The sequence below is a fragment of the Solanum pennellii genome, chromosome 1, assembly GCF_001406875.1.
Source record: "Solanum pennellii chromosome 1, SPENNV200".
In the NCBI taxonomy this organism is placed as follows: Eukaryota; Viridiplantae; Streptophyta; class Magnoliopsida; order Solanales; family Solanaceae; genus Solanum; species Solanum pennellii.
Genome location: NC_028637.1, coordinates 90,255,790 through 90,327,878, shown reverse-complemented (window position 1 = coordinate 90,327,878; position 72,089 = coordinate 90,255,790). Strand labels below are relative to the sequence as shown.

The following is a 72,089-nucleotide window of genomic DNA, read 5'->3' as shown; positions in this document are numbered from 1 at the left end:
TAAAATATATATTTGGAGTACACCTTTTTATTAATAATTAATAAATACTATAAGATATGGTCATAGAATATTTTAATTATAAATTATTATACCATTTTTGGTAGATAGGGTAGAGACAAGAGGTGCAAAAGAATTTTATTTGTTAAAAAATTATAAGAAAATAAATAATTATTTAATAATAGATTCTGAAATTTTTAAAATTTATCCATAAATATCTATTTAACCATGAAAATTTGACTAGATTTAATCTTCAATTGTCTTTGGGGATTTTCCATTCATAGAATTTATTTATTTTTCTAAATAAAGTGCATGTACAAATATAACTTTAATTTTTTTTGAAGGACTATTCATCCACAATTTCAAGATTTTTCCAAATATAGAGCATGTCCAAGTATAGTTTCAAAATTCAAAATTTAACTTTAAATATTTATTTGACTATAATTTGACCAGATATATTTTTAAATATTTATTTGATCATTAAATTCAAGTATGTTTATTTTTAAATATTTATTTGTTATAAATCATATCACTTAAATAAAGAAAATAAATAATTATTTAATAGTATATTTTGAAAACTTTAAAATTTATCCTTAAATATCTATTTAACTATGAAATTTGATTACATTTAATCCTCAATTATTTTTTTGGAGATTTTTCATTCACAAAATTTAATATTTTTTTTCTAAATAAAGTGCATGTTCAAATATAACTTAATATTTTTTTTAAGGACTATTCATTCACAATTTCAAGATTTTTCCAAATATAGAGCATGTCCAGGTATAGTTTCAAAATTCAAAATCACAACTTCAAAATTTAATTTTAAATTTTATTTGACTATAAAATTTGACCAGATTTATCTTTACATATTTATGTCACCACTAAATTCAAGTATGTTTATATTTAAATATTTATTTGTTAGAAAATCATGTCACATAAATATGGAAAATAAATAATTATTTAATAATAGATTTTTAAATTTTTAAAATTTATCCTTAAATATCGATTTAATTATGAAATTTGATTAGATTTAATCTTCAATTATTCTTTTTGGAGATTTTTCATTCACAAAATTTAATTTTTTTTCTAAATAAAGTACATGTCCAAATATAACTTTAAATTATTATTTTTGAAGGACTTTTCATGTACAAAATTTTCAAGATCTTTCCAAATGTAGAGCGTGTCCAAATACAGTTTCAAAATGCAAAATTATCTTTAAATATTTATTTGACCTTCGAAATTTTATCATGTTTATATTTAAATATTTTTTTTAACATTAAATTTGATCAGATTTGATCTTCAATTAATTTCAAATGACTTCTTATTTTAAAAAATTAAGTTTTATCCCAGTATGTCAAAAAGAACTTTTATAATTCAAAAATACAAACTTCAAAATTCAAGTGTTTGATTGTACATTTGAATCAGACTTATATTTAAATATTTGTTCGACCGTGAAATTTGACCAGATTTCATCTTTAACTAGTTTTTAGAGATTATTCATTCACAATTTTATAAAAAAAAATTCAAATACAGTACATGTCTAAATATAATTTCAAAATTCAAAAATCACTATTTTATAAGTGTTTAACTGTGATTTTGAATCAGATTTTAAAAATTTATATTTAAATAAATGTTTGATCATGAAAATTTGAACAGATAGTTTTACGAGACTTTTAATTACCAAAATTTTAGTTTTTTTTTTTCCAATATTGTCTATGTCCAAATACATTTTTAAAATTCAAAAATCACAACTTCAAAAGTTTCAGTGATTTATGTAGAGTTTGAATTAGATTTTTAAAATTCATCTTTAAATAATTTTTGATTCTTCAACTAGGTTTTATGGACTTATCATGCACAAAATTTTAAGTTTTTCCAAATATAGTGCATGTCCAAAATCATAACTTCAAAATATAAGATCATAATTTGAAGAGTTTTAATATGATTAAACGAATTAAAGTTAAGAAAGTAGGCTTTAACTTCTTTATATATTAATACCGTGAACAGTACTTTGATTATTTGTTTGAATTAATCCTCCTTGCATAAGTTTGTTTTATTTATATTTGAATTTCTAGCTCCATCTAGTATTAAATTAATGTTTGATTATTGATTTTGAAGATTTATCTTAAACTATGAGAAAGGAACAAAAATGACTTTCGTTTATAGTTTGGTCCAAAAATGTTCTTTCCGTCCATATTTTGTTCAAAAATGTTCTTATTGTTATTTTGGGTAAAAAATGCTCATTTTTTTAAATAAATATATTATTTATTTTCTTTAAACACATTCTATCCCTAATAATATTTTTTTAAATTAGCAAATGTTTATCTTATTACAATTTAAATAAAAAATAAAAAATATTTATTATTTTATTATAATTATATTTTATCGTTTATGTAAAGATAAATTAATGATGGATATACAATGATCTTATATATATGACATGTATTATCAGTCGAAACGGTTCATGAAGTTACTCTATTTTAATTGATAAGATGAGATTAAGAAAAAAAAGATTCCTACATTTTTATTTTTTAAAGTGATTTTAAAAGAAAGAAAACAAGAACATGGTTCTTTTATAATAATTTAATTAAGAAGAAAATATATTTTTAAAGAAAAAAATATTATAGTTATTCATAAAAGGATATTTTTGACTCATTTAGTAACTATAGGGGAATTTTTGGATCAAATTATTGACTGCATAATCATTTTTGAACAAAGTATTAATGGCAAAGGCAATTTTAAGCCAAATTATAAACTGAGGACATTTTTATTCCTTTCTCATAGTTTAAGGACATTTTTGATCCTATTTCCATTTTTTAAAAAGATTTAAATATAATATATATACATACAAATACAACTTCAAAAATTCCAATTCCAATTTCCAAATCTATAAAGCCAAAAGAAGCCCAAAAAATAAGTTTTAACATCTTTATATATTAACATTGTAAATAATACTCTAATTATTTCGTTTGCACTGCCACTACGTATAAGTTTAAATATTACTTAGTACCTGCATGGGAAAGATACTTGATTAAATTTTGATTATTAAAAAAACTGACTTGTATTAGTATGTCGGTTTTTTTGGGTTTTCAAATATTTGTACGTTGGTTGAAAGTAATTATTAATTCATGTAGTCAATTATTTCGACATGGTGAAAAATAGTTCCATAATCCATGAACAAAAAGTATATTTAAAAATACATTTTTACCTGATACGTGATACAGTTTATATTCTTATGACCAACACGGCTATCGATATACAAGTTCTGAACTTTAATATTTCGAATACAACTTGTCGCCATTTATCTATTATATATATATTATTTATTATTTTTCTCCATTTATATTACTTGATATCTGTTTATTTAGAATATTTCTTAATTTTTTTATTAAATATGTATTTTATTTAATTATTATTTTTTAAATATTAACATATTTGATGCAGTGGATGAGCTGCTTATCCCTTTATTAGAGGTCTTGAGTTTAATCTTTGAGTATGATAAAGTCTTTGATGGGAAATGTCTCCTCTAAATGAGACTCTAAGCGGAACGAATTTGAAATAATTGAACTCTTACGAACATATCAAATATCAGATGAAAAATAAAAAATAAAAAAGTTAACCTTATTAAACAATTTTGGTTTTTGATTTCTATTACTTTATATTATAAGGAAGAAAAAAGAAAATTATTTTAATATATTTAAATAATATAAAATAAAATAAAATATTTATTTTTAATATAGAGATTAAAAAAAATGAAAAGCATTATTTTCTATATATAGAGAGAGAAGATGACACTGGAAATGTTGGGAGGAGGACGTTTTTGCCGGCTTGACCTCTCGTTATTATACGTTAGAATGAAGTTTTCTACTTTATTTATATCTTCTTTATTGCTAAATGGAATAATATATTTGGTCTCTGCTTAAGATAAATTATAATTTTAAATATAGTGATGTTTAGTAAAAATATATTTAATTGTTAGTTACTAATTAATGTGCTACAAATAAAAGAAAACATTTCACTTAAATTGCAAGAAGAAAGAGAGAAGGAATGAGTAAAGTAGAAGAAAGAAGTATTTGTTTTCACTTGTGCTTACATCTTGCATTACATATCCTTTTATGGAAAATATTACTTGGAGAAGTGATGTTGCTACAGTTAAAAAGGGTGGTGGTCTCATGACATCCACATATTTAATTAATATCTCAAAAATAATGTATTTTAATCTTGTATCTCAGCTTTTAAAAGATTGACGTTGATAATGTCTTGATGAATTTATTTGCTAAATTATCACTGGAACGAACTTATTGAATATCTATTTTATCTTTCTTTTGTAGATCATGAGTAAAAAAAATATGTTTTGTTCTATCTCCTTTAATGTATCCTCCTCTTAATTGAGCTATACACACAACATTGTCTTTATATAATGTTGTTGGGATGTCTTCTTTTAAGGGAAGACCACATGCTTCTTGGATGTGTTGAGTTACTGATCTCAACCACAGGCATTCTCGACTTGCTTCATGGACGGCTATTATTTCTGCATGATTTGAAGAAATAGCAATCATAGTTTGTTGAACGCTATGATATAGTTGTACCTCCACATGTAAATAAATACCTGTCTGAGATCGACCTTTATGTGGGTCAGACAATTATCATACATCTACATAGCCAATTAATTTTGAATCTAATTCTTTTGAATAAAATAGTCTTAAATTAATGGTCCCTGAAGATATATAAAGGTATGTTTAATACCATTTCAGTGTCTTAGAGTTGGGGAAGAACTAAATCTAGCTAATAGATTTACAGAAAAAGATATATCTAATCGAGAATTACGAGGAAGATACATCAATGCACCAATTACACTAAGATATGGTATTTAAGAATCAACAAGTTCTTCGTCATTTTCATGAGATCGTAATGGATCTTTATTAATATAAAGTGATCTTACAATCATTGGGGTGCTTAATGGATGTGTTTTATCCATATAAAATCTCTTTAAAATATTCTTAGTATATGTTAATTGATGAATAAATACTCCATGTGTAAGATGTTCAATTTGTAGACCAAGACAAAATTGTCTTTCCAAGGTCTTTCATTTCAAATTCTCTTTTCAAATATTCTACTGCTTTTGAAAGCTCTTCGTGAATTCCAATGATATTCAAGTCACAACATATACGCTATAATGACAAATTCAGATCCAGGCCTTTTAATAAATACACAAGACAAATTGTGTCATTCTTACACTCTTTCTTTAATAGATATTCGCTAAGGGGATTATACCAGCTTCCTGATTGTTTCAATCCGTATAAAGATTTTTAAAGTTTTATCGAATAACTTTCCTGGGAATCTTTATATACTTTAGGAATTTCTAATAACATTGACAATTTTCATAAAAATGTGATTGTTTAGTGAGCCATATAAATAGTTTGTAACGATATCCATCAGATACATGTCAAGTTTTTCCTAAACTGCTAGATTTATAAGATACCTGAATGTGATTACGTCTACCACAAGAGAATATGTCTCCATATAATCAATACCATGTCTTTACGAAAATTCTTGTGCCACAGGTCGTGTTTTATATCTTACGACTTCATTTTTCTCATTTCCTTTTTTCACAAAAATCCATTTGTATCCCACTGGATTCATACCTTCAGGTGTTCGGACTATCAGTCCAAAAACTTCATGTCTCTCAAGCGAAGCTAATTCAACTTGAATTGCGTCTTTTCATTTTGGTCAATCATTTCGCTGTCTCCATTTTTGACAGATTTTGATTCTAGATCTTTATTTTGTTGTATTATTTTTATAGCAACATTATAAGCAAAAATATTATCGACAATTATATCATTTTGGTTCCATATTTTTCATGATGAGACATAATTTATTGAGAGTTCTTCATTATTTTGAGGCGCCTAAACCTCTTTCAAGATTTCATCAATTATTATGTCTCCTTGCTCTTGTTGAGCAGACTCTTTCATATTATGACCATCTTGATCGTTAAATTCTTTCTTTTTTTTGAGGATTTTAATCTTTGGAATTGATTGGTCTATCACATTTTAAGCATGCTTTAGACTCATTTATTCAATTAATTATCCTATCGGGATGTCAACTCGAATTGAAGCATTAGCAGCTGAAATATGAGATTAAGTAACTCTTGATATGTCGGTGAATGCATCTGGCAGTTGATTTGCAATATTTTGCAAATGAATTATCTTTTAAACCTCATGTTCACATTTATTTGTACGAGGATCTAAATGAGATAGTGATAATGCATTTCAATTAATTTCTTTTTTCAGCTGCTTATTTTCTCCCCCTAATGCTGGGTATACTGATTCATCAAAATGACAATCAGCCAATCTTGCCGTAAATAAATCTTCAAACATAGTTTCAAATATTTTATAATAGAAGGAGATTCATACCTAACATATATCCCCGACCTTCTTTTGGGACCCATCTTTGTATGTTGTGATGGAGCAATTGAAACATATACCGCACATCCAAATATTATTGGATGAAAAATGTTCGACTCTTGACCAAAAGCCAATTGTAATAGGGAGACTTTATGATAACTAGTCGGTCTAATCCGCACAAGACTTGCTGCACATAAGAAAATATTTACCATTTATAGTAGTAATATTTTTTTTTCACTTGAACATTTTTTAATACATTTGTAATACAATTTTAATAGATATTACAAAAAAATAGTTCATTGTTTACATATTATACAAGTTTTATTGATGATTAATACATTTATGACACATTTTAATACACTTATAATACAACGTGTCAATTTCTTATCAAACAAACATAATATATTTTCAAAAACAATTATAATACATAATTATTGCATGCATAATTCACTTTTAATACATATTAACATAATATTACTATAAATGATAATAGATAAAGAATATTGCTAAAATCAATAATTATTACTAAAATATATCAATCCAAGTCATTTATCCTTCTTTTAATGCACTTCGGAATAGTAGCGTATATTGAATGAAAAGAAGGCATAGCAAAACTATATTATGGAACCATTATTGGCATGTTGCTGATAGTAGGTTAATATTTCCTTCGTTCCTCATTACTTATCGATTTTTAAATTGACACACATATCAAGAAAATAATATTCATTTTACCTTTATTAATTATGAAGTGAATTAATTAAAAATTTAAGATTTTTAAAAAGTTTTATTTTTAAAAATAATTAGTTGAGGGTATAATAGGTAAAAAGAATTATTCTTTCTTAATTTGTCGAAATGAACAAATAATTAAGGAAAACTATAAAAACAAATAGACAAGTAATTAGGGACAGAGGAAATATGAATCGTTCACACGTCAGTCTGTATTGTGAGAAGAAATGTAGTTATTCTGAGAGTTCTACTTCTCATATACATCTAATTAGTTGTATACGTAACACAATATATGAACGACAAATTGGCGGGTTTAATTGAAATAGAAATTAGGTTTGACTTGATCTGTTCAAATTTATTTTAGGCTTAAATAGGCTAAAAACAGTTGGGTCTTAACTCACTAGATTTGATCCACTTAATCTCAATAATTTGATAAATTATTATTTAAGTTTTATAACAACAATTTCAATTTCAACTCAAAAAAATTAAATCAATAAGTCATTAATGGATAGATAAATCCTAGAAGATTTAAAATAAATAGTAATTAATAACTTTTATATAGAAACATATAAAACTTGAAAAATAAAAAAAGATAATAGACATAATAAGGCGTTATAACTATAGTTTCGATAATTGCGCTCTATATCTATAGATCATTCTACTGTGAAGGTTGTCGTTTGTATATTTCGCTTGGGAATATACAAATATGATAAATATACAAATTCTATATTTATACATTTAGGAATTTTGCAGAACACCTTTTGTATGTTTCGCTTATCGGTATACAAATATGGTAATCTATTGTGATTTTTCATAAATCTTATGCAAATAGTTAGGGTAAGCATATACAAATTCTGAATTTATACAATCATCGACTGAATTATAGAAATTCTGAATTTATATAATCAGGAATCGAATTATACAAATACTGAATTTATACATTTAGAAAATCAAATAGCAAAATTTTGCAAAATGTAATCATGGATTAAAAATAATCAAAACTATAACTTTATTACATAATATATTCTTGATTTTTGTCATTTTGTGTATTTTTCTTTTAATATCAATACAAATAAAGAGTCTTAAAACATGTTGAAATTGCAGAATAAATTGGGCTCAATTGAAGATTCTTTTAAAATTAATTAAGGGTTGAATGAGTTGAGATTGAGCTCCATTCAAATTACGTTGAGTACAACATAAATTTTTTTTATGTGTTTTACCTGTATTTCGGCTCATTTTGACACCCCTAAAATATATATTTGATACTCCATGCTTCCCTATTTACTTGCCAAATTTTTTCTATTTATTTCTTTTTCTATCTAGAAAAGATTTTTGATAATTTTTTTCTTCTCATTATGCCCTCAATTTATTAAGATTAAGTTAATATTTTTAATAAATATAGTAAATAAATATATTTAAGATTGTCAATTAATAATAATAAAATATAAATACTTTTTAAAATTAAAATTAAAGGTGCAAATGTTTTTGGTTCATAATTATGACGTAATCTTTGTTCGAAAGCAGAGCGTGGGGTACCTGAGCCGCCATTAATGCATAAAATAGCGGTTTGTCTTATACCACAAAACAAATTTGGGGGTGTAACGGGATGTTTGAATCGGTTATTTTTTTAAAAAAATATATCGTTATTTTTTTCTTTCTTGATATTTTGTGATGTATAATCAAAATTAAATGTGTTAAAATTATTTTTTTCCATATGTTTTTCTTTGATATTGATATGATTCAATTAATTTTCGATTCTTTTATTTTTGTGATATTACATAAAAATATACTATTGTTAAAAAGAGTCACAAGTATGTTCTTGAAAAAGTACTGCGATTCTTCACCAAGAAATCAAGAATATAAAATTTTATCATCATATTATTTGATCTTAAACATTTAATAGGAGTGCTTGCTGAAGTTTTATTGTATTGTTTAATAGAGAATCTATTATAGTTTCTTTTGATTTTAAACTTTATTAATTAAAAGTTAATTAAAGAGCAAATACCCAAAGTTGTCTAGTCATCAGTGGCCTAGGACATATATTATATTTATATTTGAAAAATATTATACTTATATATTAAATTTAATATATTATTAATATATAAAATATGTTTATTAAAGTTATTCGGTTTGGTTCGGATCGAAAACTTTGGTTTTTTATTTATAAATTAAAAGAATCATCTCAATTATTAAAAATGATTAAACAGTTGAATAAAATTCACAATTTTAATTAAAAAATAACACAAATCAATACTTTAATAATTTTTTGTAGTGAATTGAAATAATTTTTTGTAGTGAATTTAGAGATGGGTGATAAAATTAGTGATGGTTTGACTTTTAGTTTCAATAACGACAATAAAAAAAATTTATGATTTTGATATAGATGTTGAAAATTATGGTTATGATTGTGATGACTTTCAATGGTAGTGATGTGATTTCGGTGGTGATTTAATTAAGTTTATTGTTGTTGTTATCATTTTTTTATGATAGTAGTGGTTGTAGGAAGATTTCGGTGGTGAATTTGATTATGAGTGGTGAAATCTATGGTGGTGGAGGAGTGAATTTAGCAATAATGGCAACATTAATAGTGGTGGGTTAATGGTGGGTTTGATGGTTTATACGGAAGAAGAAGCAATTGGCGATATGGTTTTTTTTTTGAAATCTGACGTAATTATTGACATAGCAACGACATGGCGCTGTAGCGCAAGTGTGAGACTCTCTCTCATCATGTGACTGGTTGTATATGCGTCACGATTGAAATAAATTTACTTTTTAATAATTCAAATATCTAATATTTAGAATATTATAATAATTTAAACATATAATTGACTTTTCGTAATAAGTTTGGGGAAAACTTTTCATACTTTCTTAATAACTTGGATCTTGCACTGAAAGAGTGACATACAAAGACAAATAGGAACTATGGCTCCAATGAGGCATGCAATATTATCAACCTGAATTCCACTGAGAGGCGGGCAACATGATTTCGTGAGAGTGCACCTGTATTCGTTAATTTTTAAACGAATCATATATGTCTTAAAGAACTAAAAGAAGATAGGATATAATTAACGGTGCTTTCATAAATAATATAAAAGTGCCTTATACAGTTGGTACAAGTCACTTGCGAGACCCGGGTTCGACTGCTATCACCTATTTCATTTTTTTATTTTATTTTAAGTTTCATTTAGAGGTTATATTAATGCATCCGAAGTCTTCAAAATTTGGATAAGATTTATCTTCTATTTATAACATATTCAATGACGGAGTCAGAATTTCAAGTAAAGAGTATCAAAATATAAAAAAGTTAAATTGTTTAAAAATCGAAAAATGTCAATATATAATATAATATAATATAATATAATATATATATATATATATATGTATATTTTTATCTACCTATACAATATATTTTTTTAAAAAGGAGTATCGATCGATACCCGTGATTTGTAGGTGGCTCTGCCACTGAACATAGTATTTGACTTGTACATTGATATAATTGGACGAAGTGCGGTTCATTTACATTTAGGTCTAACGTTGTCTTGTTTTCTACCACATAGATTTATTTCTTTCTTTCATACCACCAAACAAACATTTCATAAATTAAGAATTTCAAAATGACTTTGTTTCTTTCTTCGAAGTACATCATTATTTTATTTTATTTTTTTGTTGTTGTATTTGGTAATTTGCAAAAAATAGAACATGACATGCCTTTGACTCTTTGTAATGTGCTTAGTCCTTGGCTTTTATAGTTTCAAGGGAGATTGCAGTTTGCAACAGTCAAAATGGACGTCCAAAGTTGTTTCCAAGGATTAAGCTATATTAAATATTTACCACCAAGGTTGTGGGGAGAAGGAATAATAGATGTATACACTGACACACAATTACGGCGGTAATTATAATAATATTTATATGAATATTTATAATCAACAATCATTTAATCAGATAATAATATTATATAAATATTTATAATCAATATTGAGTCCATCGGGTATGCTAAAGTTTCACATAAAAAGATAAAAATTCCACATTCCATTCGGTGTGAAACTCAACACTTGTACACTTAATTAGGATCACACGTAACTCTCTGATATTATGATAAGAAATGAATTTTAACTTGATATTTATTTAATTAAAAACTAAAATTAGTTAATTTATGGAGTGATTATACTCAAGACGGTATAAGGACGCCAAAAGTCCACATCTATCTCATCTTATATCAAAATCGATCAATAAAGTAGTTTTCAAATTTGAGCATTTAAATGAGATTATATTTGATAGAAACTCCAAAACAACCTTCTTATATTGTAAATAGGAGTGTGTAAAAATCAAATTGATGATAAAATAAATTGAAAAAAAATGATATTGGGTTATTAGATTTTTAATGAGTTTATAAAAAATATTCATTGAATTATTGGTTTGGTGTCAATTTTTATTATTGGGCTATTGGGTAAATCGATAAACCAATAAGACGGTAATAATTCATTACTTTACGCTTTCTAATATTAAATATTAATAATTTAATATATAATTAGACACTATAACTATATCAAATTATTAGTACTCTACCAATTTCACACTAGGCCGCTTTATTAGCTTTACTATTTACTCAAAACCTAAAGATTAAAGTAAGGGTTCACAATTACAACTATTTAATATTAGTTTTAGTTTTAGTTTTAGTCTTGTTGGACTAGCTTATTTTAGTTTTAGTTTGTAATTGTAGGTTATTGCATTTGCAAGTTTGTAAAGGTCCGTAATTTGATTAAACATACAAAATTTCACACTATAGTGATAAATGTAATTATAGCCGTCGTACTATATTTTCTCTTATTGATTTAATTTATCATTATCTTTCTTGTTTCACTATATCAAAGCATTTAGAGAAGTGAGAAGACATATAATATTTTGTGGACATTTTCTTATTAGGTAAACCGAAAATCGAACCGATAATGATTAAAAAACCCATAAATCGAAATCAATAAAGAATATCTTATTAATTTGTTATTGAATTAGCATATTTAAAAATCGAAAATCAATAAACCAAATCGATAATACATAAAATCAAATCGAACCGACTGATTCACTGAATCATAGCCCCATTAAATAAACCTCCGCCACTACAGTTAAATGTCACTTCAACATAATCTTTAAAAATAGTGATTCCTTTGTCAACCTCTTCGTGTCTCTTTTCACTTTTCAGTACCCCCATGGACATACACTCGTAGATTTAGAACACTAGATTAATCCTATTAAAAAAGATTTGCAATCTTTTAAAATTGAAGTGGTACCACAATATCTGTGTGTTAAAGCAATGACAGGAAAATGGTCATCGTGTACTAGTTTAGATTTTTGTTTGGATTTTGTGGAGTAGTCTATCTTGCTTTAGTACTGATTGTGACTGAGAATTATCTTATCAATATCACCTACTATTTTGCTTTTCATGAGTATCTCATGACCACACACCCCCACTTTTCGTAAGTAATTCTTTTGTTTGTCTGATATTAACTTGATATAAGATAAGTTTTATCATTTGATATATTTTATGCAGCTTTACTTTAAATTAGCATCAAGTTAAAATTAGATGAACAAATTCAAACAGAAAAAATAGTTAAATCATTTTTTTTTCAGTCTATAGATTGATCGTCTCTAGCTCTAAAGAATATTATATCGACTAAGAGGGTGTTTTTGTTGGTTTTTTCAAATAGCTTATAAGTTAAAAAGTTGATCATAACCTACTTTTTGACTTAATTTAACTTATTTTTAGCCTAAATATAGGTGCTTAAGAGCACTTTCTGTCTTTCCAAACACCTCAAAAATAAAAAATAAAATAAAAAAACTTAAAAGTTGAAAGCTAATTAAAATAAGTCAATTCAAATTCTATTAGATATATATTACTTATATTAAGCATAATAATCAATTAATATGATATTGGGTCACAATTAGGGTTATTCAAAAGTACAACTCAAACCGAAAAAAGTTATTGATTTATCAGTAATGGATCTATTGGTTTAGCGATTTTGATAACGTTTTTTTTACCGGGTTAATGGTTCTTAACGATTTTAGATTTTTTCTTAACAGGTTAACCGATAATCCAATAGTAAATCAAAATAATCATATTATACCATTTTATATATGAAGTCATTCACTTAGAGTTCGATTTCCTACTTTTGTTTCTCGTTATTCCAAATGTTATTCTATAATATAAAAGTGTTTGCTTTTGAGAAAGATGTAACTTGTGAACTCGTGTGAATGATTTATTTGGTTTGTCACCATGTTTTAAAGTGATTTTCAATGTTTATTTTGTCAAAGTTAACGTTATACCGATAATCGAACAGTTAACGATTAAACATATAAACTAATAACCGATAAGTCAATATCTTAATAATTTTATAATAATTTAGCATCTCCACTAACTGATAATCAATAAGTCATATCAACAAACTTTAATATCAAACCGAACCGATCGATCTGCGGGCCTTTGAGTATGAATTTGTCTTGATAATTTCTTGTTGAAATTATATTTCTTGATGAATATTGTGACAAGTGCGATGACATATGTAGTGTGTATATATATGCACATGTTTATCTTCTTCTATTCCTTCTATGGAAGTCTGGATAATGTAGTACATTAAGGAAGTAATCATTTGAATATTTATGTGAACCAATTCCCAATGCAAAATTTGTCATAAAAATTGTAGAGATAAGAAAAAAGACAGTGGTGTAAGTGGAAGTTGATGATGATAAGCAGTTTAAGTTGAACAACTAACTGTCAGAAGAGATTAAATAGTCAAAAGCAGACCAGGAAACTGACACATACCATACATATTTAGAAATCAATAACGTAAGCTATAACCTATGCAATGTTTCATTTGACAAAATCAAACATATACTCTACTTTATAGTATATAGTATTAAGTAATATCATTTCAGAATGACCAAGGGTCAACCTTACTCTTGAAGGAACAAGATGAAGCCAAACATGTTTTAGCTTCCCTAGCTTCAACGACGTATGTGTCGAATCTGAGATTTCATTAAGGAGATTTGTATTATACAAATAGACTATTTATGTATTTGATATGGAAAGTAAATTTCTTAAGAATGACCAAGGGTCAGGCTTACTATTGAAGGAACAAGATGAAGACAAACATGTTTTAGCTTTCCTAACTTCAACTACGTATTTGTCGAGTTTGAGATTTTATTGAAGAAATTTGTATATCAGTAGATTATTTATGTATTTCATATGGAAAATAAGTTTCTTTAAGTATGACCAAGGGTCAGGCTTACTCTTGAAGGAACAAGATGAAGCCAAACATGGTTTAGCTTTCCCGGTTTTAACCTGTATTTGTCGAGTCTGAGATTTCATTAAGGAGATTCAATTTGTATACAAATAGGCAATTTTGTATTTCATTTGGAAAATAAATTTCTCAAGAACGAGGAAAAGAGATTCACAATTTTAAATTTTTAAAAAAACAAGTCGTGCTCGATATAAGAAAAAAATTATTCGTATTTTGTAAGAGGGTTTTATCGACACATAGCTAGTTTCGACTACTATTGATTTTATTGAATCAATAAATTAAATCTAGGGATATGATTCGTTTATTTGATAAGATTAGATAAGAGCCGAAAAAGTATCAATAGTATAAAATCGTACTAATAAAAATATAATTTTAGAAGATTCAATGTCCAAATAAGTCCTTAGTATACTCTAATGTTTTTCAGATATTTGCACGACCTTTTTTGTTGTAATATTCTTGAAAATAGAAAATCAGAGCAGATCTAAGTTTGTTATTTAGGAAAAAAATAAAAATAGATAGAAGGTGATAATTAAAGCCTTGTTTTATAAATAATTTTTTGTTCTGGCACATTGCATTACAATAATTTTTTGTTTTTTGGTACATTCTGTTGCATTAATTAGACGGTAGATGGATTCTGGCCACAATTTAAAATTAAAAAGACTATTTTTGTTTTTGTGCATTTCTGACTCTTCTGCCAACTTGTGTTTTGTTCATAAATCTTCTCTATCTGCCCTTCTTAAAACTTCTCTCAAAGGAAAGATAAATTTTTATAATATTACCAAATGTATATATGGGGGAAATCAAGCCCTCTTAACAGTAGTGAATCCTTCATAATGACTTTATGAAGGATCAACAATCAATATTAATTTGTTCAAATTAAATTTGAATTCAATTTTAAAACTTACACACTTATAATACAAGCGAATTTTAAAAAGGGTAACATTCACATATAGCAAATAAAATTTTTTGTATTTGTATGTTATAGCAAAGTATGCATAATTGCGCTCCATAACAAACATGTAACTGTATAGTTCGCTATACATATACAACTGTATAATTCGCTGGCCTAAATTGTATAATTCATTGGCCTCGCTATACTATACAATTATATGATTCGCTGGCCTTAATTGTATAATTCGCTTGCCTATTTCACTGCAATTGTATAATGCGCTGGCCTATTTCGTTGCAATATGTGTATAAAATTTGTTTTGCATACAATTGAATCGAAGTAAAATGTTTGTATATTGTATAATTATAAGTGTATAGGAAGAAGATATATGTTTTTCTCTCGCTTTATACAAAAATAGAAACACAATTTATACACTTCTGTTGTATAAAGCGAGAGAAAATTGTATTTCACTACAATTGTATAAGTCGCAATTGTATAATTCGCTGGCCTTTTTCGCTGCAATATTTGTATAAAATTTGCATTTGTATACAATTGAATCGAAGTAAAATGTTTGTAAATTGTATAATTTATAAGTGTATAGCACGAAGATATATGTTCTTGCATGTGTATATATACAATTTTCTCTCGCTTTATACAAAACAGAAACACAATTTATATACTTCTATTGTATAAAGCGAGAGAGGAGAGCAGAGGGAAAGTGGCGAGCGAGAATGGGAGAGTGGCGAGCGAGAGTTTTGGGAGAGAGGCGACTGGCAAACGTTTGCTATGGGGCACAATTAAATCAAACAGTAGCTATTCCATTTATTTTAGATTATTAGTTTGCTATTATATATAATTATCCCTTTTAAAAATTATTATATTACTGATATAGAGCTAGTTTCATGTATAAGCTTTCACGTTATCTTTATTGTTGATATTTATAATTTGGTATAACACATGATATGAAATATTTCACTTTTTTTATGTTCTCTGTAAAGCGCTATATAATTGTTATATTATACCAAAAAACATTTAGAAGTATCAAGAAAACACAAAAAAAATGAAACATAAAAAAAAACCAACGTTTAGTCATTTGAAAATTGGTTATGAATTCGTCTTTATGAAAAAGAGAGATGGATTGAACTTATCGATTTATTTCATATCTTGAATATTTTTTCTTTAAAAAAAGTGCTATGAAATTATATAAATTTAGAAGAAGAAGAAAGTAGGGAGAAGAGAAAAGACTTCTTATATCTCTTGAAGTATATTCATGATTTATCTATCTTTCACAAATCTTATTTACAATGAAATAAAACCCTTTATTTATAGGGAAAACCTTACTTGGTTCCCAAGTAGGATTCCTAACCATATCCTACAAGGACTCCACATAATTAGACATTCACTATAATACAAATTGTTTATAACACTCCCCCTTGAATGTTGGTAGATTATGTGCCTCGTTAAAACCTTACTAGATAAAATCCATTGGAAAAAAAATCTAGTGAAGGAAAAAGAGTACACATATCTAATAATACGCATTATGGATGTCTCATTAAAAACCTTACAAGGAAAACCCAATTTTACAAAACCTTGTGATGAAAAAAGAGTACATCACGTATTAACTCCCCCTCATAAAAACATCAAGAGACTTGAATCTTCGTTTTCCAATCTTGAGCATCATCTTCTTGAAAGTTGTAGTTGGTAGAGACTTGGTGGATAAATCAATTGTAGTATTACTTGAACAAACATGTTGCATGTTGATATCACCATTCTTGGGAGCTCATGAGTGTAGAAAAACCTTGATGAAATATGCTTTCTTCTATCTTGCTTTATGAATCTTTCCTTCAGGATAAAAGATTTCTGCAAGTTCCTTACTTCTACTTCTTTAAGCAAATAATCTATTGCCTTTTGAAAAATCTTCAAGAGTTTTAATTCTAGTCGTCAACTTGCATAATAATACTTGTATATGCTCTATGCATTTTGAATCAATTTAATCTTTATGAGGACGATAAATAAGTTTTTCAAAAACTTGTATATGCTTTAGATTTTGAACCCATTGGATATTTTCATATCAATTTTGCCAAGCAACAACATATAATATTAGATGTATGACATCTTTTAGTGCCTACATTGCAAGTCAAATAAGCTTTACGCTTACCAAGATGCATCATTCCACTTTTCACTTGATTTTATTTCTACACAAGCATGCTTTAACAGATGTAGAATTCATATCCTCATAATCTTTTACAATATTGCGCGCTATGGTATCAAAGATATCGTCAACGATATACCATTTTGTATCGATTCACAATACGACAAAACTTATTGAGATCTCATCACTTCATTATTTTTAGGTAGCTACCCTTCTCATGAGGTTTCATAAAGTGTTATGTCGTAGGCTCTCCAAGAACACATTATCTTCTAATTATGATCATTTTGATTCTTTGATCCTACCCCTTTTTCAAGGATTATTTTATTTAGAATTGATTAGTCTATCATGCTTCATACAGACTCTATCCTTAAGAAACATTTAATAAGAGTATTTATAACTCTTGTGTTGCTTCTAATCTCCCCTTTATGTTAGACAAACTAACATATATCTCAATCATTTGGAGAATCTATCTTTGTGCATCATTGTATATTAATTGATTATATACTACTTACCAAAATAATCAGATGAAAAATATTTTGTCCTTGACCATAAATCGATTGAAAGAAAATCTGATCATAATTTATTGGTTTGATGCATACAATTACTTTTGTATGCGGTATCATATTTCAGATCAATACATGGAGCTTTATTTTCACAAGCAATGATTTCACTGTCTCTGACATTTAATGTCACAACATCTTGAGTATTTATCAATATTATCAAGATAAATTGTCTTGATTACATATTCTGAAATTGTGCTCTTAACTCAATTATTTTTGCACAAACAATTTTGTGAATGTCAAACTACAAGTTGACAACAAACGCACATGTGATTATCTTATGAATACATCTTTTTACCATGTTACATGATAGGTGAACGGGCTCATATTCACCTTTTTTATTTTTCAAAATGTAGAGATTTAATCTCAACATTAGTTGATCCAATCAACTTGTCATGAGAACAAACAACAAAAGAATTCTTGAAGAATCTTCTAGTTTTTCAATGTATGTTCATTACTCAGTATGCACATCTTTCAGATGACCAAATTATTCATGCCAACTAATAAATTATTATTACTTGTAAACTCCAAGTTTATTATGTCGTGTGTCTTTTTGCTTTAGTAAATTCTCAATTTTTTACTATTATATGACAAAAGTTCAACTTTAATACTCCGAGAGTACATTTCATATTTTTTTTCTCAATTACTCTACCTCTTCTAAAGGTGAGTCGTGATCCCATCACAAAATAGACTACTTTGATTATCAAAAAATTATGCGTGTAATCATATTATTCGTGCCAGCATTTTTTTTTTGCAAACATCAAGTTGCGAGATAACAATCGGCACACATGAGATCATCATGAAGAAACATCTATTAGGACCATTAAGTATCTAAACAATCCACTAGGTGGATGAATATGTCCACAAATATTTGTATACGTTCCTACAATGCAGAGGATTCAATCTCAACTTTCGAATATGATGGTCTCACAATTAACTTGTCTTGCTAACAAACAGTACAAGAAAATTCACCATTTAAAAAAAAATTAGTTTCTTCCATGGATGTCCATTTTAATTTTCCATAATTCGTCTAAACATTATAGACTAACGATGTCCCAGACAATCGTGTCAAACTAAGAAAATATTGAAATTAGTAAACTTCTTATTTACCATAGAATGTGCCTCAATTGCACTATTTCTTGTCCAATACAAGCCTGAAGATAAAACATGAAATTTTTCTATAATAAATGTCTTCTATGAGACAGACATTCTTGGTGATACCACATCATTGACCAAAGGTTGCTATCTTTTTCACGTCTAGCATGGTGGCTTATCACTGTTGGATTTTATTTTCCCTAAATTTCTTACCATAAATAGGTTTTTCTTTTAGGAAAAGGTTTTGGATTGACTAATCCTTTTCTTGTAGGAAAATGTTTAGGACTCTATAAATAGAGGAATGTTCCTTCTAACTTAATCAGCATTCACAATGTAGTCTTAAGGACTTTGAGAGTTTTGGTTAGGGGAAATTTATGGGTCACAAGCTTGATATGTTATCACTTGTGTGAACCTCCCATGTATTCTGAGTGAATTGGTTGAAGTTGTTTCTCTCTGTATTTTGTATTCTCATATTTATAGTGGATTGCTCATCTCCTTTGTGGACGTAGGTCGATTGACCGAACCACGTTAAATCTTTGTGTCTTTTGGTATATTTCTCGTTGTCTTCTTACTCGTGATCTTTCAAGATTTTCTTTGCTAGCTTTCGCAGTTACACCTGCTTATTTTCGATCCTAACAAGTGGTATCAGAGCCAGATTCAATGATGGAGTCAGGTTTAGTTATTCGATAATCGATGATTAAACCAGGTTAGAAAGAGGTGTTCCTCTTGGCGGGTGTAGTTCTAGCCGCAACCATTTTGACAATAGTGAAGATTTTATTGGAGAAATTGTTTCAGAGAGGTTCTCTGTGTTGAGACATAAATTTTGCAAAGGAGATTATGGAGAGGAGAAGCAAGTTGTTGAAGATTAAGTCAAGAAGGTGGACAAATTTATTTTGTCAGAAATTCAGGCCAAGGGGGAGATTTGTTGGGTTTTATTTGCCCTAAATTTCTTACCATAAATAGGTTTTCCTTTTAGGAAAAGGTTTTGGATTGACTAATCCTTTTCTTGTAGGAAAAGGTTTAGGACTCTATAAATAGAGGCATGTTCCTTCTAACTTAATCAGCATTCACAATGTAGTCTTAAGGACTTTGAGAGTTTTGGTTAGGGGAAAAAATTATGGGTCACAAGCTTGATATGTTATCACTTGTGTGAACCTCCCATGTATTCCGAGTGAATTGGTTGAGGTTGTTTCTCTCTGTATTTTGTACTCTCATATTTATAGTGGATTGCTCATCTACTTTGTAGACGTAGGTCGATTGACAGAACCACGTTAAATCTTTGTGTCTTTTGGTATATTTCTCGTTGTCTTCTTACTCGTGATCTTTCAAGATTTGCTTTGCTAGCTTCCGCAGTTACACCTGCTTATTTTCGGTCCTAACAATCACCTCATTCACTCTAAAGAATGGATCTATTTTTTACCATTTATCAAAAGCTCTCATTCTTCATGAATGGAACACAATCATCTAAGTACATCAAATTTTGATAACTTAGTACCTCATTCCATATTCATGTGGATCATTTAATCAATTGTCTTCTTTTAGACATATTATGCACTACTACCACATTCACTTCAGTAATTGAGCAAATTCAGTAAATTTCATGACTTTTCATCAAAAACACATTAGTTTTTCTTTAGTCATTTATTATCATCAGTATGGTGCATTAAGACTCAAATTCAAGGTCTTATCCATATAAAAGTGTCTTAGACCATAAAAAGATGGAATTTAAACCCAATATCTTTTCATCATGGTGCATCAGAACTTTAACCCAATATCTTACCCTCTTGGTGTGATTGGACGTAAATCCATCGTCTTACCTACCATGAGGCTCAACCTCAAGCCTTCAAAATAATTTTATCACTTTCAATGATCATTAACATGATCGTACATTATAATTACACACAAAATTGAAATTATTGATTTATTATAATTAACATTAGTAGTTAATAGATATAGCTTAATAGATCACATATCTTATATAAAGGTTGAAAACATACCTTTCACTAAATTGTGCTTATTTAATTATTAAAATAAATTAAGGAATTCTCTTCCCAATCGGTAAAATTAAACGTATAAAAAGTCGACAAGTCTCTTTGAATACTTATTCCAGATGGTAACTCCAGATCTGTCACATAAATAATTATAACGTAAAGATAAATCATACCTTGAAGATGTAAGAACCTTATTTCAACCTTTTTGCATAATGCAAGATCTCTTTTGCACTTTTCTCGTCTTTTATCACAATTCTTTAAGAATAGAACAATCGTGCTGATAATGTGTTATGAAATTATATAAATTTAGAAGAAGAAGAAAGTAGGGAGAAGAGAAAAGACTTCTTATTTCTCTTGAAGTATATTCATGATTCATCGATTTTTCACAAATCTTATTTACAATGAAATAAAACTCTTTATTTATAGGGAAAACCTTACTTGAATCCCAAGTAGAATTCCTACCCATATCCTACAGGAACTGCACATAATTAGACATTCACTATAATACAAATTGTTTATAACAAAAAGAATTCTATACTATAATTTATTTATTTTTCCAAAAAAAATATGCCATAATCTATTTTAGATAAATAAAAAAATTTAAACCAAATTGACGCATCTACACGGTACGTCCCCATCCAAAACTCCTCAAGAGTGTAAACATAGATGGCCCATTTTGTCATTTCCTCTCTCCTTAATAATTTGTTCATTTTTAAATTGACACACCTATTAAGAAAATAATTATTGACATAGTAAATTTATCATTTTATCCCCCCTCCCCCCTTATTAATTATGAAAGTAGATGAACAAAAAATTTAAAATTTTTAAAAAATTCTATCTTTTTCAGAATAATTAATTGAAAATATGATATATATTATTCTTTCTTGATAAGTTAAAATGGACAAATAATTTAACTACAAGTAATTGAAGTTAGAGAGAATATTTTCTTGAAAATGTGTATAGTTATAGTCCAATAGGGGAATCCTTGGCAATTGTTTTAATTTGTGATTGGTAATCAGTGAATCCAATGCTTATATAGATTCTGTTTGAATTGGCATATATGTCTAGAATATTCTTCCATGTTTTTCTGTTACAAAATTGAATTTTTTGATACTAGTTAAAGGCGGTGGGTTTATGATAAACATATTAATTGGTCATTGTATTCAAAGCTACATTCTTTTTTTCTTGGAACACAACTATATTATTATCCACCAATGAATTGAGTAGAAACTTTAGAATATGGTTAATTACATGTTACTATTAGTCGTCTAAAAGTGGCACTTGCAAGTTGCATGTGATATGATATATGCACAGAATGATGTTACAACTATTATACATTATCATCGACCAATGAAATATTATATATGTGTATTGCACGTGTATCTCATGTCAATTTTTTACAATTTTACGCACACGTGCAAGTCCTATTTTGACAGTGGCATGTGACTATAGAACACAAAAATAATAATGGTGGAATACTATAGATCCACCAATGAAACTTACAGTTTCTTTAGCATTTTTCTGATAACTTGCAGAATGAGTCGTTTATTGGATGATTCTTGAAAATGGCAAAACCACATATCCCATCCCTAGTGTTGATTGATTAGGCCGAAATAAGGAAAAAAATATTTTATTACACAAAATATTTCTATTATATTTATTAATTTTCTTGAAATAATATGTGTTGTCTCACTCATTGATAATTTCATATCATATATATTTTAAGTCAAATACATTTAGATACATGTATTTTTGCTACCAGACGAATTAAAATAGGAAGGGAGGTGAGTGACAGAGTCAGATACGTGCGAATCCACTTGAATATAGTGTTCTAGAACAAATTTTATTGATCGACCATATGTATCTGAGATACATGTAGCTGGTTATCCTGATAGATATATTCAAACTCCAAAATATAATAAGATTCGTAATATTGAAAACTAATACTCCCTCGGTCCGGAATTGTTTGTCATGTTGCGCTTATCGAAAGTCAATTTGACTAATTTTCAAAGGTAAAATTACATCACATTAATTCAATATTTTAAACAAAAAATTAGATATTCTAAAACTACATGAAAAGTACTATATATTACAATTTTTTGCATATTAATATGATGAAAAAATACATCTTAAAATGTTAATCAAAGTTTTTATAGTTTGACTCTAAAAATAGAAATCATGACAAACAACTCAGGACCGAGGAAATATATATATAAGTAATTAACTTCAAAATCCGTGAATTTCGATAAAATAAAGGATGAACAGACCATCTGAGGTCTCCTGTTGCATATATGATAGGTGGTACCGCGGTAGAATATTGTATTTGCTCATCACATTTATTTTTCTTGTGAAATATATCATTCTTTTTTTTTCTCCCACACTTCAAGTCTCAAGATATTTCAATTATTCTTAAGTCCCAAGGACATCTTAATTAACATGATTAATTCATGTATGCTTATCTGGTGAGCTTATAGCTTTTGACTTTTTAAATCTTTTTTTGGCCTAAACGAAAGTATTTTGATATTTATATATTATATTATATTTAACACACAAAAATGCTTCAAAAATATATTACTTAAAAACACTTAAAATAAGTTAATTCAAACAGACTTTATCGTTATAAAGTTCCAAGTTAATTTAAAGTTGCTTAAACTTGCAAAAAAGTTTATAAACTTGATTAGGTCTTAAGTAGGGTCCTAAATGGCTATTTGTGCACTTCGTTCCCTTTGAGAATCCTGAGGCCCAATCATCAGTAATGGGCCAAAGGAAGCTCAATTGGGTCAGTAAAATCCAAACTAAGATCTAAATGTTTCCCCAGTGTGATAAACTACACAAATTTCATAATAATAAGATTTTTTGGATAATTTATCTTTTTAGGTTTAATCTCATAACACTAACCTTCTTTGCGATTTGGATATCATGCATATCTCCTTATTTTTTAAATCATCTATTCTGATTACATAACAGAAGAATCTCAATCATCCTACCGTAGATATTGAACAGTAATGTATGAACAATTCAGCCAAAAACTAAAAGAGAAGAAAAACTTTGTATAAGAATGGAAAATAATATGTAATTTAACAAGGCTAGTTTATTTAGACTATAAATTTGAAGCTCCTTAATGAGCTATAAACTCTAGTATTAAAAAGGAGTTAATTAGCCATCAAACTGACCATTCAATTAAGAAAAAAATAATTAGTCATTAAAGAGAAATAAATTGGTTGTTACGGGAGTTTAATGCTGAACGAATCTTGATACATTATTGTAGATACATTTTTGGTACACTCAAAAATAGTAAATCGACCCATTTTACTTTTGCCTTCCGAGCCCAATTTTTATGTGCGCCAGACTACCTTTTTACTTAGGCTTTTTTTCCAATAACAGTTGTCCACTATTGATTTGACACATTTCTTAAAAAAATATAAATAGAAGAATGATTTTATTAATGATAAGAATAAATTAGTAATTAAGTACCGTAAAATTACCCATTTCTTAAAAAGCTATAAATAGAAAAATAATTTTATTAATGATAAGAATAAATTAGGAATTAGGTACTGTAAAATTATCCATTGATTTCATAAGGTGAACTGGTATTGTTGGATATTTATTTTTAATATAGTGAATAAGTATTGTTAGACGGATGGAGTAGCTCTTTACAACTCCAAAGACGACCATATAAAAAGGGACCCTTGAATTTTATTTTGTGCAAGCTATATCTAAATATTATCAAAAATCAACTTTAAGCAAGTTTGAATTTGAGATTGTAATGCTCTATTAAAATATTTATATCACATTGATATTTACTTTGTGTTATGTTTAAGCAATGCCAACCTATAACAATTATCTACACATATTAACAACTATTTTGCCAAGTAAAAAGTGCCTCCCCCAATGATTACAACAAGAGACTTTATAAGGTGTAACACATGAAAACATTACAAGTTCAAACAATGTCTAGTTCTTTGAGTAACAACATATAGTAAAAGCAAAAAAGAGTTTTAACATGGAGTTGGACTACAAAACCAGTAAATTATTTATTAGTTAGCCCTTCAGCTCTCCAGGTTGAACTTCAGTGTCTGGTGACTCTTCATAGGATATTGAGATCAACTCCGACCTGAATTTATCATCTCTTGCGTCGTTAAGAGATTTCACCACATTCTCGTAGTTGGAATTTACAGGTGCAGATTCAACAGAAGGATCTATCTCTGGTTCACTGTATGATATGGCGATTAGTGACTCCCGAGTCACTTCTTCAGAAATTTCCTTGCCAGATTCTTTCTTATCCATAAAATGATTCTCCTTCTCTTGTAAAATTACAATACTGAATGAAGATATAGATCAATAAGACATGATTATACAAAGAAAAACTGTAGTAAGCAGGAATAATAACGTCGGTAAAATGCAATAAACATCTTGATGGACAAACAGTCAACGAAATATCAACAACTAATACAACATCAACATTATTTGATTTCAAATTCAGATAATGATTATTGGTTCCCCCTTCAAATTCTACCAATTCGCACAACATTACTTTCAAGACTTTCTGTGTCCTAAAGTAAAACTTCATGGGGACTATATGCACTATATTAAGTCGGTCTCATCAGTTCACCACATGGAAGACATGATTTAACATATTAAAGGCTTTAAGAGCCCCATACTTCATATTCAATCTTTTGATTGCTAGCTATTTCAGTATCAGTGTTTGTTAACCTCTCTTCAAGAAACGTTTTAGGTGAAACATGAGTGTGCCACTAGGCCCAAAATAACATAGAGAGGGGTTGTCAAGATAGAGATAGATCACTTTGAGACAAAAAGGAGCACTTGGTTCCCACATAAACCACCACCAAACTTGAAAGTTGAAACTGTGCAAACGATAAAAAGTAAAAGGAAAAGGGGTATAATCTCACAAACTTATACATGTTATACACTTTCTCTAGAGAATTCTATAAAACGCAGCATGATTAAGAAGATGAGCAAAAGAACACGAGACTTGCAAAAGAAGAAGTAGAGCAGCAGACTACTAAAGTTTGTTTACGGCATTATGTTAAGTGGAGCCACATCATAAGATCACTTACAACCACCTCTTCTACCAACAAAGAAACCAAATTCCCTCAGCATTTGTATCCCATCTCATGTTTACGAAATTGCACAAACAAGCTCTATCAACATTCTACCTTCTTAGCTAACTAGCGGATAAGTCTTAGGAAAGATAATAATATTGATGAATCAAATGTAAGATCCTGTTTACATTCTCAAGAAGCTAAACTTAAGAGAAGACACAGAAAGTCTAACATACTGAGTAGGTAATGCTTGGCCAACTATGTGAGTCCTATTGGAAGAAGTTCAGAACAAAGTTCCAAATTCAAGAAACATGCATAAACAACACCATCACGTTCAGCTCAGTCTCCCTAACTATCCTAAACTTTCACCGGCAAAAGAAAAGAGATCTTCAGAGTTCCTACAATACCTATAGTGTCTTGGGAAACACATGGAGAAAAAAGACAGCAACTCTAAGCAGGCGAAATTCATGCCATTAATACTTAATGTTCAAGAACCACATTAGAATTTCAGGTATAGCAACTACAAATTTTGATAAGCCACAAATTTTTCCATCCCTTAAGAAAACCTAAAAGATCCCTCTAACGTGGAAACAACAAAGCATTTAGGAATAGAACTACAGTTGTTACCAAGTCAAACTCAAGATCCTGAAACAACTTCAAGGAAAACACATAGGACAGATCATTTCATGAAATGATTTGAACCCTGTGCTAAAACCACTATGGCCAGAAAACCACAATACATAGTGCTTTAAGAGCTCAAATGACATGACTGATAGCTGGAATGCTATAACAAACAACTAGGCAAGCATAAGAACAAGCCAATTTCAGTTGCTATAACTAAGTAACAACCATTACTTTGAAGGGAAAAAACTCTTTGCAAAAGGGGTTCACCTGTTATAACATCATGGCCATTCTGTTCTTTCAAACATCTTTTTTCTATCTACATAATTGACTTAGTCAAGACTCATCTAAAAAAAATCAAATATGGGGATCATGATACTCATTGACCCCTTCAGACTGGAAATCTGTCAACTGGCTACAACAAGATCATACATAATATGCTAAAAAAGCCCACAATATTTATCAATCAAGACATTTGTTGAAATAACATAGAACCCAAACTTGCAGACCATTCCCTTTTGTTATTCCAAACAACTTTTTTCCATCTAATTGACTTAGTCAAGACTCATCTGAATCAAACATGAAGATCATGATTGACCCTTTCAAACTGGAAATCTGTCAACAGCCTACAACAAGACCATAATGTGCTAAAATCCCCATAACTTTATCCATTACATACCCCCAGAATTTGCTGAAACAACACAGAACCCAAAACTTGCAGAACAATACAGAAAAAACAAACAAAACCTTTAAAAACCCCCCCCCCCTTAAACCAGCATAGTTGACCAATCTCATCAAACAACAACAAAAATCAAGAAAAGTACCAAATCCCCATGTGAGAAAGAACCCCATATGCACCCCCCAACAATCAAAAATCCAAGTTAAAAGCTCATAATTTTGCACAAGAAGAAAGGATATAAGATAAAACAGAATATAAATTCATTGATTGTTTACATGTAAAAGATTTAGAGAAAAGAGAGAAGAAGAGGGGCTCTGTTACCGTTCTTGATTCTTGAAAAATGCTCCGAATCAGTTCCAGCTCATACCTTTGTCAGCATAACCATGTCTTTATACTAATTGCTAGTGGTCAGGCCTTCACCTCACCTACACTTTTATTTTATTTTCTGTGTGAATATAATAAAGACAACTTGGGTACACGCAAGTTGCACGTTTTTCCAAATGTGGAAAAATATTTGTTCACATTTCAAACTCTACGATATCCATGGTTCGATAAAGTGTATAAGAATATTGTGAAAATAAAATTTTAGTAATATTTATATTAGTTATGAATTAATTTATGATATAGATAAAATAGCATAATGAAAAAATAAGAGAGATTTTAAGAGACAATTGCGTGCAATAAAATAATTTATATTACTAATATCATGAATTTGCATGTCACAGTAAAATTTAAAATTTCTCTAAATTAGTAAACTCTATAAGATAATATTTTTTTCCTGATCCTGACTAAGCCCTATGAAAAAAATTACTGATTTTGATAAAGATAATATTATTAAGTTTTGGGATTAGTATTTCCATCTGTTTTTTGCTGCCAAGTTAGCTTTGTTTCCAGAAAGTGCTCCAATATTTTTTACAAAATAACTTCCAGTTTTAATCCAAAGTAATTTAGTATTTCATTTTTCCAAAAATTGAAAAAGAAAATTAATGCTGTTAGTTGATGATTTTTAGTTGTTGTTTTTTTTTGTGAAAAAATGATAGAATTAAAAAAAATCATTTTTTTTTAAATGACAAAGTTGATTAATGAATTCAAATTTTATCACGAACAACTCGTGTAAGTAGATAAAAAGAGGAAAGAAACAAATTATTTGTCTGGTGAGTTTCGTGTCGTGTTTAACTAGCATACATAGAATTTTTGATTATAAAATAAATTCAATTTTATCACTAACAACTCGTGTACGTAGATGAAAAAGGGTAAAGAAACACATTGTTTATCTGTATAGTTTCATGTCGTGTTTCACTAGCATACATAGATTTTTCTATTATAAAAGAAATCAAATTTTATCACTAACAACTCGTGTAAGTAGATGAAAAAGGGTAAAGAAACACATTGTTTATCTGTATAGTTTCATGTCGTGTTTCACTAGCATACATAGATTTTTCTATTATAAAAGAAATCAAATTTTATCACTAACAACTCGTGTACGTAGATGAAAAAGGGTAAAGAAACACATTGTTTATCTGTATAGTTTCATGTCGTGTTTCACTAGCATACATAGATTTTTCTATTATAAAAGAAATCAAATTTTATCACTAACAACTCGTGTAAGTAGATGAAAAAGGGTAAAGAAACACATTGTTTATCTGTATAGTTTCATGTCGTGTTTCACTAGCATACATAGATTTTTCTATTATAAAAGAAATCAAATTTTATCACTAACAACTCGTGTACGTAGATGAAAAAGAGTAAAGAAACACATTATTTATCTGTTTAGTTTCGTATCGTGTTTCACTAGCATACATAGATTTTTCGATTATAAAAGATATAAAATTGTATCACTAACTACTCGTGTACGTAGATAAAAAAAGTAAAGAAACACATTATTTATCCGTTGAGTTTCGTGTCGTGTTTCCCTAGCATACATAATTTTTTCAATTATAAAAGAAATCAAATTTCATCACAAAGAACTCGTGTACGTAGATAAAAAGAGTAAAGAAATACATTACTTATCTGTTGAGTTTCGTGTCGTGTTTCACTAGCATATATAGATTATTCGATTATAAAAGAAATCAAATTTTATCACTAACAACTCATGTACGTAGACAAAAAAGAGTAAAGAAACACATTGTTTCACTAGCATACATAGATTTTTTTATCATAAAAAAATCAAATTTTATCACTAACAACTCGTGTACGTATTGTGTCGTGTTTCGCCAGCATACATAGATTTTTTCGGTTATAAAAGAAATCAAATTTTATCACTAACAACTCATGTACGTAGACAAAAAAGAGTAAAGAAACACATTATTTATTTGTTAAGTTTCGTGTCGTGTTTCACTAGCATACATAGATTTTTTTATCATAAAAGAAATCAAATTTTATTACTAACAACTCGTGTAAATAGATAAAAAGAGGAAAGAAACATATTATTTAACCGTTGAGTTTCATGTCGTGTTTAACTAGCATACATAGAATTTTTTATTATAAAATAAATCAAATTTTATCACTAACAACTCGTGTACGTAGATGAAAAAGGGTAAAGAAACACATTATTTATCTGTATAGTTTCGTGTCGTGTTTCACTAGCATACATAGTTTTTTCAATTATAAAAGAAATCAAATTTCATCACTAACAACTCGTTTACGTAGATAAAAAGAGTAAAGAAATATATTATTTATTTGTTGATATTCGTCGTGTTTCACTAGCATATATAGATTTTTCGATTATGAAAGAAATCAAATTTTATCACTAATAATTCGTGTACGTAGACAAAAAAGAGTAAAGAAACACATTATTTATCTGTTGAGTTTCGTGTCGTGTTTCACTAGCATATAGATTTTTTTATCATAAAAGAAATCAAAATTTTATCACTAACAACTCGTGTACGTATCGTGTCGTGTTTCGCTAGCATACATAAATTTTTCGATTATAAAAGAAATTAAATTTTATCACTAATGACTCGTGTATGTAAATGAAAAAGTGTAAAGAAACACATGATTGATATATTAAATTTCGTATCGTGTTCCATTAAAATACATAGTTTTTTTCTTTTATAAAACAAAAAGATAATTTTGTTTGTGCTATACTTAGCAATTTACATAATTTAGTTGTAGACTAAAAAAGAAATTTGACAAAACGTAAATAGACTAACGTTTTGTAGAATCTTCAAATGTGGAAAAGATTAGTAGTAAGAAGTAAGGACCTATTTTCATTAACCATAAAATCTTTTACAGCTCAACCAATATAATTAATTTAAACTAAAACAAAATACTCAAACGCTAGTTAAAGATATTTTATTTTATTCTATTTGCAACAAAATATAGAATTAAGAAAGAAAAGAAAAGAAAAATAACTCACTTATTTTTTAAACAAATGACAACGTTGATCGGACAATGGTTTTTTTACGAAGGATTAAACGCGTGTTATGAATTATTATTTTTATATAGGGTTAAATATGTATTATGGATTATTATTTTTATGCAGGGATAAATACGTGTTACGAATTATTATTTTTATGTAGGGTTAAACGCGTGCTACAAATTATTATTTTTATGCAGGGTTAAATGCGTGTTACGAATTATTATTTTTATGCAGGGTTAAACGTGTGTTACGAATTATTTATTTTTATGCAGGGTTAAACGCGTGTTCGAATTATTCTTTTTATGCAAGGTTAAACGCGTGTTACGAATTATTATTTTATGCAGGGTTAAACGCGTGTTGCAAATTATTATTTTTATGCAGGGTTAAACGCGTGTTATAAATTATTATTTTTATGCAGGATTAAAGTGTGTTATGAATTACTATTTTTATGCAGGGTTAAACGCGTGTTACGAATTATTATTTTTTATACAGAGTTAAATGTGTGTTACAAATTATTATTTTTATGCAGGTTTAAACTCGTGTTACAAATTATTATTTTTATGCAGGATTAAACGCGTGCTACAAATTATTATTTTTATGCAGGGTCAAACGCGTGTTACGAATTATTAGTTTTATACAAGATTAAATTCGTGTAATAAATTATTATTTTTATGCAAAGTTAAACGCGTGTTACGAATTCGAATCTTGCCCAACATGCAAAGATCGTGCAAGCGAAGAAAGGTAAGAAACATACTTACTATTCATTGAGTTTCATAGTGCGTTCGACTAGTCATTTTAATTTAGCTTTATTAAAAAAACAGATACTTTATTTATGTTCTGTTTAGCGATATAATTTATTGTATTTGAATGTAAAATAGATTATAAATTTTTAAAAAAATGATAATAAATTAAGATAACCCTAATGGTAATAATGTATATATATAAGACCAATATTAGATTATAAGCTTCTTTGATAATATCATTGTGGATCTCAGGCTCTTAGCAGTACATTATGCTATGGATTTGGGGAAACTAGAGAAAAATTTGGTTTCGAATACATTACACTAATTGTTTATATTAATTTAAAATAAAGAGTATACGTATAGTTGATAAATAAGTAACTTGGGAAAAAAATTAGAGAATATGTACATATGTTATTTTCCTTGAAGATGTCAAATTAAATAAAAGTAAATATTCTGCATTTAATAGGAGCCTTGAAAGGAAAAAATATATTTTAGAATAATGTAATCTGTGTCTTTAATTGTTTTTAGACATTTTTTTTAATTATTCTTAATTACTTGTTTATTTTGATAAATTAAGAAAAAATAAATTTTTTTTACTTGTTATATCCTTAATTAGTTACTCTGAAAAAAGTACAATTTTTAAAAACAGCATGATACATAAATGTATTCTTTAAATCACATTTATGTCCTTCAAGTTTGAATGTGCACAAATAAACAATTAAACTTGTATAAAGTTGAAGAAATAGACACACATGTCCTAAATGTCGTCCTACATGTCATCCTACATGTCATCTTCTGTCCTACGTGGTAACCTACGTGTATTGTGTCATATAGGACTCATGTGTTAATTTATTTAAAAGTTGAATAGTTAAAATGTCTATTTGTGCATTATAAAAGTTGAAGGTCAAAGTTAAAATTTAAAGCTAAATTTAAAATTCAATATATGTATTATGCCTTTTTAAAATACCAATAAACTAAAAAGTTAATATTCAGCTATTAACGCAAATGGTAAAGTAAAAGCCTAAAAGGAACATTACTACAAAAATAACTAGACTTAAACTAAAAGCCTAAAAGGAACATTACTACAAAAATAACTAAACTTAAACCAAATATGTATAACCTTGTTTTAATTGTCTTATAATAAAATTTTATTTTGACTGTCATTTTTTAGCATATTAAGAAAATACAATTATTATTAATTCATCCTTAACATAAATTGTCTATTCCCCAGATTACTTCTCACAATCTTAGTTGATATATAATTAATATAAGTGTTAAAATAAATATTTATAGTTTTTATGGTTGTGAATTGTGATTGAGTTTTCCAATATTGTATTTTTGCTTTGCCTTCCAGTATTAGACTTCTTTTTCTTTTAGGGAAAAGACTCAAATATGTTATCGAACTTTTAGAAAATATTCATTTATGTCATAAGTTAAAAGTTTGGCTTATTTGTATTATTACTGTTAAAAAAAAGACTCATTCATGCCATTATTTTTAACAATGATTTTGCAAAACTATTTTTAACACGTGGCCAATTGTAGTTCGGCCACGTCACCAACTTTTTTAGTTAAAAAAATTATAATTCTAAAAAATAGTTGAATTAAACTTTCTTTTGATTTTTTTATTAAATAAATTGATAATACCGAATTATAATTGGCCACGGGTTAAAAAATGGTTTTACAAAATCATTGTTAAAAAATACTGGCATGAATGAACATTTTCTTTAATGATAATGATATAAATGAACCAAACTTTTAACGAATGACTCAAATGAACTTTTTCTGAAAATTCAGTGACATATATGAGCCATTTCCCTTTCTTTTATTATTCTTTTTAGCTTTAGGCATTTAATTCATCAGATGGTAGAGAGGGTATTATATTGTATAAGAGAGTAAATGGCTTCTTTGTAAGGACATTCAGATAATTGAATTTAAATTGGTATAATTACATTATTTATTTTATTTGATTGAATAAAATAATTACTTGGTCAGCAGGTAATTGGTATAACTAAGAGAAGGTAATTACGCTCTTCAATTCACAGGCAGAGGCCGTGAATTGCTGGTAATTACATAGTGTAATTACCGATTAATTACTTTTTAATTTCCTTTTTTCGAATTCTATTTTGATTTTTTTGTTTTTAAATTTTTGTTACTTCAATTATTTCAAGTTATATTTTTATTTTCATTATTCTAAAAATTTCTACAAGTTTATTTTTTATTTTTATTATTATATTTCATTGTCTTCTCGTTCTCAATCTTACTTTACGTGGTTCTATGCAATTATTTCGTATTATCTATTTCTTTATTCCATGCTTATTTTCTCATTAGCATAATTTTATTAGATTCTTATTTGTAAATAAAAATAGAATTTATTGCTAAGTAAGGTTTTAAACTTATGTTTTCTTTTTTTAAAAAAATAAAAATAAATCATATTTATGTAGGCTATGTTGAAATTTCCTATAAGAGTATCAAGTTAATTTTGTTTGTTTTGAATTTTTATGACCTATGTTATATTTTAAGTTTCATTTGTTTAGTAATATTGAATTCACATTGCAATTCAATTTTTAATTAGACTTGATAGATTATTTTTTTGTCGAATATTTAATAATTTAAGACATATTATTTATATATTAATCATTTTATCAAACATACATTTCAAAATTTTCATACTTTTAGTTTGATCAATTCAATTGAAATATATTAATTTAAAAAAAATATAAATCATTAATTTTTTTAATAATATTAATTATGAACATATGTTTATTAAGTAATATATATATATATATATATATACATATATATATATATATATATATCTTAAATATTTAATTTAATATTATTTATAGAGTTTCTTATTTGTATAGTATAAATTTTGAATAATTAATTTTAATTTTTGAAATTTTAATAAACTTTTATGATTGCAATTGTGCATCCAAACACAACATGTGTAAGTATACTAAGACATTCAAATTAAACATGTGCAATTGCAGTGTAATTACACATTGACAATCAAACACATAAATATAATTACTAGGTTGTTAATTATTATTTTAATAATTACACAATTCTAATTATTAGGTGACTTTCCAAACAAGACCCTAAGCTAGCGTTTGACCATAGATTTTCAAATATTCTTAAGAAATATTACTTCCTCCGTCCGGAATTGTTTGTTATGTTGCGCTTTTCGAAAGTCAATTTGACTAATTTTCAAAGTTAAATTAGATCACATTTATTCGATATTTTAAATAAAAAAAATTAGATATTCTAAAACTATATGAAAAGTACTATAAATTATATTTTTTGCATATTAATATGTTGAAAAATACATCTTAAAATGCTAGTCAAAGTTTATACAGTTTGACTCTAAAAATAGAAACCATGACAAACAATACCGGACGGAGAGAGTATTTGGGTGAAAATTAATTTCACCATGTGTTTGACCATAGTATTTGGGAAATATATTTCACTTTTTTCAAAAAATATGATTTATACCCAGAAGTTTTGAAAATATCAAAACTAACCATAAGTTTGTATTACAAGTCAATTGGATCTTTGTTACAACAATAACAAATAGTGTCCATGACACTAGAGCATTGTGGTAATTCTGAGTGAGTGCAACAAGCATCATTTCATACATTTGAAGTAGAAAAAACGATGACTTTGTTATCTTGAGCCGATTATTCATCATTTTCATCAATAATCATATTATCATTTCACATTCACCGAATATTTCATCACTATTTTGAAATTAATGTAAAAAATTATGTAATACAACGTAAGGAACAACTATAGAAGGTGTTTTTGTAAAAGACAAAAATTCGAGATAAACTTTCAATTTTTAAAATATCCCAAATAATGAAATTTGACCCAAATACTAGAAAAACTAGTATTTGAAAATTTAAAATATTTACCAAAACTATTTATCAAATAATAGCAAAGTTTATAAATAATATTTAGTAAATTTTTTCCTAAATATTATTTAAAAAATATATGACCAAACGGGCCCAAAATAAAAATTATATGTTAACAAAACATTCTCAACTCGTTCTAATTCAGAAAATAAAAGGCCAAAAAATAAACTAAAAGAATAGTTACATAAATATACACAAAAGTTGATATAGTTACATTTTGTGCCCCTCTATGATAGACAAAGAAGACTTAAAATACGAAAGATTTGTCAAATAAAGAACAAACGAATCTTCCGTGCACGGTTCAATAAGATCAATTCAAAGTATATACTACTGCTTTTTTTTGTTCAATAACAGTTGTTCATTTGATATGCTTTTATAAAATTATAAATAAAAAGATATTTATTTTATAATTAATAATAAAATAATAAATTATTCTATTATTAGATACTTATTTTTAATATAGTAAATAAGTATTATCGAATAAAAGGGGATATAAAATATGTAACAAAATTTGGGTTAGAAAAAAATGAAGAGAAGACAAGACCATGTTGAAATCTTTTAATAGTTGGGAGTTATTAATGAATTCACTTTCTAATTTATGTCCCCTTCTGACTTTCAGATTGTGACTTTTCTTGGTGTGGGTGATAAAGATGATGCACTTAGGCAAATTTTATAAATAAAATAAAGAATTTATAAAGTTTTCCTATGTGGATATTGATGTGGAGGTAGTATTCAACTTTCACACATTAATGAATTATTTATGGTCCACTAGGTGGATAATAATTTCACTTTTTAAATAAGAATAAGTGATTATGTCCATTGGTTGGAAAATTAAAGTGTATAGTTGTCTCTTTCAGAATAACTTTTATATTTTCCCTATTTCACTCTAGGTTTAAGGGTGTGTTTGATCCAAAATGAAAATATTTTCTCGAAAGATAAACTAAATTTTTATTTTCACGGTATGATAATTAAGTAAGAAAATAATGTATCAAACGCATTTGTTTATAATTAACTTGAATATGATTAGTGATAGATTCAGAAGTAAGATTTCAATGAATTAGGAAAAGATGATAAACTTGAAAACGAATTTTGGAAATTCTACTTCCTTTAAACTGGTTATTTTCTTCATTTTTTAAAAATTATATATAAAAAAGAACAATTTTAAAAAGTTTTCCTCGGTACTAAAATAGGTGTATGAATCCATCATAATTTTGAATTTGTGACATATCATGATGAGACCTTTTCCATAGATATGAACCACACATTCAACTTTTAGAGTTTGGACTCTATTTTCCTTTGGGATGAAGAAGCCCATTAGTGTTGGTCCATTTGCATTTGTAGCACTAATTTTTGTCTTATAAATTAATGGATTAGAAAAAGAGTAACTTTCCTATATAGCAAATATACAAATTATATTTGTATGTTATAGCTATATTTTGTATAATTATGTTTCATATAAAATATAAATATGTATGTTTTGCTATACATATAAAAAAAAAGCTCGTATAATTCATTATATATATACAAACAAACCAATTGTATAATTCGCTATACATAAACAAAAGAAAACAGTTGTATACAAAAGATAAATTGTATAATTTGTGTATGTATAAAACGAGAAAAGAGAGAAAGACAAAAGAAAATTGGACAGAGAATATTTGTATTTGTATATTTATAAGTGTATAGGACGAAGATATATGTATTTGCATGTGTATATATACAATTTTCTCTCGCTTTATACAAATGAAAACACAATTTATACATTTTGTTTCAGTTTCTATAAGCAAGGGTAGCGAGCGAGATATGGGAGAGGGGAACGAAAATATGTGTAAATATACAATTTTCTCTCGCTTTATACAAACACAAACACATTTTATACATTTGTGTTTGTATAAAAGCGAGAGGGAGCGAGAGAAAGAGAGGGTGACGAGCAAGAGTTTGAGGGAGAGAGGCTACAAACAAATAGTTTGCTACAGGACACAATTAAATCAAAGTATAGTGATATCATTTAATTTGATCTATTAATTTATCATCATATACAATTCATTAACTAGTGAAATAAAATAACGGGAGTCTCCAATAATTAGTGTCAGTTGTGTGCAAAATTCTTCGAACATGCTTCGCCACATATCACATGAACTATGCCAATTTGTTTCTACTTAATAAAATAATTATAAGGAATTGCATTATACTAATCTTGCAATAATCAGCCTAATGAAATGAGAGTACTAAAAAGAAAGAAGTGGCTAATCCAGAACTTAGTGTAGTATACTAAGTATTAAAATAAGTGTATTAAGTAAAATTGAGCAAAATTTCTAAATGAACAACTTAACATTCAATCATATGCAACATTTAACTTTCTTATATTACATCACATTAACTTTACAAAAGTATATGTAAATACCTACTTTTACAAGGAAATTATAAATTAGCACGTGTCATAATTTATCGATGAGTGTATATACATGGAAAAAGGATAATTATATTCTTGAATCATCGTATATGATATGTAGATATCTTCCGTTATACTTTTGAGATATTGATATTCTGTCGTTCAAAAACTAGAGCATATATGCCCTTCACTCTAACGGAAAACTAAATAACAACACGTGACACAATCTTATCTGTCAATTCGTTATCTAATAAATATCGGATCGGCGGATAAGATTATGATACATGTATTTCCGTTAGTACAAATGGTATATGCTCTAGTTTTTGAACTATAGGGGCATCAATATCCTAAAAGTATAACAGACGATAATTGTATATAATTTACGATAATTTAAAGATATATATATCCGTTTAAACTTATCCATATCAACATATTTAGTTAGGACTTGGGATGGATTTGCTAGTTGTGTCATGGACAGGGTATGGGCTCACAGACTTATCTCAAGCCCCATAAAAATGATGATTATCAACCAGTGTTTGGGCTATTGAAAAAAAGTTCATACGCATTTGATTTTGAAATCATCACTTGTTTTTGAAATCATCATCTAAATTATATTTATAGAGTAAAAATTATAATTGACTTGATTAAATATTTAAAATTTCATATAATTCAAGTTTATATTGTTTTTGTTTCAAGTTCAAACCTATTTCAAACTACATATATCATAAAATGTTTTAAAGTGGATAAATATGTGAAAAAGTTAAAAATAAATACACATTAAATAGTAATGTCCAAATAAAATATCCTGTAAAAAATTACGATATAAAGATAAATTTATCGATCTATATATTTAATTTCAACTTTATATGAACCTGATATAAATTTAAAGTCGTTATATCGAAATATACATAATTATACCAATAAATTGATCATATATACTTTTTCACATTGTTATATATTTGTTATAGGTCCTGCATTCTTTAGAAATAAAATTATTTTAGCACTAATAGAAATCCACTTAACTTGCTTGACGTTAAATCATAATAGTAATTGTTGTATAAAATTTGAAGATAAAAAGTAACAAAAGGAAGAGAGAGTAATAAAGATCCAATTTTATTAGAACACAAAAAGTATTTTTGATAGTAATAGAATATTCAATGGACAAATAGCAGAAAAAAGAAAAAGTAATACTAGTAAAATTGAAGTATCTTTTTTTTTTTTTTCCTTTGCATTAAATTTCTTAGTATTAAAAAGGCAAAAACTCTGTAAACTTTTTTTTACTTCACTGTCGGGTGCCGCCTACACGTCTCTCCCACACACTGCAACAGTACCCCTCTGAAAATGGCTACATTAACAGTTCACATTACTATACTGTTCGAATTGAGTAGCGAAATTAAAAATTTTGTTAAAAATATTTTATATGTGACATTATATAACGAGAAAAATGGTGAGCGAAACAAAGAAAATTGTTTTGATGGTGAGAAGTGTTAAAAAGCATTTAAAGGCAAAGTCCAACAGAAGTCCCACCCCACGTTGTTGTTGGAGTGTCTCTCTCTTCACGTGCTGATCATCAACTTATCATGTGACTAAACCCCTCTATTCTCGGTGTCTCCTTCTTTGGCGGCCTCTCTTTCCTTTTTGTGTTCTCACTTTCTTCCATTACTTTCACTAATCATTACTATCTAGCTCATATTTGTTATCCCTTTTACTTATCTAACAAAAAGATTTGATTTTTTCAAACACCCATTCTTGATTCTTGTGTGTTTGAGTTAAAGAGTTTAGTGAGTGTCTATTTTTGTCTATGTGAGCTGATGAAAAATGGGCTGTTTACAGTCCAAAACTGTAAATGTTCAGTCCCCTGATAAAGAACCTTCTCAAGATGACTCAAAAACAGATCTTGGTATTCTTCATTTTAGTTAGTTTATTGTATAGTTACAGTGGTTTTCTACTGTGTGTTCTTGGTGTATCTGTTTGTGTGGTGGGGGTGGGGGGGAGGAGGAGGTTTTTACTTGCTGGTTTTTGAGTTTTTGTTGATTGCATGCTTAATCTTTGATCTGGATTTTACTTAATTTGTCTTCCTATTTTGGTTATTTGCTCATCTACTTCTTCTAACTGTACTGTTTTTTTTTTTTAGCTTATATTGGGAGTTTTGATCCATGAATTTTGTGGAATGTTCCTTGTTTGTCATCTTGTCCTGCTGCTTATTTTTCCTTCCACTGATTTTTAGCTGAGATTTTATTTGGTTTAGTTCTATTCTTTTCCTTTTTTATATGTAGGGTTTCTGATTAGTACTAAAGTTGCTGTGGTTATTACTGGTTTCTTGTTTTTGTATCCTTAAACAAGCAGGTAAGACAGGACTATATGTGCCTGAGCTAAGATTCTCAAGTTTAAGTATATGGGAAAATGTTAGCAATGTAATTGTTGTGGTTTATGACTTTTATCTGTAATCAATTTCTTTGTTTAATTTGCCTGTGTTGTTGATGAAGCTAATGGGGATCAAGTAGACCAAGATCAAGTGCCTGCATTCAAGGAATTTAGTCTTGCGGAACTCCGGGCAGCAACAAATGGCTTTAGCAGTGAATTAATAGTTTCTGAAAGTGGTGAGAAAGCTCCCAATGTTGTCTACAGAGGGAAGCTTCGTAGCAACAGGCTAGCTGCCATCAAGCGCTTCTCCAGACAATCGTGGCCTGATGCCCAACAGTTTGTGGTAAATCTGATTACAAGTCTGTAGATTATATAGTTTTGGTCCTTTAAGCCATTTTCATTGATGAACGAGAAGGGCTTAGATTAAATCTTGTGCTCTAAATTCGACATGACTTCATTGAGACGCTATAATTAGTAACTGACAACATCTTGTCCTTTATCTCTTTCATTCTTTTGTTGCTTTAGTCTGATCTCTGTTAGCCTTCATTAAGAAGGACACTACGAATACCACTTCCACCCCAGTTTCCTATATTGTCATTTGGTTTCTAGTTCCCAAAACACTCGGTATCAGTTAATGCCATGTTTTAAATACAATTAGTTTGTAAAACGTTGTGTATATGCATGCAAGTTACAAGTAAGATGTAGAACTCCAATATCAGAATATCTTTGCTTGTTCAGTCAGTTGTCTCTATGATCTTTTGGTTTAGTCCTACTCATGTACTGCAGGCAGAGGCAGCTGGAGTTGGCAAGGTTCGGCATAAGAGATTGGTGAATCTAATTGGCTGTTGTGCAGAGGGAGATGAGCGCCTATTGGTTGCAGAATACATGCCTAATGATACTCTCTCGAAGCATCTCTTCCACTGTATGGTTTAGTCTTTTGCCTGGTCTAGAACTTTTGAATGTTGAATTGAAAAAAGGAGAACCATTTTTTGTGCTATTTTAATGGTGCGATTCCGGGTTTTTCCGCGTACTTTATTTGGTGATGGATTTTTATATAATTAAATTAATGATACTAATTTTGATCTCTAACTCCAAGGTCATGCCATAGTAAGGCTTCATGACCTTTGACGTTTATTTGACATCAGTAAGTGCAACTTGCAAGAGCTTCCTGCTAAAAGCTTGCGGTGCTACACTAATCGTTAAGGTTATGACTGCTAATTCTGTTTCCTCAGAAGTCAGGCTACTGCATCAACTTGGTGAACTTTATAACTAACAATCGAACTGATCTTTTGACATAACATCATAGCTTTGAGATTAGTCGTGTGGAGTTAATTATAAGGCTACATGAGTGATTAGCTTGAGAAGAGTTCTTCTTTTTATAAAAATTGGACTCACATTTTGATTGCTTCCAGTTCTTCCCATAGCTTGTCAATACTATTTTGAATAGTTCACGTTTAAGATGAATAAAGAGCCTCGAATGCACCAAACAATGCTGTAAGACATGGGAAGAAACATTAACAAAACTTGACTTCGTCCGAATATTGACAAGCGATGGGAAGAACTGGAAGTAAGTTTCAATGATATCAGCATAGCAGAGGACTTGATTGGTACTTAAGTTTAGCTATTCAAACTCAATCAAATGGTAATTCAGTCAGTCTTCTGTCTGGAAATTGACTTAAGACAACAGGAAATGGTAAAGTATGATTTTGAATAATACGAAGACTCTGTGGAGCAGTAAAGGTAGTACTTTTGCGTAAGCAGCTGGTACAATTTTCACTGTGCTTTTTTGCAATAATGAAATACTTGTCAATAGATAAAATAATTAAGCAATTACATGGCTGTCTAGTAACACACTAAGAGTTGGCGTGTATTAAAGCTTATTCCAGGGTTAGCACACATTTAACTGTTCAATATGCTAAAAAATAGTATGGACTTTATAGATGCATTCTGTTAACGCCTTCCATACTTTCAAATCTCCAGAGCTCCTTCACTTACCTTTTATAAGTATCTTTTGCTCTCTATACATTTTTAAGCATGTATACAACATCTCGGAAGATGAAGCTAAAATTAATTTTAGATTTGTGAGCAGTTCTATATTTTAATCACTACACATTCAGGTTTCTTATTAGCATGCATGTCTTTTGGTGGTGCAGGGGAGAAACAACCGTTGCCGTGGGAGATGCGAGTAAGAGTTGCATACTATATTGCTCAGGCTCTGGATCATTGCAATACTGAAAACAGAAAAATATATCATGATTTGAATGCTTACAGAATTCTTTTTGATGAGGTATTCAAACATAAAATCAGGATAATTTTAATTCATTTTCTGGTTCTTTTATTTGAAAGGAATTAGATAGCATTGATTCTTGTACAAGTAGGTTGCAGGAAGTGATCATTTTTTTGTTCTAATGTATGGTTTTGCAACATCTTGATACCATCAGTTTTGGGTGGTCTGTTCTTGAATTTGCTTAATTTAATTGATATTTCAGGAAGGTGACCCTCGATTGTCTAGTTTTGGTCTAATGAAAAATAGCAGAGATGGAAAGAGCTATAGCACCAATCTTGCTTATACACCTCCTGAGTTTTTGCGCACAGGTATACACATCACTAAACACCACATTATAGATGGATGAACTGGTAGTCATTTAAAAATGCTTTGAGATTTTTGATTATTACAGAGAACCAATTGCATAGAAGTATAAGCATTCTCTGCTACACGTCAAAATAATCCTCTCTTTGCTTAATCCAAAAAATATTCTTGTGAAAATAAGTATAAGCATTCTCTGTTGTTCTGGCAGTTGTCATGATATAATTCTTGGATTAGAAATTCTAAAATGATAATATTAACCCTCATCATCCTATTGGGAAAAAAAATATTAACCTCAATTTTGTCTAAGTGGTAAGAGTGCTACTTTTGATGTATGGATTAGGTGCGCTAACAAGTTCAATCACTACTGTGAACGGAAGCTTCATATTTAAGTGGAGACTGAGTATTGACCCGTGCACCATTTACCCTTGGGAATTTACTCTGGAAAAAAGAAGGATGTGTAGCTAGTCTTGTTCGGACTCATTTCTTCATGTATATAGTAAATAGAGGTTCTTTTGTGACTACACTACCCACTTGTGGGTTGGTTGAACTCTTGGCAAAACTATTTTATTTGTCATAGTTGATGTGAAATACTCTTCACAACATCGGGACCATGTTCATTTTCCTACCTTGTTTCACCTTTCACTTTTTGGCTTCCCCATTAATTTCTCTCTCTATCAGTTCCCTAACTTGTTTTCTTCTTCCCTTTCTCTTTTTTCCCCTTCAATTTTTATTTATAGGCCGAGTAATCGCAGAAAGTGTGATGTACAGCTATGGGACTGTTCTGCTGGACCTGCTGAGTGGAAAACATATCCCACCAAGCCATGTAATGTACTCTGAATCCTTGAAAATTTCAAATACCTTTGGTTCAATTTCTTTTTTCGTTTATAATTGTTTACTTATTGCATCTGGAATCTCTCAAGGATGTCAGAAACTAGATCTACAGCTGTTTCACTCTATTACTATTGGTTACTTGATAATCAGACCCAGTGAAGACTGTCACCACTGAATCATTAAGTACTTGACTTTTACTATTTGATGGTAATTTTAATTACCTATTGTTGTGCCTATGTTGTCTAGAGGGTTACACTGATTGTAAAATTCAATTATTCTTCTCTATTTATATGCAAAAATTGTAATGAGTGTTGCATGAATAAGTAAGCTTTTGTTGTTGTCCTCCGAATGTTGTATTGAAGTCGGACATAAAATAAGTATCCGATACATGAGGCGAAGTTATACTTGGTCAATGAGGGGTACGTGTTGATCACACATTATGGACTGTTTATTGCCTAATGATCGACCATTTATATGCTCGCTTTGCCCTTTTGTTTTTGTCAGGAACTGTACCAAGTATTTTCTTCCTCTTGCTTGCATTGTCTCACTGTTCTTGGACTTTTCTCTCTTTCCAGGCACTAGACTTAATTAGGGGTAAAAATGTATTGTTATTAATGGATTCATCCTTGGAAGGACAATATGCCAATGAAGATGCAACAGCATTGGTTGAACTTGCTTCAAAGTGTCTCCAATATGAGGCAAGGGATCGACCTGAAATTAAGTTCATTCTAAATGCAGTGGAGCCCCTTCAAAAGCAGAAGGAGGTATGCTTATTAGAACATCTTGATCTTGATGCAACATTCCCTATATTTCTGATGGATTGATCCCAAGTTCTAGAATCTAAAGTATTTCTGCACATTGTTTATCTTAGGCCGCGTCACATGTCCTGATGGGTCTAATAAAAACTCCAGTGGTGCTTCCAACCATGCTCTCACCTCTAGGAAAGGCTTGTGCGAGGATGGACCTCACTGCTGTCCATGATATCTTGCTCAAAACAGGTTATAAAGATGAGGAGGGTGCTGAAAATGAGGTGAGCTCACTCGTTATTACTTTTTAGTGATGTAAAGGGTACTTGGAAATCATCGAACTTGATGCATAAAGATCACGACATGGGGTGTAATATACAATAAGAAAAAGACTAATTGTCCTCTTATGGCATTCAATGTGTTTCTTTTCTCATAGCTTTCTTGTATTTTCTCATGTTGGTCCTTTTTCTTCTTGTCCTCCAGTTTAAGCATTTATCATTCATTAAAAGAAGTTAAGCAATTTATATGAAAGAGAAATCTCATCTAGTTCTTTTTTGGTGGAGATTTGACATACTTGCTACCTTAACTTTTGTAAAGCTCTCATTCCAAGAATGGACACAACAAGTTCAAGATATGTTGAATACCAAGAAATTTGGGGATATTGCTTTTCGGGACAAGGATTTTAAGAATGCAGTTGACTATTACTCTAAGGTAATCTACTCTGTTTGCTCATATTCACTTAATTTCTTGGGTGTTACACGTGGATAGAATTGCTTTATTCTCAACCGCTTTAGAAAATTGCCATTTTTATTCATCTGCTCCTAGGTTCATCTGTTACATTCACGTGAAATAGTAACATGGGATGTTTTGCACACTAGAGACTTCTAATTTTTGTTTGGAGGGAGAACTTCTTCCGGTGATTTGAGAGTGCTGATTGTTAGATCCAGCTAGCTTGATTGTTTATGTAAACCTTTTCTTCTTGCAAAAATTCTGCTCAGAACTTCCGGTCATCTGCTCACTAGAATCCATCCCCAGAGAAAGAATGGGGATAACAGGAAAAGAGAGAATGGTATGAAGCTTGAATTTATCAACGAAAAAAATGGTATGAGCTTGATAGAAAAGTATTGAGACCTTTCTTGCCTTTAGAAGTGGGAACCTGGGTATTGCAATCAATCTATCGTGCTCTCATATGCAGCTTCTGGTTGTGGTCATCAGAGTGTCTGGTCTTTTGGTCTGCTGACCTTGATTCCGTAATTAGCTACTATGTCTAATCCCAAATTAATTGGCCTACTTTCTGTTTCAGTTTTGCTAAAACTTTATCAACTTCTCTAAAGGGCAAAGTTTTTTCCAATTCTGAGGACAACTCCTTTCTATGTTTTAGCACAGATGTGTTGTAACTTGACACTTACCCCCTCCCCCCGACCGAATTTCAAAGTATAATACTTGTCTCATGAATCACTCAATGTTCTATCGAATCTATTATTTATCTTAAGCTCATTTTAATGTGTATGCCTAACTTTGTCCAGTTTATTTTTTCCCAACAGTTAGTATCAATGATGTCTGTTCCTTCTGGCACTGTTTTCGTGAGGCGAGCCCTTTCCTACATGATGAATGGCCAACCAGAACTCGCACTAAGGGACGCTATGCAAGCCCAGGTGTGCTTGCCCGAGTGGCCTACTGCATTTTATATGCAGGCTCTTGCCCTATCCAAGCTTGGCATGGAAACTGATGCACAAGACATGCTCAATGATGGTGCCTCCTTTGAAGCAAAGAAGTTAAACAGTTGGCGTAACTGATTCTGGCACGTTTCATGTGTCAAGAACCTCACAGCCTATAATGCAGCTAGAGGTAGCTATAGTAAGGATGAGATAGGAGGAGGAACCAAAGGTAATGTGGTGTTTGGGGATTATATTTATCTCGTCCCTTGCTCTTTTGTAGCCAATACAGTTCCATACAGAAAATGTATAAATCACTCTAGTGAAAACCCTCGTAGTTTATTCTGCGATGAATGCCATTTTTTAGTTTTGAAACTCATCAAGAGTTCTTTCATTGGTCATGTTTAAGGGTAAACATTACTGCCAAGGCTTGGGTTGTTATTTACAGTTATTTTACCAGTTCATCAATCGTATTATGCAGGCGATAGTGATCTCAGAGTTGTTAATCATTTAAGAACTAGATACTGTTTTTCCCCTTTCTAATTTACCTTTATGAATCTTTTGGAGCTTAGCTTGTTCATGTAGAACATGACCAGATGTGATCATAGAAATATTCAATAATTTTCATAGCTTAAAAGTTAATTGTGTCAATTGTACAAGCAAATGAATGGACTACTTAAAGTAAGAGTTAAGCTATTGGATTGAGTTAGATCTAGTGTCATGTCTTTACATGACATTATCAAAGCCAGATATATTCATTTTTGTTTGGGCTTCCGTTCCACAGTGTTACAAAGGGTTAAAAAGTTAAGCTGTTGGTTGAGAAATGGACTAGTGGTCTACTCAGGTTTGAGGAAATGATTTGAGTTTGATTCACTGTCATATCTTTTATAAATTTGAAACAGCTACTTAGCGGTTTTTGTGTTCATATTTCTATCCAGGTCGCCTATGTGATGCTGGTTCCTATTATGAAAATACAAATGGCCCTCAAATCAACTGCAAATGTAACTATGAATGTTGAGCACCAAAAATATCACATCCATACCTAATAGTGACATAGATTGTTGTCTACCTAATGGCTAAATTAAATGCTGTAGTTTTCATAATTACTTTCTAATTCTTTTAGATCAAAATTTTTATTTTCAGTCGCATTTTCAGTTGAACATTTTCACATAAGTTGGAACATATAGAGTGACTTGTCGAAAAAAGGCCTTATCCCCAAAGTACGCGCCCCTAATGTCATCCAAGAGTATCACAATAATTGCTAATGTTGTTCAAATATGCATGACATATTTCGATCACATGTTTAAAATTCTTTTGTTTATTTTTTAACTCTGTGTTCATTCAAACATCTTCACATAAGTTGAAATGGAGAGAATATGACTCGTCAAAATATGGCCTCAGCCATTAAACTATGGGCGCCCAATGTCATCCATGAGTATCACGATAGTGGCAAATGTTGGTTGTTTTCATTATGAATACTTGAAATTTATTTTACTATCGATCACAAGTTTTAAAAATAATATTTCTCAATCAAACACCTTCATATAAATTTGAACATATGGAGTATGACTTGTTGACAATCGAGCCTCAACCATCAAAGTACGTGCCCCTAATGTGTTTCATGAGCGTCAAAGTAACAAATAATGTTGCAGTTCTCATTATTAATACTCGTGTGTAAAAAATCTTACTTTCATTCAAAGTTTATATTCAGTCAAACATAATACATAAATTAAAATGGAGAAAAATCAAAGCTCAACCATTAAAATACATCGCCAGTGTCATCCACAAGTGTCACAATTATATATACGATAAATCATATAATTGCCTGTCGTACCATATGTAATATACTTGGTTCAAATCAAAATTAGTCAAAATCAAAAGCAATTGTTTGTACCATAGAATGACGAGGACTAGTCAAATTCAACGCATGTCTTTAGTTAAACATCATGCTAGCTATAAGAGAAGTTATTATTAATATATAGTAAGGTCAATTCAAATTATGTGATTTGATATCGCAACTACCTTAACTAAGATCAAATAATTATGGCCAATTTAATAACAAAGCCCATATCACCTTTTAATTCAAAGTTTTATCAGACAGACACAGTCACTTTACATTACCAAAAAGAAAATTTATTAGAAGACTCTATTGAAATTCCGATTATATTTATATCGCGTACTGCAACATTCATTTTGAAGATGACACTCCCAAACACAACATGAAAAATGATTATTAGCTATAATTAATTCTTAATTGCCGTTAAAAATGTACTTTTAGCGGCAATTAACACTCTTTGTATATGTCCCTAAAACATTTAGCGACATTGGTTCTAATGACACTTAACTAATGCCCGTAAAGACTTTAACATTCTTTATTAATGTCACATATTTAATACCGCTAAAAGTTATTTTTCTTGTAGTGCAACTGAATTTTCTCCATAATCAAGGGCTCGAATCTGAAGCCTCTGATTACGGATGAAGCACTTCGATCAGTGCACCACAACTGAGTGACTTTGCATAAGTTTTAAACCTTTACATATTCCAACTTGTCATTTGTCTTGTGATGCTGCTGGAGCTATCTGTAATCTGTATGCTTCTCTAAAGTACTAACAAAATGATCTTGACAAAACATAAATTGTTATACAAAACAAAATTTGAAAAATATGAATTAGATAAGCATAATTCCAGCATCACAAGACAAAAAACAAGTTGGAAAAATGTGGTTTAAAAATCATTCAAGTCGTTGTTTAAGAAAAGTTGTGGCTGCCAGATGATATACACTCAGATTATCATATTTAGATATGCTTAGTAAGTTTACGCGTCATCACACATGGATGCTGCTCTTTTCCGTATTTTACTAACACCAAATATTTGTGCACTGTATTTATTAACGTAGTAAAATATTTTGTACATTTGATATAGAGTCGTTTTTATTAGTTTTTCACTATGAAGTTTTTCAATGTAAATTCAAATTTAATCGAAATTGAATATAGATAATAAATATCGAGTGAAAAAACAGCTTAAGTCGCAAATGGTATTCACATACAATAGCCTAATTAATAGGTGCCTACTTTAATTATCAATTTCCTTTTTGTCACTTAGCTTTGAAGAGAAAAAATATAAAGTTGGACTTAGGGCCTGTTTGGATGGGCTTAATAAAAGCAGCTTTAAAAAAGTACTTTTGAAAGTGCTGAAACTTATTTTTAAAATAAGCAGTTATGCGTTTGGATAAAAGTGCTGACGTTGCTATACCAAACGTGAAAAGGGAAAAATAGAAGAAAGAGACGTTAGGGTTATGTGGGTAATTTGGAGATTGTATAAAAATATTAAGGGCAAAAAGATAAAAATTTGGTCAACTTAAAACAGCTTATAAGCTAAAAAAAAAAAAAGCATCCCTACCCCAGCTTTTAACTTTTGGCTTAAAATAAATTTTTTTTTTAACTTAAAATAAGTTATTTTGAGTATTGCCAAACAACTAAATAAGTCAATAATCAGTTTTTAAGTCAGTTTGACCAGCTTTTAAGCTGAGCCAAACAGACTCTTAGAAGTCTAATCTAGTAATAAAAGAAGTACGCTATTCTAATACTTAGCTTGATTTCATCATTATCTCCCTAATTCATGGATTCAATTTTACTTGATTGTCAATTTTGTCACTAACTATTTATATTTACTAAAAAAATGGACAGATTTTATATCATCTTTCAAGTCCAAGTAGCAAAATTGAAGGGTCTTTGGGGCAGCTTCTTTTTTTTTTTTTTTTTGCGTTTGATTGTAGATTTTAATGAAAACTATTTATTAAAATTTGAATTATTTAATACGACTTAATAATTTAAATATTTAAATGAAATATACTGACAACTTGTTTTTCCTTATCATGCACTAAATTTTACTTGTAAAAGTGTCATGATATGACATTATTTGAAAAAGGAATTAAATTTTTTTCATAGAAACGTAATTAGGTTGATGTATTACTTCACCTTTATTTCTCATAAATGTTGATTGACAAAATTTAAATTTTTTTAGAAAAGTACTTTTACAAACACATGTTGCGATCACATGAAATGGATTATATATATGTTTTTTTAATAGAAGATCTTAAAAAAAAAAATTTCTTCGGCCCAATAAAAATATGCATATACACTCTTCGGTTTTTGTTCCCGAACTCATTATAAGTTATAAATACTGGATATATTATTATTGTTAGATCATAATTTTTTTTATTACATTATATTGCATTAGCTATTATAGTTCTGTTTGTTTATTCATAAATATCCACACCATCAGATAGTTTTAGTTTTCTACGTGTTTAGTTATTTTCCCCCTAAATGTAGTATTTATTTAACAACCCTTTCCTATCGTTAATTTATCGATAAATTGGTATTAAATGGCTGCCAATTATTCATATGGATTGTTGCCATTTATTTGGCTAAAGTAAATAATGTCATTACTAAGTATTTGTCTAATAAACACCAATTATTTGTGAGATTCAATAGGTGGTGATTGATAGAGAAAATCCAATCATAGAGATGTGTAACAATGTTCAAATTAAATAAACATCAGTGTCACATGCAATGAAATGTTTTGATATTAAATTCTAAGAATTTTTTTCCCCTTAAATAAATAGGATAATAATTAATTTTGAGTATCGAATAATTATATATATAAAAAATCAACGGCCAAGCTAACACCTTTAGTTGTTAATAATTGTCTTTTTTTGAGGTCTCAATTATTCTTCTGCTCACTTTCTTTTATGTCTCCCTCAAAATTCATTTGCGTGTTTATATTGAAGTGGACATGAACACCTCCACCACTTTGAACACAACTTTTTCTTTAAATTTTTGCAATAATGTGAAGTCTAAAACTTCCAAAATTGAAACTTTATTACTGTTTACGCTAACCTGTTAAAGAATGACAAAAGTCTCAAATCGGTGGTTAATGAGATGATGGACTTCTTAAGGCTTAGACAATTCACCTCCCTTTGAGCTAACTTTTGGGTGTGAGTTAGGCCTAAGACCTAGTTTCACATGGTATCAGAGTGGGGTCCGTCTCACCCGATGTTGAGGCTCCCCAAAATTAAAATTGTCCATGCACCAGATGCTAAGGCTTGAGCAATGACAATCAACATATTATATCACTATAACTAGAGCGGTCAAAATGTGCTCAAAATATCGAAAGTTATGTGTCGACATCAAAACAATCTTATCACAATTCACAATAAGCTTTGATATGTGTCTCCTACTTCGTGCCTATGAATTAGGATAATAATGTTTCCCAACTCGGAATTTAATCTTTTCATTTACGTATTTAATCTTTTCACAATATATATTTTTTCATTTTCTAAAGTACACATTTAGATATGTAATATTATCTAATAATTTTTTTAAAAATTTAAAGATCAAGATTGGATCAATTTAACAAAGTGATCTTAACCATGATTAAAATGTTAAAATTTTGGAAGGCATCCTCTAATTTGGCACTTTATTTGTAAATTATATATAAAAAAGTTTATAAATCAGAAAGTCGTTCATATATTTAAAATCTTGATTAAATTTAATAACATCAAACTAAGTATTATTATCACAATGCTCTTTCCCAGGTCTTTTCATATATTCATCATTTTAACTAAATTAAATGAAAGAGAATTAGAGTAAATATTACTTATCAACAGTCTAGTTTGCTTTCCATTTTTCAATTTTAAAAAATTAAAAATATGATTTCATTCCCCTCACACGTTCTATTAATACATTTTTTCTTACAAATTGACATTAATGAGACAGTATCAAAATATTTGGGGAGTTTTATATTGCTTACTAAAAATCAAAGATTGTTTTCCAAAATTTAATATTTTAATCATAGTTAAAATTTATATATATTTTGTCATTTTCAGATCATACTTTATGAGATTTTATTTGATATATTATTGTTATTGTTAAGATGTTTGTCACATTAATTTAATTTTAACCTTTAAAAATTATAAACATATCGTATAAGTGTCATTTATTTAAACGTATTAATTGATGAAGTGTAATGGAGAGAAACCAAATCCGATTTAATATGTGCATATAAACATGTATAAATAGACCACCAATTTCCATCTCCCCTCCTTGCTTCTCTCCACATGCATTTCCTTTACTTCCTATGATTAGAAAACAAATAGTATCTCTTCCAACTGAAGTTCAGCTAGCAGCTTTGCTATAACACAAAACAAACAATGGAGTGCTTAAACATTGGCAAAATGGTAATTTTGTATATATGCACTTCCCTTTCCATTATTACGTACTCTTCTATTCATGATTTGAAGTTAATGAATTCAGAACGAGTTAATACGTTTTAAAGTTACTTTCTCAAAAAGTCACTCAACTTTGATTTTTAACTCAAAAGTCAGTCAATTATAAGCGTTTAACTTATTAAGATTATTGATCTTCTACATATATACCAGCCTTCGTTTGTAACAACATATAATTTGTTCGAAAGTAATGAATTCAGTTAAATCAGTAAAATTCAAAATAATGAATTCAGTTAAATCACATGACGTTAGATTCGCTCCGTTTCTATTCTTAGCTTCTTCAAGCGCATGCATGTATCATGGTCTTCTGCTTTTCGTTATTTTTCTTATTGGGTTTATTCTGCGATATATATCTTTAATACTTTTTACTGTCTTTTGATTTTTAATTACTATTCATATTACTTGAACTCGATTTATTAACGAGAATTAAACATCTTATGGTGCACATATCATTTCATTAATTTCTATATCGACTACTTTTATTTTGGACGTTTTTTATTTCACACACAAACTCCCCACAGGCCGGTCTAAACGATTTTACAGTATTAATAGATGTGTAATCAAATTTAAGATTGTAACTTTAATAAATTCAAACCTTTTGAGGTTTGAATATTTTACCACAATTTCAATGAATTTATATATATAAATTTATGTTTTACATAAAAAAATATACATGAACCAAATAAACCTAGTGTCAGAATCTCAAGGGTGGAGCCAAAATACAATTTAAATTTCGTAAAAATTTAAATCAAAGAATTGAAGGCATGTCAGAGTTAGCTTGCCGTGTAGAATTTTAATTTTTAATTGAATACTACAAATTTCAGATGTGCAAGTACAACCAAAACGTGCAGTACTGGCTAGTGTAATACTATAGCAAATTGATAACATAAAAATGTGTCATGACTTAATTATTGCCTTAATTAGATACACATTCTGATATTCATGTGTATTTTTTTTATAAGAGAAGCCAATCACGTCAAGTAATAAAATGACTCAGAAAGAGATACTACTCCATTGATTGTTGCAAATGTGCATTTATTTAATGTTGTAAAAAGACATATATGTTAATATCGATCATGTACCTAAATTGACATATTCCTTCCCTCTTAACCGGAGAAATCTTCTGGGAATTAAAAACAAAGAAGAAGGAGAACGCGGAGGAGAAGTAAAGTGTTTGTAGTAAAAAAGAAATGTGTGGGGATTGAAAACAAAAAGAAGATGTCTTTTTTGTTTTCTTTAATTAATAAATGAAAAACATATATTTATTTAATTAACCTTTAGTGATAAAAGTGATATATCGAATATGAAAGATATGTGTCACGTATTTACGGAATAAGTAAAAACATGAGAAACAAGTTAGCTTTACTTTGTGTTTATTTTATTAGAAGGCTTGAACAAGACCTTTTGATATATCTCACGAAGACAACTTTTAACTAACAATATTTTTGCTTTTTTTAATTTTAAAGGAAGTCAAGTTAGGTAATATGCCACATGAAGAATTCACCCTTGATGGAACTGTAGATCAGCATGGCTGCCCTGCTGTGCGTGCCACGACTGGAAAATGGTTTGCTGGTGTTCTATTACTTGGTAAGTTTATCATGTTTGTGTACACTTTTTTTTACACAATCAACATGTAACTATTTAAAAGTAATTTTAACTTTACATGTAATAATTGGTTAGAATACACTGATAGTATGTCTCAATTTGGTAACTTTACTTTGTCTAGTAGTATTTATTTTGTTTTTGGATGATGTATATAGTGAATCAAGGTTTAGCTACACTAGCATTTTTTGGAGTTGGAGTGAATCTAGTCCTATTTCTTACAAGAGTTATGGGGCAAGATAATGCTGAAGCAGCTAACAATGTTAGCAAATGGACTGGAACTGTTTACATCTTCTCACTTTTGGGTGCTTTCTTAAGTGATTCCTATTGGGGTAGATACAAGACTTGTGCCATCTTCCAAGCCATTTTTGTCGCGGTAAGTCACATATGTTTAGAGTTATCAATTTTTACACCAGAACCATGTAATTTAACCTTAGTAGTTAAAAAATAAAGTGAGAATGCATATCATTAACCATGTGTGTATGTTATCAATTCATAGGTCGTTACCTAACTCTTTTCCATTTGTAGTGTAGTTTTAAAATTGAACTCATGTTGAAATACTAAAGTACTAAGAATTTGAAATCTGTGTTCATTGCAGGGACTAGTGTTATTATCATTATGTTCATACATTTTCTTGATCAAGCCTAATGGCTGTGGAGATGAAGAAGCCCCTTGTGGATCACATTCAAGTTTCCATACTATACTCTTCAATGTGTCCATTTACTTAATTGCTCTTGGAAATGGAGGGTATCAACCTACCATTGCAACATTTGGATCAGATCAATTTGATGAAGATCATCCTCAAGAAAGTCACTCAAAATTATCTTTCTTTAGCTATTTCTACTTAGCATTGAATCTTGGATCTCTGTTTTCAAACACCATTTTGGTCTATTTTGAGGATAAGGGAATGTGGACATTGGGTTTTTCAGCATCAGCTGGATCAGCTATTTTGGCATTAGTTCTGTTTCTTATTGGGACACCTTGGTACAGACACTTCAAGCCAACCGGGAACCCCATTTCAAGATTTTGTCAAGTGGTTGTAGCGGCAATTAGGAAATGGAATATAGAGCAACCTTCAAAAGGAGATGAGTTATATGAAGGCGATGGAAGAGAGCTTGCTGATAATAGCAGTCGAAACATACTGCATACGGAAGAATTTAGGTAAGTTATTCTTCTCTACGTGCTTGCAATGTTTCCTAGTTGTTGCTGGTGTTGCGCTTTGTTTACATATACAAAGGAAAAAGTGGATGTGTTTATAACAAATATATTTTTGGTAACAGTTTTTTGGATAAAGCAGCTATAATTACATCAAAGGAGAGATTAGATAATCCGTGGCGCCTTTGTTCAGTGACTCAAGTTGAAGAAGTGAAATGCATCCTAAGACTATTTCCAATTTGGCTTTGTACAATACTCTACTCTGTTGTGTTCACTCAAATGGCCTCTTTATTTGTGGAACAAGGCGATGCCATGAAAACCACCGTCTCAGGCTTTCACATCCCTCCTGCAAGCATGTCAAGCTTCGATATCCTTAGTGTTGCAGCATTCATTTTCATCTACAGGCGAGTTCTTGACCCCCTCGTTGCAAGCCTAAAGAAGTCATCTCCAAGAGGACTGACCGAGCTCCAACGTATGGGAGTTGGCCTCATAATTGCTATAATGGCAATGGTAGCAGCTGGAATAGTAGAACATTTCAGGTTAAAACATGCCAACAAAGATTGTTCACATTGCACAAATTCGAGTTCTTTAAGTATTTTCTGGCAAGTCCCACAATATGTACTAATTGGAGCATCAGAGGTTTTCATGTACGTTGGACAATTGGAGTTTTTCAATGGACAAGCACCTGATGGATTGAAAAGCTTTGGAAGTGCACTTTGCATGACTTCAATTTCACTAGGGAACTATGTCAGCAGTTTACTTGTTTCCATTGTTATTAAAATTTCGGCTAACGATAAAATGCCTGGATGGATACCAGGAAACCTCAACAAAGGCCATTTGGATAGATTTTACTTCCTCTTAGCAGCATTGACAATAGCTGATTTTGTGGTCTACCTCATTTGTGCTAAGTGGTACAAGTACATTGAGTTTGAACAAAGAAGTAGTGGAAAACAAGATGAAGAGAAGCAGGGTGATTTGAGATTCTAGGCTCAAAACTGATAAAAAAAAAAGATCTCATCTCCATGACACAATGTTAGCAGCCTGGTCGTCTATTCGGACGAAGGACTCATTGGTACTACTTACGAATAATAATGTAAAAATTCTTTTACGTGCACTGTCAGTGTATATAAGTTAATAGTAACATATTAGAGAAGGGTATGATCATTGTTTATCTAGGTTGTGCAAAAGATGTTACGTTGAAATTAGCCATTGAGTAAAGTGTAAAGAAGATGGCTAGCAGAACCTCAAGAAGAATGATATGTACCTAGCTATTCTTTGCATTAGTAAAATTACTTCTTCTTCTATTCAACATATTCTCACATACCTTTTTTTTCTCAAAATTTGACCAATTGACCATAAACCAAATAGATCACTTAAAATATGAGAAATCAACATTCTGGTTCTATTCCTTTGACCAAAAAGTAGTGTGAATTTAGCATTATTTAAGATTGGCAGTAAAGTTTCTTTACAAATTGCTACATCAGCCAGTTTGGTCCTTTTTCTATGTAGAAGAAAGATGGGGTGTGATCCGATTCAAGCACTCATTTCAATCTTGGTTATATCATAGTAGCAACTAGCAATGCTATTTCAAATGGTACGTTCAAACAAAATTTTAATTTCAAATCATTAATCTGAGAGCTTAAGTAAAAACGTTTCTATTAAAATAAAAATACTTAAAATTACCATATTACCTTCGCTAGTAAAACAAACGTGTTGACGAAGACCTGTTTCTTAACTACATTGACACTACATAATAGAGTATGTGGGATATAAATCACATTTTGTAAAATTTCAGGGGCTCAAATAGAAATACCCCTTCTAATGACCCGTAAAATCTAAATTAACCCTTGTTGGTTCTTGCGAAAGGATAATTAAGGAACAAAACAGGACTTGTGAAATTTCATAGGTCAAAAAGATCAAACTCTAAACAATTGTCAAGACTCGGCACCATGTGGAGGAACTCGGTGGGTTTCTCTTCAAAACTCCTCACATCCAAATCTTCATGCAGTCGTCTTCCTTTGCTTAATCATGGCGTTGCCAGCAGATCCACTTCTACAGCCGCCGGCTCCGGACCGGAGTCTACTGAAGCAGCCGGTACAGTAAAGGTGGGATTTTCATCGACGGAGTGGGTTCGAACCGGATCTCCGAGTTCTTCAGCTGTCGATCTTTCATCTTTTGCGGCTGCATCAGTTTTGAAAGGTAGGGATATTGTGGACATGGCTAAGCATTACGGGCGGTGTTATGCGGAGCTTTCTAAAGCTCGCTTAAGGTTAGGACTTTTTTTCGTATCAATTCTCTTATTGAATTGCTAATTTTGTGTAATAAACTGTTTATTCAAAGTAGTGTATTGAAATTATGTGGACCGGAATGGTTACGTAGGATTGATTAGCGCCCCAGCTCTATTTGGAATTGATGGTCTAGTTGATTGATTGATTTTGTAATGGAACTGCTTATAACTAGCTAATATAATTATTGGAATTTGTATATTAACTCGTGTATCTATTAACTTCATAGAGTTATTGTGATTTTTAGGCCTGTTTGATTGTGCTTATTGAGACAACCTAAAGTTTTCATTTTGAAGAGGCATTTATATGGTTTTCCAATTGTAGATTAGGAAAAATCTTGATGGAATAATTGTAACTTTAACTTCTTTTTAAAAGAATATGGGATATTGATAGTGTAGCCCATGTTGCCTGGTTTGATGGATAACTTTATTCAGCATCTGGGCATGTGTGTTATCGTAGGTTGTTCAGTGGGTTGGTTGAGGTGCATTAAAGGGATATTGATTTGGGAATACTTGAGACACATTAGCCGATTGTAAGGAGAATATTGAATTCTCTATGCTCCTTTAGATTTAGAGACACTAAATAACTGCTTGTTGTGGCTGGAACTTCGGTTTCAAGTCGCTTTACATATCTCAGATTTTTATGAGAATTAGGTTGTGTGTAGTTCTAGATTCAGTGCTTCCACAGTTCCACCCCTTGTTTTAATTTCCTTTTCAATTTCGCGTGTCTTCTTTCTTTGTTTCTTTTTCTTGTGATGGTTAGGAAGCACGAGTCAGTGTAGAAATAAGTTCCTATAATAGTTGGCTGCTGCAGGATAGTCAAAATTTTATGGGGTCAAGACCCAAAACTTTGGTAATTTGGCTGAGTTATAGTTATTAGTTGATGTTTCTATGATAAACAGGAGCCTATAGCTATACATTAAAGGACAAATTCTTTAGAAGGTCAATGAGTCTTGCTAAAACATGATTAAATGGTCCAGCCAAGGGTGTGGCCTAGTAGTCAATGAAGTGGTTGAGAGTCATGATGTCTTAAATTCAAACTCAGCATCGACAATGAAACAGTTGGTGGTTCTTCCCATTTGTCCTAGCCTTGGTGAACAAAGTTAGTTGGTACCTGCTGCTGGTGGCAGGTTGCAGGTATCCCGTGGAATTAGTCGAGGTGCGCGAAAGCTGGTTTGGACACCACAATTATATAAACATACATGATTAAATGGGTGTCGTACAACTGCTTGAGGTTGTCTGTGGGTAGAAAGTAATCTAAGCCTCTACAATGCCCAATAGAGGGTTACCTTTCAACAGAATGCTTCTTTTTAGTCTAATTTTTGCTTGCTGGGTGATTCTAGGTCTAGTTCAAACCTTAAAACATATTACAGGGTCCAAAAGTGAGAAGCAAAAGTTGAGCGGGATATATATTTATTGTTGAACTACAAGAGATCATGAAACACTCAATTCATATTCTATTCTTTTTCATTTCTGTTTGTATTATAGTTACATTGCAAACATATGAGGTGAAATGATAATCAAAATAAAGCTAAGAAAAACAACAGAAAAAGTCGGGCATAGTAGGCTGTGGGCCAAAAGTAAGAGGAAGGAGTGCAGTGGACAAACCAATTTTAGTCTTAGGTTGTTGATGCTAAGCTATGGGAACAAGGGAAGCAACATTGTTATCCAGAGAATTTTCTCCTAATGGGGTTAGTGCTTTAGTAGTAGTAGTAGTAAGAAGATTAAAGCATATAATAAGGCCTTGCTTGTTTAAGATTAAGATGTATGGTTCTATACATATTTGAATATTAAGATGTTCTTTTCTACTTTGAACACTAAATAATTAAGATTCTTTGTTGTTTCAACATCTAAATGTGTATAAGCAATTAATTAATATATTTAACCATAATTAATTCTTTACAACTTAAATTAAATAGTAATTAAATGATTTAGCAATAAAATATTAGAATAATCTTAATTGAAACAAAATAAAATCATTATTTGTTTAAAATTCATTTTATCCCAAATGAATTTTTCAGTATTTCTAGTACTCCAAGAATTCCACCCTTCAATATCTTCTTGGCTGATTTTGGTTGGTTCCATGGCTCTTCTCCTCAATCCTCTTCCTCTTTTGCACCTAGAGTCCATCAATCTATGCAAAAGTTGAGCTAATTCGTTTCTCTTAATAAAGTTATAAATTTATCATTGACCCACCCACAATCGTTAGTCCTCTGTGATTTTTTTACTGTTGGTAAGTTGATCAACTCTAATCGAGGCTTCTCTTTCAATTGCATTCGGTAAAACTAGAGACACAATTCTCTAATTTGATTCAAGACGGCAACTGCATATGAATCCAAGGGCCCGTTTGGCCATAGATTTCCCAAATAAAATTTGGCAAATAGTGTGTTTCCATACAATTTGCCATTATTTGGCAAATAACCCAAATTCCCAAATACTAGAAAAAATTAGTTTTTGGGACAAATCTCATTATTTGGGAACTTTTAATGATTCAAAAATCTACACCAAATTTTTATCTTTTACAAGAACACCTCTATAATAGTTGTTTGTGTTGTTTTACATAATTTTTTTTACGTGAACATATGAAAGTGATGATATGGTTGTCGATGAAAATGATAACAATCCGCTTAGGGTAACAAAGTCACGTGCTATGTAATACAAACATATGGTTAGTTTTGATAGTTTTTAAAACTTGTGGGTATAAATCATGTTTCTTAAAAAGGTGAAATATATTTTTCAAATAGTATGGCCACACGCATGAAATTTCACCCAAATAATATTTGCCAAAAAATATTTGGAATTCTATGGCCATATGCTAGCTCAATGTAGTTAGATACTTGAAAAGATTTTGATATCTTACCTATTCTAGAGAAGAGATTTGGTAGGTTGATAGTTGAGAGAGTACAAGAAGTGTGAAGTTCTTTTTGCAGAAGCGGATAACAATGGGTGAAGTTCTTTTGCCAAAAAAATCATGCTTTTAGAAAGTCTGAATGGTATCAAGACTTTGTTGTAGATTTGATTCATTCAGATTCATTTAGACCCTATTGAGAGTCTTTAAAAGGAAAACAATTGCTCTTAGGCCTTATTTGTTTGCACTAAATGGGGTCTAAATTTGAATCATTCAGCTATCAGCCATTAACTGCATTTGTTTTTTCTTTTAAAACCTCTTATATCACCCAGCCAACTGAATCTTATGTCTTGAACAAGTAATATTTCAAATTCTTTACCTATAAGTTTCTTAGGTTCACATAATTTCTTGGTCTTACACCATAAATCTTGATTGGTTATCCAAAGGGCGGGTCACATACGGATTTCTCGGTTATCAAAAACAATAAGAGGCTTTGGTATAAGTTGTGGGTTTGTTGGGTTGGGTTAGTTCCAATACAAAGAAGAGATTTTCTAACATTTTGATGAATCTAAAGTACAATGAGTTTGTGACACTAGTTTTCTAGCATCAGAAACATAAGCTTAAGAGTAAGACGAGTTGGTTTAACAAATTTCAATAGATTACAAAAGTAGGAATCTTGATTTTGATAATAACAAGTACCAGTTTTTATCCCTCATTTATCTGGTATGGATGGGTTACTTTACAAGTTTTGGGCTCGTACTCAATGTTATTTTTAATAGTTATAAAAGAATAATAGCAAAGGATATTCGTAATCTTGCAAGTAAATTTATATGGCAATTTTTTTTGCAAGTCCATCTTCATGGTTATGAGAGTTAGATTTATGTTCATTTTCATGGCTGATCTAGAAACATTATCTGACTTTTCAGATGTATGCTCAAATTCGGACATCATAATCTTAATAATAAAAATAAAGGGCCCCTCAATGGGCTGAGATATGAATTATTTAGATTCATATCTCTGTTAAGTACAAAAGAATAGGGCCTAGGATCCAAATTAGAAGTAGAAAAAGTAGACAAGATGCTTGTTGTTCTTGTACACTGGCTACACACTCATCTTTCTGCGTTCTGATACATAATTATTTTATCAAGGAAAAAAAAGAGTTCTCACACTATTCCAAATTTCAAATCTTACTAGTCCTTGGCTTCCTTGAAGGCTTGAAGTAGAAGAGCTTCTAGGTTCTTTTTACTTTTGCTAACTACTGCTTAAATGTGTTGCGTATTCTGATTGTTCAGACTCTCTTATTTCCAGAATGTTAGCAAATAAGCTACACAATATAGTACCGCTCTGTATTTTTGCTGCTTCATTTTCCTCTAATTGAACTGTTATCAGCATGCTTGTAGTTGCAACCTCTGGCACTGGGTATATCCTTGGGAGTGGTAGTGCCATTGACTACATGGGACTTTGCTGCACATGTGCTGGCACAATGATGGTTGCGGCATCAGCTAGCACATTAAATCAGGTATAATACTGGAATCCTGCTCATAATGCTTTCACCTAAACTGTTCGTAAAAAGGAGAGTTGTTGGCATGTCTCCAGCAGGGATGGGAACAGCCTTTGGGACTTACCTGTTACTAGAACTGAACTTCCACCTAAATGAAAATTATGTTAGCTCCCCTCCCCATTGAAAGTGAGAAAAATCCCTTGATTGGCTGTAGAGAAATATTTCCCTTCTCTTTCTATGTTTTTCTTTGCAAAGCAATTAATGAAAATGGGATTGTATCCATCAGTGACATTTATACTGCATGTACTTTCACATACATTTTCAAGGATTGGAACTTCATGCAATTAATTATTCTTATGTTTGCTCTCAGGTGTTTGAGGTGAAAAATGATGCTAAGATGAACAGAACCAAGAAAAGACCATTGCCGTCAGGGCGAATCAGTATACCCCATGCAGTAACATGGGCAGCTTCTACTGGCATCCTGGGCACTGGTTTACTGGCTAGCAAGGTGGCCACATATCCTTCGCAACTAGTCTAACAATATGTATTGCAATTTGATAATTATCTTTCTGTTGTATGGATTAATGGGGAAGGGACTGATGTTGCAATTTCTATGACAAGGTCTGTACAGGCTAATATGTTGGCAGCTGGCCTTGGTGCGTCGAATCTTGTGTTGTATGCATTTGTATACACACCACTAAAGCAGATACATCCAATTAATACATGGGTCGGCGCAATTGTTGGAGCTATTCCTCCCCTGCTTGGGTAATTGTCTTGTTATACACCTTTAGGCTTCTGCTTTATCAATCTCGGGTTTATGTATCTCTGCGCAAAGGAGATGTGATTGTATATCGTTCTATTCTTGCTAAAAGTTCCTCCCAGTGATAGTTGATTTGGGATTGTTCATTGATAAGCAAATCCATGTGCTGTAGAAAGCAGCAAATTTACTAGAGCAATCATTTCGGCATGCTTTGATGTCTATACTTGCTTTGATTTTCCTTTGCAAATTATTACTGGTTTGCCTTCTGTACTTGGCTACACTGCATGTAAAATAACAATTCCACTTTCAGAATGAGACTCTTCATGGAACGTCATTAATTTGACTTCAGTGCCTGAAAAATTCACTAGTTATTAGTTGCAGAAAGGATGACATATTTTAAATTCTGCTGAATTGCATGTTTTCGTTTTGAAGTGAATGTTTCTATGCAAATGTTAAGAGTATAACTAACAGCAGATTATTGGATTTAGTTTTATGTTAGCCATGTTTTCTGGTATTTTGTAATTGCTGTTTTTGTCATGGTTCTGAGGCTGATTTACCATTCTGAAAGATTCTCTCTCCTTGTAAAGGTGGGCTGCAGCTTCTGGTCAGGTGTCTCTCAATGGAATGCTCCTCCCAGCTGCTCTGTATTTTTGGCAAATACCTCATTTCATGGCCTTAGCCTACTTGTGTCGTAAAGATTATGCTGACGGAGGGTATGCATCTTCTCTTTTGAACTTTTGGCCATATTAGTATTGATTATGTAGTGATATTCAATGTTAAGGCTGTTGTGTAGTGAATGTAGCCATATGTTATTCAATGGCCATATGCATCTAGAGGCCAAGGATTGTCCAAACATCTGCTATCTTTAAAGAGGTTCTCAGCTAGTCATCACGTGATGATTTGTGAACAAAAATTTTGGGCTTGTAGAAGCTTATTGAGGGGTGGGGGTGTGGGAATCTTGAGTATTTCTTGATAATCCTTGCAATGAAGTACATGACCAGCTTGACGCCATGTAGCATCTCTTTCTCTCATAATGTCCGATGTTATATTTTTTCTAAGTTGGTCCTGAGATTTCTCCTCGACTTATCATTTCTTATTTTCTGTACAGGTTCAGAATGTACTCTCTTGCTGATGCTTCTGGTCAGAGGACTGCCTCTGTAGCCTTGAGAAACTGCCTATATCTACTACCATTGGGTTACCTAGCCTATGATTGTGAGTAATTTTTCTATGTAGAAATACTCCCATTTATGCATTGCGCCATGTGAAGAATTATTTGGCACAATTTGAATTATTAAGTTTTATAAGGTAATTGGACTTGTATGTTTCTCTGTCCAACTTTTGGTCTTAAGTTAAACTTAAATGGTACAATTGACCATTTATTTAAGTTATTTCGATGTCAATTCTTCAACACTTTGGCAAAATAAAAATAAAAATTAGACGCATCAAAATGAGTATTGAAAATTCCAATTTTTTTTACTATTATTTGTAAAATCTTGCTCTATAATCTGGTTTGATCTTGTAGTCCAAAAGTATCTCGTAGCATTACGTATCTGAAATCCTAGTAATTAGTGAAACAAAATATATATACAAATCATCAAATTAATTCCATCACCTACAGTCCAAAGATGAAAATCTCTCAATATTCTGAACCATTTATGGAAACCCTGTGTTAGATCACCAGATTTCAACCTTTCATATGTAATGCAACTAATGGATCTCCTTCGTTCAACATTACCTTTAACCAAAGAAAATGTATCTCCTTTGTAAAGGGTTTCCCCACAATGGCCATGAATGATTGCTCGGAAGGTGGCCAAATAAGGCTAAAGAATAAGGTCCCAAGGCCGTAAATAAGTAGAATTTGATAGTCAAATGTCATAATTTTGATTACCATCTGAACTTGTATCAACTGTTTGAGACAAATGAAATAATACTGTCAAGTGTCAATATTCTTGTGGGCACACTAGTGGTCAAGAATGTTTATTTTTAGGATTAATCCAAAAATAGTTTAATTAGTCCATCAGCAGCATATAAGCGAAGATGTACTAATGAGTGACATTTGTGAAGTTATTTAGATTGTATTCTTGAATTCTACTTCTTTTCTCTGCATCCTGTTGAGATTTGAGGTTGATGAGAGTTATGTTTGACCTAGATTGTCAGATTTATAAGGCTGGTGGTTCTTGATTTGTTTACTACTGATTCTTCAAGAGTTGAGTGTGGTCTAGATTCACTATGATAATGATAATGGTGTGTTAACAAGGACATGTGAATACTTGTCAAAAAGAGATCTGGTGTGTTAAGAGGGGACAAAGGTTTGTCTTGTAAAATTCTTATGATATAAAATGTATTTATATTTCTTTTCAAAGAAAGTGGACATCATCTTGGGACTGCTGAAAGCATAAATAACCTTTTTGGGTGGAAGTGTTATTTTTTTCGAATTATGTCAAACATTTCAAGTCATCCTGGAACGAAAAAATGTGAAGGTTTCAGTGAAATACATAAAATCATGAAATTGTTTACATCATTATGGAACCTGAATTGTGCACATCTGGTGTTGGGTTGTTAGTTTGATTGCACTTTCTTAATGTTCAATCCTTGCTCTTCATGCTTCTATCTAGACTGCCTTCTGTTACGACCTTGTGTGTGCAGGGAGTTTAACATCTGGGTGGTTTTGCCTGGAATCGACACTTCTTGCTCTGGCAATCAGCGGTACAGCAATATCATTCTACTTGAACCGTACAACCAAAGATGCTAGGAGAATGTTCCATGCCAGCCTTCTGTATCTTCCTGTATTTATGTCTGGGCTTCTAGTTCATCGTGTTACCGAGAGTGAACAGCAAATGACTATTGAACACATGAGTAAGATTATCGAGCTGTCACCTTCATTGGAAACTACAGAAGCGGCACAAGAAGAAAAAAGAAAGCAGTCCATAGGAAATGGTCAACGTCGGCCACCTGTAGCATATGCCTCGGTTGCTCCATTTCCTTTCTTGCCAGCTCCTTCATATGCTACATTTTAAGTTAATGAACCATTCCTCCAATTTTGTTGTCTTACTACTGTAATAAAAATGGGAAGGGAACTGCCTCTTTATAAGGTTTATTGGATGTTATATTTGATAAAGATTTGAGTTACCCATGGTGTGGGATGTCTTAACAATTTTGTTGTCTTACTGTAATAAAAACGGGAAGAGAACTACCTCTTTATAAGGTTCATTGTATGTTATATTTGATATAGGTTCGAAGTTACCCATGATGTAGGATGTCTTAATAATTTTGTTACCTTACTACTGTGATAAAAATAGGAAGAGAACTACCTCTTTATAAGGTTTAGTGGATGTTATAATTGACAAAAGTTTGAGTTACCCAGGATGTGAGATGCTACCTTTTTATAAGGTTCATTGAATGTTATATTTGATAAAGGTTTGAAGTTACCTATGATATAGGATGTCTTAACAATTTTGTTGCCTTACTACTGTAATAAAAACTTTATAAGGTTTATTGGATGTTATATTTGATAAAGGTTCGACTGACTAAGGATATAGGTGTCTTAACAATTTTATTGTCTTACTGTAATATAACAGCTTTATAAGGTTTATTGAATGTTATATTTGACAAAGGTTCGAAGTTACCCAGGATGTAGGATGTGTTAACAATTTTGTTTTTTTAATACTGTGATAAAAACGGGAAGAGAACTACCTCTTTATAAGGTTTATTAGATGTTATGTTTGATAAAGGTTTGAGTTATCCAGAATGTGGAATGTCTTAACAATTTTATTGTCTTACTGTAATAAAAATGGGAAGAGAACTATCTCTTTATAAGGTTCATTGGATGTTATATTTGATCAAGGTTCGAAGTTATCCAGGATGTAGGATGTTTTAACAATTTTGTTGCCTTACTACTGTAATAAAAACGGAAAGAGAGCTACCTCTTTAAAAGGTTTATTGGATGTTATATTTGATAAAGGTTCGAGTTACCTTGGATGTGGGATGTCTTGACAATTTTGTTGTCTTACGGTAATAAAAACGAGAAGAGAACTACCTCTTTATAAGGTTTATTGGATGTTATATTTGACAAAGGTTCGAAGTTACCCAACGTATAGGATGTCTTAACAATTTTGTTGTCTTACTAATGTAATAAAAACGGGAAGAGAACTACCTCTTTATAAGGTTTATTGGATGTTATATTTGATAAAAGGTTTGAGTTACTGGGGATATGAAATGTCTTTTAACTTTTAAGAATACACAAAAAAATCGATAAAGTTGCGTAGTTCCTAAAAAAAGAATTGTAAATGCGGAAATGAACGTTAAAAAAATGGTGAGTATATGTGATGGTTCCCCAACTCAATTCGGAGGTCCTCATGAATTTTTTTTGGGTGCTTCGAGGCACAAGACTTATAGGCTAATACACACGAAAAATTGATTCATTTGCGTAATTCCTTAGAAAAGCTTTGTAAATGTGAAAATGAACGTTACAAAAATGGTTTAAGTATACCCGGTGGTTTCCCAACTCAATACAGAGGTCCTTATGAAGTTATTTCAGAATTTTTTTTGGATGTTATCAGGCGCTAGGCGCTAGATTCATGAGCTAATACACATGAAAATCATGTATTTACGTAATCTTTAAAAAAGAGTTTGTAAATACGAAATTAAATATTTAAAAATGGTGTGAGTATACGTGGCGGTTTTCCAACTCAATACGGATGTTCTCATGAAATTTTTTCTATAAAAATGTTTGAGTGCTCTGAGGCGCCAGATCCATAGCCATACACGAAAAATTGATTACTTTGCGTAATTCCTAAAAAGGACCTGTAAATGCCAAAACAGGATTTAAAAAATTGTGTGAGTACATATGGTGGTTCCCAAACTCAATACAGAGATCCTCATTAAGTTTTTTCAAAAAAAAAATACTTGGGTGCTCCGAGGTGCAAGATCCATGAGCTAATACACACGAAACATCGATGAATTTTTGTAATTCCTAAAAAATTTTTGTAAATACGAAATAGGCTTTAAAATATGATGTGAGTATACGTAGTGGTTCCACAACTCAATATCAAAAGTCCTTGTGAAATATTTTTATAAAAGATTTTTCTCTGTTTCGAGGCGCTAGATTCATGGGCTAAACCATACGAAAATCATTCAATTTGCATAATTCCTAAGAAATGGCCTTTAAGTGTGAAAATAAGCGTTAAAAATGGTGTGAGTATGTGCAGTAGTTCCCGACCTCGATACAGAGGCCCTCGTGAAGTTTTTTCAGAAAAATATTTTGGTGCTTCAATGCACCAGATCCATAGGCTAATATACACAAAAAATAGATGAATTTGCGTAATTCCTAAATAGGAATCTAAATGCAGAAATGAGCATTTAAAAAAATTGTGTGAGCATACGTTGTGGTTCACCAACTCAATTTGAAGGTCCTCTTGAAGTTGTTTTAAGAATAAAATTGGGTGCTCCGAGGCGCTACATCCATGAGCTAATACACACAATTAATCAATTATTTTGCATTATTTCTAAAAAAATGACATATAAATGCAAAAATAGACGTTAAAAAATGGGGTGAGTATCTGTGGTAGTTCTCCAACTCAATACAGAGGTCATCATGAAGTTTTTTCAAAAAAATGCTTGGGTGCTTCGAAGCGCCTAATCCATGGGCTAATGCACATGAAAAATCGATGAATTTGCGTAATTTCCTAAAAAAGAGCCCGTGAATACGAAAAAGATGTTAAAAATGGTTTGAGTACAAGTAGTGGTCCCCAACTCAATAAGGAGGTCTTCATGAAGTTTTTTCAGAAATTTTTTTTGGGTTCTCTGAGGCGCCAAATCCATGAACTAATACAAATAAAAAATCAAAAAATTTACGTATTTCCTAAAAGAGGTCATGTAAATGCAGAAATGGGAGTTCAAAAATAGTGTTAGTACACATGGTGGTTCACCAACTCATATAGAGGTCCCTATGAAGCTTTACCATAAATATTTTTCGGGTACTTTGAGACACCACATTTTGTGCTAATACACACGAAAAATGGATCACTTTGCATAGGGTATGTAAATACGGAAATAGGTGTCAAAAAAAAATTATGTTAGTATATGTGGTGATTTCCCAACTCAACACAGAGGTCATCAAGATATTTTTTCAGAAATTTGTTTTGGTGCTCTGAGGTACCACATCCATGGGCTAATACATACAAAAAAAGTTTCATAAATTTGTGTAATTTTATAAATGACATGTAACTGCGGAAATAGGCGTTAGAAATTGTGTGAGTATATGTTGTGATTCCCCAATTCAATAATGAGGTCCTCGTGAAGTTTTTACAAAATTTTTTTTGGGTACTCCGAGGTGCCAGATCCATGGGCTAATACATACGAAAAATTGATGAATTTATGTGATTCCTAAAAAAGAGGCCACTAAATGCGGAAATGGGCGTTAAGAAAATGGTGTAAATACACGTAGTGGTTCCCCAACTCAATACGATAACCTCATGAAGTTTTTTCAGAATGTTTTTTTTGGTGCTCCGAGGTGCCAGATCAATGGACTAATACACATGAAAAATCGATGAATTTGAGTACTTCCTAAAAAAGGATCTGTAAATGCGGAAATGAGCGTTAAAAATGAAGGGAGTATACGAGGTTGTTCCCCAACTCAATACAGAGACCTTCATGAAGTATTTTTAGAAATGTTTTTTGGGTGTTCCGAGGTATCAGATCCATGTGATAAAACACATGAAAAATCGATGAATTTGCGTAATTTCTAAGAAAAAAATAAGGTTGTAAATGCGAAATAGACGTTAAAGAAATGGTGTAAGTATACGTGGTAGTTCTTTAACTCAATATAGAGGCCCTCATGAAGATTTTAGAAAATTTATTTCAGTGTTCCAAGGCGCCAAATCCATGGGCTAGGCTGATGCACATGAAAAATCAATTAACTTGCTTAATTCCTAAAAGAAGGGTCTGTAAATGCGAAAATGTGCATTAAAAATAATTCGACTATACTTGGTGGTTCCCTAACTCAATATGGAGGTCCTCATGAAGTTTTTTTCAGAAAAAATATTTGGGTGCTCTGAGGCGCCAAATTCGTTGGCTAATACACACAAATCTGCGTAACTACTAAAAGGGCCCTCAAATGCGAAAACGAGCGTTAAAACTTGTTGTGAGTATATGTGGTAGTTCCCCAACTTATTACGAAGGTTCAAATGAAGCTTTTTCAGAAAAAATATTTGGGTGCTCAGAGGCCCTAATCAATGGGCTAATACACATGAAAAATTGATGAATTTGCAAAATTTCCTTAAAAGGGCATGTAAATAAGGAAATGAGTATTAAAAAATGGTGTGAGAATAGGAAGTGATTCCAAACTCAATAAGGAGGTCCTCTTGATTTTTTTAGAAAATTTTTTGTTGGTGTTTCAAATCACCAAATTCATCGGTTAATATAAACGAAAAATTGATTGAATTTGTGTAGTTTCTAAAAAATGTCATGTAAATGTGGTAATATACATAAAAAAGTGGTTTGAGTATATGTGGTAGTTTTTCTATTCAATACAGAGGACTTCATGAAGTTTTATCAGAATTTTTTTTGGGTGCTCCGATGCTTAGATTCATTGGCTAATACGTACGAAAAATTGATCACTTTGCATAATTTTTCAAAAATAGTCTGTAAATGTGAAAATGAGCGTTAAAGAAATAGTGTGAGTATATGTAGAGGTTCCCAACTCAACAAAGAGGTCCTCATATGTTTTTTCAGAATTCTTTTTGGGTGCTCCAAGGATCCAGATCCATTGGCTAATACACAATAAAAATTGATGAATTTGCGTAATTCCTAATCAAAGGCATGTAAATGGAAAATGAGAGTTAAAAATTGTGTGAGTATATGTGGTGATTCCGAAACTCAATACAGATGTCTTTCTTCATAAAGTTTTTTTAGAAAAGAAATTTGAGTGCTCTGAGTCGCCTGATCCATGGACTAATACACATTAAATATTGATGAATTTGCGAGATTTCTAAAAATAGGTGCGTAAATGCGGAAATAAGAGTTATGAGTATATGGTGGTTCCCAACTCAATAAGGAGGTCCTCATTAAGTTTTTTCAGAATTTTTTTTAGTGCTCCAAGGGCCCAGATCCCATGGTCTAATACACACGAAAAAATTTATGAACATGAGAAATTCTTAACAAAATATAATTTGTAAATGCGAAAATGAGCGTTAAACAAATGGTGTGAGTATACTTGGTGGTTCTCTAACTCAATATAGAGGTCCTTGTGAAAATTTTCACAAAAACTTTTTTAGGTGATTTGAGGCGCCATATCCATGGGTTTATACAAATAAAAAATCGATTACATTGAGTAGTTCCTTAAATATGGCTTGTAAATGCAAAAATGATCGTTAAAATTGTTGAGTATATGTGGAAGTTTTCCAACTTAATACAGAGGTCTTTGTGAAGATTCTTTTTTAAATAAAATTGGGTGCTCAAAGGCATCAGATCCACGGGCTAATACACACGAAAAATTAATTAATTTGTGTTATTCCTAAAAAAAAGCCTTGAAATGCGAAAATGATCGTTAAAAACGGTGTGAGTATACATGGTTCTTCAACTAAATATGGAGTTCCTCATGAAAGTTTTTCAAAAATATTTTTAGGTGCTCCGAGGCACTAGATCCATGGTCTAATACAAATGAAAAATTAATAAATTTGTGTAGTTCCTAAAAAAGGGTATGTGAATGCGAAAACGATCGTTAATGGTGAGTGTACGTGGTGGTTCCCAAGTCTATACAGATAGCCTCACAAAATTTTTTTGGATACTCCTGAGGCGCCAAATCAATGGGCTAATATACATGAAAAATTGATAAATTCACGTAATTTTAAAAAGAGAATGTAAGTGCGAAAATAGACGCTAAAAATGATTTGAATATATGTAATTTTTCCCCTGAACAATATGAAGGTCCTCATTAAGTATTTTCACAAAGAAAAAAATGTGATGCTCCCAGACGTTAGATCTATGAGCTAACACACATAAAAATTGATGAATTCGGGTGATTACTAAAAAAAGAATCTGTAAATGCAGAAATAAGGGCTAATAAAATTGTGTGAGTATATGTGGTGGTTCCTCAACTCAATACAGAGGTCTTCATGATATTTTATCAAAATTAGTTTTTAGGAGCTATTAGTCCCCAGATACATGGACTAATACACACGAAAAATGATGAATATGTGTAATTCCTTAGAAAGGGTCAGTAAATGCAGAAATTGGCGATAAAAATGTAGTATACCTGGTGATTCCCCTGTTTAATACGAAGATTCTCGTGAAGTTCTTTTAGAAAACTTTTTTGGGTGCTCCCAGGCGTCAAACCATGGGCCAATACATACGATAAATCGATGAATTTGTGTAATTCCTAAAAAAGGCTTGCAAATCCATAAAAGAGCATTAAAAATTGTGTGTATACAGAATGGTTTCCCAACTCAATACAGAGATGCTCATGAAGTTTTTATTGAAAAAAGATTTCGATGCTACGAGGTGTCTGATCCATGGGCTAATACACAAGAAATATCGATGAATAGACGTAATTATTAAAAAAGAGCATGTAAATACAAAAATATGTGTTAAGAAAAT

General features: G+C 30.4%; 4 protein-coding genes across 4 annotated transcripts; 3 read left to right on the top strand and 1 right to left on the bottom strand.

Moving 5' to 3' along the window:
* Positions 1-24,902: 24,902 nt before the first annotated feature.
* On the bottom strand, positions 24,903-27,931 carry LOC107008608. The gene is made up of 2 exons (XM_015207717.2): positions 27,788-27,931; positions 24,903-25,424 (listed from the first exon to the last, which is right to left on the bottom strand). The coding sequence occupies exon 2, from the start codon at positions 25,388-25,390 to the stop codon at positions 25,145-25,147; it is 246 nt and encodes an 81-aa protein (XP_015063203.1). The 5' UTR covers positions 25,391-25,424; positions 27,788-27,931; the 3' UTR covers positions 24,903-25,144.
* Positions 27,932-39,396: 11,465 nt separating this feature from the next.
* LOC107007861 (serine/threonine-protein kinase BSK2) lies at positions 39,397-46,555 on the top strand. Its single transcript, XM_015206672.2, has 10 exons — positions 39,397-39,773; positions 40,360-40,580; positions 41,024-41,159; positions 42,391-42,524; positions 42,727-42,832; positions 43,565-43,650; positions 44,234-44,422; positions 44,530-44,688; positions 45,002-45,115; positions 45,949-46,555. The coding sequence occupies exons 1-10, from the start codon at positions 39,692-39,694 to the stop codon at positions 46,198-46,200; spliced, it is 1,479 nt and encodes a 492-aa protein (XP_015062158.1). The 5' UTR covers positions 39,397-39,691; the 3' UTR covers positions 46,201-46,555.
* Positions 46,556-52,066: 5,511 nt separating this feature from the next.
* Positions 52,067-56,411, top strand: LOC107015588 (protein NRT1/ PTR FAMILY 7.3-like). The gene is made up of 5 exons (XM_015215907.1): positions 52,067-52,297; positions 53,812-53,932; positions 54,106-54,323; positions 54,546-55,108; positions 55,228-56,411. The coding sequence occupies exons 1-5, from the start codon at positions 52,271-52,273 to the stop codon at positions 56,087-56,089; spliced, it is 1,791 nt and encodes a 596-aa protein (XP_015071393.1). The 5' UTR covers positions 52,067-52,270; the 3' UTR covers positions 56,090-56,411.
* Positions 56,412-56,966: 555 nt separating this feature from the next.
* On the top strand, positions 56,967-65,745 carry LOC107008238 (protoheme IX farnesyltransferase, mitochondrial). Its single transcript, XM_015207179.1, has 7 exons — positions 56,967-57,371; positions 61,624-61,753; positions 62,106-62,243; positions 62,367-62,500; positions 63,083-63,208; positions 63,604-63,707; positions 65,142-65,745. The coding sequence occupies exons 1-7, from the start codon at positions 57,052-57,054 to the stop codon at positions 65,510-65,512; spliced, it is 1,323 nt and encodes a 440-aa protein (XP_015062665.1). The 5' UTR covers positions 56,967-57,051; the 3' UTR covers positions 65,513-65,745.
* Positions 65,746-72,089: the final 6,344 nt, after the last annotated feature.

Coding starts and splice junctions, on each gene's coding strand:
- LOC107008608 (XM_015207717.2), bottom strand. CDS start 25,390: ATGGATAAGAAAGAATCTGGCAAGGAAATTTCTGAAGAAGTGACTCGG.
- LOC107015588 (XM_015215907.1), top strand. CDS start 52,271: ATGGAGTGCTTAAACATTGGCAAAATG. Junction 52,298..53,811: donor GCTTAAACATTGGCAAAATG/GTAATTTTGTAT, acceptor TTAATTTTAAAG/GAAGTCAAGTTAGGTAATAT. Junction 53,933..54,105: donor TGCTGGTGTTCTATTACTTG/GTAAGTTTATCA, acceptor TGATGTATATAG/TGAATCAAGGTTTAGCTACA.
- LOC107008238 (XM_015207179.1), top strand. CDS start 57,052: ATGTGGAGGAACTCGGTGGGTTTCTCTTCAAAACTCCTCACATCCAAA. Junction 61,754..62,105: donor CAGCTAGCACATTAAATCAG/GTATAATACTGG, acceptor GTTTGCTCTCAG/GTGTTTGAGGTGAAAAATGA. Junction 62,501..63,082: donor GCTATTCCTCCCCTGCTTGG/GTAATTGTCTTG, acceptor CTCCTTGTAAAG/GTGGGCTGCAGCTTCTGGTC.
- LOC107007861 (XM_015206672.2), top strand. CDS start 39,692: ATGGGCTGTTTACAGTCCAAAACTGTAAATGTTCAGTCCCCTGATAAA. Junction 40,581..41,023: donor CTGATGCCCAACAGTTTGTG/GTAAATCTGATT, acceptor CATGTACTGCAG/GCAGAGGCAGCTGGAGTTGG. Junction 45,116..45,948: donor CAGTTGACTATTACTCTAAG/GTAATCTACTCT, acceptor TTTTCCCAACAG/TTAGTATCAATGATGTCTGT.